Here is a 70,638-nt window from a genome sequence, read left to right on the forward strand (position 1 = left end):
CTTACTCTGGGTGAACAGGTGCCCAGGGAACATCTGGAATTCTGTCACAGAAGAAGGGAAGAATGTTGGGAGGCAGCGTAGTCCCCACCCCAGGCACAGGGGGACTCTGGGAAAGCTTTTCCCCTTTGCCGCGTGGCTGAAATGGAAAAGCCTGCGTAACATTCACCCTTCCCACGGATCTCTGTGACTGAACAGCAATCACAGCCTCAGAATCAAGGAATTACCCAAAAGTCAGAACATTCCAGCTCCTGTTGAGAAAACGGGGAGAGAGCTTTGGGAGCCTGCTCCACTTTCAGAGGAATCTGGGGTTAGTTGATGGGGAAAGTTTTTGAAGGAAAAATGCACTTAATGGAACACAGAGGGCCACCGTGAATGTCAGTCTGCAACGTGGGCCTCAGCATTGTCCTGGAGCAGACTCAGGTCCTGAGGTCACATCTCAGAGGCGTGGCTGAGAGACTCTTCAGTCTGTCTTTGCTTTCCATTTTCTCCTCCTTGTCCCACATCACTGTTCATTGCAAACTGGCTTTTTGCTACCCCGTGTTTATTAATTTATTAATACTCACTTATTATTGTATTTATCTAGTTTTTCTACATCTGTACCAGCCTGTGTCAGTGTCAGCTCTATTAAACAGTCAAATTCTATCAAGTAGGGTCAAGTGGGAATAATCTGGCTAACACAGAGCCATGTGGCTGGTTAAGTCACAAATAGAAATAAATGCTTTGTTTCCATCACTGTTGCCACCTCTCTGTTGGGATTTACACTGAAATGTAAACGCCTGGAACTTGGTGGACGGGGCCTCACTGACGCCCCGGGCAGGCCCCGGCACACCCACAGAGCCCGACAGCAGGTGTCTACCCTCGATGCTGCCCCGGCCATTTCCAGTCAAGCGCCCTCTCTGACTCCACCCCGGCTTTGATTCCAACTCTGTGCTTCACTCAAATTAAAAATGCTATTGATTGTGGCATTTTCCCTTTGGAAGAAATCACACATCCCACCATGTCATTGATTTATTCTTAATTAAAAGGAAAAACCATGTTAACTCATGCCTGCTCGTGATGTTTCCAACCCACACATAACCAATATAAAAGGTGTTTTTAAAAATAAATACCTGCACCCCAATTTTCTTTTTATAACACAAATATGAGTCTATTAATGATAGCTACCATTCCTCCATCTCTTTTTGTGGGAGGCATTTTGTATGTGCTATTCCATCTAATCCAGGATAGTATTTCAGGGTCATGTCATCAACCTTATTTCACAAAGGAGAAAATTGACAGACGGGGTGAGTATCCTCCCTAAAGTCAATAAAAAGATATTTTTAAAAAGGAGTTAGGGGGCAAAAGAAAAAAAAATCAATAAAATATATTTAAAAAAAAAAAATAAATAAATAAATAAAAATAAAAAGGAGTTAGGTCCCAGGACAGTGAAAACAGCTGCCTAAGCCTGATGCTGCCTCTGGATGAGACAGGCCCCCAACTGCAAATGTGGAGTGAGAGGCAGACTCAGATGCCTTCAAAGGAGCTGAAAGGTAATTTAATTCTTCTTTCTGAGTTTTCAGATTTAAAAAAACCAAGGCTCAAAGACCAATAAGGACTCAGCCAACATCACACGAGTAACACTAACATGCCATTCACGTGCATCAAGACCAAAGTTCTTTGTAACTATACAGTTCAACTATCACCCCTTGCTATCTTATAACTTGACCAAACCTTTGCCTCCAAATCCTGCAATGCCCACACATAAAATCAGAAGGCAAAAGCCTCTTCCCTAAAGAGAAGGGTCTGGGGGTGACCTCGTTTGCTAAAAAAATGACTATGCATGTATTATTTGAATAAAGCAGGTGTTTCAAAGAAATAAAAAATACTGTAATTCAGTTTTTCCCTGTCCAATGTCCTAGCAATATTTTAAGTCTAGACAATCTGGAAGTTAAGAGATACAGAAATAGATGGAGCAGGACTGCATGTGGTTAGTAGAGGTTATTTCAGAAAATATCAGAAAGCATATGCCCAGGCGAGGACCTCTGGTGGCAGGAAGATTTGTGTAGAAAGAAGGGCAGCAAGAGAGAGACACAGGGAGCCATCTGTAACACAAAAGACAGGGCATTGCCTTGCGTTGCTCTGTGGCTGCTCGTGCATTCAGACCCTGTTATTGAACATTGACTCTGCAGCTGCACTTACCGATCACAGTTACATATTTAGGTTTGTGCCAGGCTGTGGGGCAGCTCAGGACAAGTGCAGGAGAGATTCGTGCCTTGTGCTATGATTGCACAGAACGAAGTCACCCCCCAGGTGCCAGAAGTCACAGGTGCCTCTGCTTCTGCTTTGTTCCGGTTTCTGGTCTCTTCCCCCACGGCAGCAGCCAGGCTGAGAGGAGGCAGTAGCCAGGCCAAGCGAGAAAGTGGCAGCTGTCACTGAGATCAGGTTCAGGGAAGAGAAAGGGGAATAAGTGACTATGAAATGAGCCATCCTATTATCAAAGGAAACAGACAAATGGGGGAAAGGGGATGGAATTAAAGATCAGAAAGGACTCACTCTGCCAGTGTTTCCCTGGAAGTGTCAGCTGAACCTTCGAGGGCAGGGGTCTCAGGCCCGTGGTGGAGTGGCAGCTGCTCCTCCCCTCCCGTGGCTGTCCTGCTGGCAGATTGGAAACAGGTGGAAATCATACTCTTACATCATAATTAGCAGCAGTCTATGTGATGAAGCCTCTTGCTTCCATAACACTTACATCATAGAAAAAACAGCTTCGAGATGCATAAAAATGCAGATTCCTCTGCTCCATTCCAAAAGGTTTGGGTTGCAGAGTACAATAACGGAAGTGAAGAACGCATTATAGAGAATCAACAGTAGAGTAGAGAAACAGACGGTCAAACCAGCAATTTGGAAGATAAGAAAGCAGAAAACACCCAATCAGAACAGAAAAAAAAAAGAATTAAAGAATTTAAGAAAATTAGGATAGTGTAAGGAGTAACTTCAAGCACCAACATTTGCATAAGGGAGGTGCCAGAAGGAGATGAGATGGAGTAAGATATTGAAAAGCTATTTGAAAAGGTGACAGAAAACTTCTCTTACCTGGTGAAGGAAATAGACATACAAGTCCAAGAAGCATAGAAAGTCTCAAACAAGAGGAACCCAAAGAGGCCCACACCACGACAATTCATAATTAAAATGTGAAAGGTTACAGACAAAGAGAATCTAAAAAGCAGCAAGAGGAAAGCATTTAGTTACCTACAAGGGAGTGCCCATATGACTGTCAGCTGATTTCTCAATAGAAACTTTGCCGGCCAGAAGAGAATGACAAGAAATATTCAAAGTGATGAACAGAAAGGACCTACAATGAAGATTACTCTACCCAGCAAAGCTCCCATTTAGAACTGAAGGTCATATAAAGAGCTTCACAGACATGGAGGAAATGCTAAAAGAGTTAATCACAGGAAATGTTAAAAGGTCTTCTTTAACAAGAAGAAAAAGATTCAAACTATGAATAATAAAATGTCAATAAGTACATACCTATCATCCATATGTTCATTGCAGTATTATTTACAATAGTCAGGATATGGAAGCAACCTGAGTGTCCATCAACAGATGAATGGATACAGAAGTGGTGCAGATACACGGAAATGATGGCCATAAAACGAAGGAAATCTTGCATCTGCAACAACATGGATGAACCTAGATGGTATCACAATGACTGAAATAGACAGAGCAGACAAACGCCACATGGTTTCACTTAAATGTGGAATCTAGAAAACAAAATGATCAAGCAGAACAGAAACAGATGCAAAAAAAAAACAAAAAACAACACCACCAAAAACAAAAAAACAAAACAAACACAGACTGATGGTTTCCAGAAAGGAGGGGGTTGGGGAACTGGGTGAAAAGGTGAAGGGACTGAGAAGTACAGATTGGTGGTTGCAAAACAGTCATAATAATGTAAAGTACAGCAGAGGGAATACAGTCAATAATGTTGTAATAGCTACGCATGGGTCAGGTGGATACTGGACTTATGGGGTGATCACTTCATAAGTTATGTAAATGTCTAATCACTAGGCTGTATACCTGAAACTAATATAATATTGTACATCAACTATAATTGAAAAATAAAAAATATATATTAAAAAAATAAAAATAGATCTCTCCTCCCCCACTCTCCCCTTACACACACACACACACACACACACACACACACATACACACTAGATAAAACAGTGGAATGGATGGCGGGCAATTGTTTTCATTTTGTTTTTTGTTTGTAATTTGAAAATATGTCAAGTCAGTTGTGACGATGCTGATCATAAGTTCTGATTGGTAGTTATGAGATTGCTGCAATTCCAAAAGAAATGATCATATAATAAATGAAGTTTATTTTGAGAAAAATACTTGAAAGCACAGTCTCTGAAGAAGGAAACCATGAGCCGTCCTCCCAGAAGAAAAGCCCAACACAACGCAGGCACCGTCACTGAGGCCGGCGGCACGGAGGCTGCGTCTGTGCTCCCAGGCTGGCACCACCACAACATGTAAGTTTTCACATGTCATCTCATCCCATTTTCACAACAGCCTCGAGGGGTTTTTAAGTCTTTCAGCTGAGGGTTCTCTGGCTCAGAGACCTATTAGCAAGGCCACATGCTAATACTCATCACAGCTGACAAGACTGTAGGTCAGCTATAGGTTTCCTAAGAATTAAACACCTAAAAATGCTTGTTTGTGCGCCAGACCTGTGTAGAAGGAAAGCTCTATGAATTTCTCTCAACCCATATTTTTATGTTTCTTTCTAATTATTTTTAATAGTTTAAGAAACCTTCAAAGCAACTTGAGATTTCACCTTTCAGCAAAAGAGGTGAAAGCTGAAGCACATACGGCAATGTTCAGTAAGAAGGGCTTCTCTGCAGAAACGCAGTCATTAATTCCTATTTTCTCCCAGGTAAACTCTGCTATGCACTTAGTCCATTAGTGACCCAGGGTAGCAGCGTGCCCAACTCAGTAAGTCAGGTCAAGATCTTCTCTGCAAGCCTTAATGTCACTGTTTTTCTTTCCTTCATAGCAATTATTTATATTTCTAATTATGCATTTATTAGTGTGGGGTTTTTCTGTTTTTAATCTAGACTGTAGGCATCATATGTTTTTATTCACCATTGAGTCCTGGGTCTGTAAGTAATAGGCCCTCAATAATTATCTGTTGAATAAATGTGGGTGGCTGTATTTCTCTATCTATATATATAAAAGTGTCCCTCCAACTAGTTGCTATGACATGCAGTGACCACCAGGGGCAGACGCTCAATGCGGGAGCAGCCGTGACATGCACTGGCCATTTACAAAGAAACAGCACCACGGACCTGGCGCCCACAAAGCAACACTTGGCTTCCCCCAAGTGGGACACAGGCCCCACCACCACCCCAGAGCGACAGCCCACCAAATTACAGCTGACACTGCCGAGACCCCGTGGCACAAAATGTGGCCCCAGCCCAGCCCAGTCCAGCCTGGACATGGTCACTGTGATCACCGGGTAATGACGTCATGGAGCAATGCCTGGCTCCCCCTTCCTAGTGACTAGACTCCTTGCAGTTTCTTCAGCCCAGGAGCATGACTTTATAGCCAGATGCAAACATTTCACACTTTAAACAAATGTCTGAAGGTTTTCCTGTGTCTCATCTCATTTGATCCTCACAGAAGTCCTAGAGTAGGTAGATAGGAGACTCAGTGGAATCCTATTTTCTTTTCATTAGCCAGAAAACAGAGATTTAGAAAGTTTAGAAACTTGACCCGACTGAAAAGAAGAGATGGTGGACCTTGAAAATTACTTCAGTTTTTCTCACTGATCAGAATATAGTCAAACACTGCTACAGTTACATATTTTACCCTTTGTTCTCCCTGTGTGATCTACAATAATAATCTACTTCATGTTGATATTTACTGCTGTGTTACTGACAATTACCTGAAAGAGAAGTTGGGGTACTTCACTGGGCTGGAAAAGTTTAGCTACATCAGAAAGCAGGTCTAATTAAGCAAGTTTATTCTATGTATATAAAAGGCTAAGTTGACTCTCGCATGTGTGATACATATAAAGCTCTTGCTGGTGCATGCGTGCGTTTTGATCTGTCACTATTGATCATGAATGTGGTTGACACTCTATTATAGAGGAAGCGAATAGCAATATTAAAATACTTCTAATTAATTTCCTTTCAATGTGCACAAACTCGTGCACTGGGCCACTAGTGTATGTATAAATGGGTAGATGGATAGACAAACAAAGGAGGAAGTCAGGAAATGGGTCAGTCATTTTGGACTGCTAGGATTGAAGAAGGCTTCAGACATGACCTGGGATTTAACCTGGGCTTTGGGAAGGAAGCAAGAGTAGGATCTCAGCCCACATATTAAAATACACAACCTTTATTACAGCTTTAATTTTTCTGTTAAGCACATTCAAGAAGATGCATTCTAAATCGAGCCTCCCAGCTTTCCTCTTCAACACCTGTGGGTAAAGGAGGCATTGCTATGTTAAGCAACAGAGCTAATGAAAAGAGGAAATGAAAACCATTCTTAAATGAATGGAGTCCCACTTCCTCTCCGGCTTCCTTTAATATGATGTGTCCTCGTACAAAAATGTTTCACTAGAAAGGACTTTTTACTAAAAAGGAAAATTAAGCCGAATTTACCTTCCCCACAGACCTGCAGGATGCATGAGAAACAGTGGGAAAGGGTGACTTAGGGCTGAGAAATAGTTTGCTTCTCTGCAGAACATCTGGAAATGCGACTCAGACAGTGTTTCTCCTGCTGAACCCAAGAACCCAGGCCTTTGGCTCCCTAATTCACAACCATATGTTCCCTGCCTCGCCTTGCAGATGGCCGAATTTTCAACTTCTTATAAAACTCCCTTTTTTGACAACGACTAAGGGGGTTATAGGAACCCAACAAGGCTTCCTCTTTGTGCATGTCTCCATCTTGCTTTTTCTAAGTTCTCTCCCCATGCACTTTTCCTCCCCTCTTCCAAATGTTTATCTGAAGTTTAATTGGTTGATCTAGCAAATGAGAAAGTAATTATCCCTTTGCATTTGCTTTTACATCTTTTGGTTTCAGAAGGAGACTCTCCCTTTATGGCATGTCAGGTTTCTCCTTGCTCAGGACATCCCAATAGTCTCCTTGATCCTCCCCAGGACAGATGGACCTTGCTCCAAGGCCATCCCTGCAGCCCAGAGCAGATGTCTGTGTGCACTACCTTGATGAGTTTCCCATCTCCTGATTTGAGATTTTAAAAATCCTTTGCTAAGAGGTCAAACCTCATTCATTGCATTCCTCCTCCTGAGCTCTGAGCAACACAGTGCTGTCCGTCTGGTATACAGGGACGCTGAGCAGGTGGTTTCAGGGACCAGCGGAGCACTAGGCAGCTTCCAGGCCCCGGGGGCTCATGGCAGCCCTGCTAGCCCTTGCCTTCGTCACCAGCAGGAACTTAGGGTCCGAGAGGTGACGGATCGCTCAGCTCCCACGATTTGCAGCCTTAACTATTCAGGAAAGCCAATCTGTCCTTAAAAAAGGGAAATACCACAGGGCCAGGAAGCATTGGTTTCCATGGCAACGGCATGGGTCAATGGCAGAGTCACACCTTCAGCAGCCTTGATTGCATCTGCAACTACGATCTCCTGCGCTTCCTTTTGTGTGAGCCTCTCTCCTTCGCTCAGTTCCCACCTCTGCTGGGAGAATCTCAAACAGCGAAACTGCAGGAGCCAAATTTAAAGTAAAAGCTGCAGAGCCTTAGTAAGACTCCGTAGCTGGGCCTGCATGGCTCAGTGGGTGAGCATCAACCCATGAACCAGGAGGTCAGGGTTCAATTCCAAGTCAGGGCCTCATGCCAGGATTGCAGGCTCGGTCCCCAGTAGGGGGCATACAGGAGGCAGCCCATTAATGATTCTCTCATTATTGGTACTTCTCTCTCTCTCCCTCTTCATTCCTCTCTGAAATCCATAAACTATATATAATTTTAGACACCACAGAGCTCTGCTTATTTGGAAACTCAGACAGTGCTCGCTGATATCCAGGTCTATATCCTGAACCTCAGAACCTTTCTTCCCACCTTCTGTCCCAGCTTGGAAATTCATGGCTTGCTGAAAAGTCCGTGTCATTCTCTCTTCCAAGCCGTGTGCCTCGTGGACACCAGCTTTGTCAGGCAAAGCCTCACCCGGTGCCAGGGGCCTAAGCTCACGGGACTCCTGCCTCTTGTTTTTCTCGTCCTCACACTACAGGTACGTGGCGTGTATCTCCCTCAGGTTCTTGAACACATCCCGTGCTCTGGGCCCCACGGGAACACATCCCGTGCTCTGGGCTTCCTTGTCTCTTTCTGGAACACTGTTCCCTCAGCCTCTGCCTGACTGGCAGGTGTCTTGTTGTGGGAGAGCTAAATGGGATGAGCTCACTAGCTGGGTGTCTGGGAGAAGAGCGTCCGGCTGCCAGGCAGCCATGTCCCAAGTTCAGGCAGGTGGGAGGCCGGGCAGGCAGGTCAGGGACCCATCACTCCCTGCCTAGGGCACAGGGATCAGGTATCTGCTAGCAGCTAGCTGGTGTCTGCATTCAACCAGGTTATACACGCAAACACTTCGCTCTTCTTACAGCTAACCTTGCTAGCAGTAATGGGGGTCGAAGAGAACAATGGAGATTGTATTCAGTTTCTCTGTTCAGCACATGCTCCATGCTTGTCCTCCCGTTTCCTATCCTCTTTTGTCTTCCTCTTATTTTCACCTCCTTGCCACGTCTCCTCCTCCCTCTTCCTCCCTGCACCCCTTCAGTTTCTGTCTCCTATCTGCATCCTTTATTACATTTCTCTGCCTTCTTAAAGACCCAGGAGTCAAGCTGTCCCTGCAAGATAAAGAAAGTCTGTCCACATCTATTGAGAATAGCCGTTTGGATTTGTGTTGTGTTACTAGCAAAAGTGACCACATTACCACGATTATGAGGAAGGATGTCGGGGGCGGGAGAGGAGACAGCGCGTGTGGCTTGTGGTGTAAAGTGCGGGCTCATCTGGCCTGCGACACAGATCTGGGCTCTGGGACCACGGCCAACAGCGGCAATGGCACCTGCTCTCAGCTGTGACCTGAACCCCTCCCCCCTCTGCCTTACACTCCATGCCGAGGTGACGGCCGCTCCGCCATCCTGGTTCTGCCTCAACCACAGAAACCTTGCATGACAGCCCCCCTTACTGCTCAGGCCAGACCTCCCAGGGCTTCTCCAGGGCCTGCCTCTCCGGTCACACACACCCCCACACACACACACACACCAGGACTCGGGCTGCTGCTGCCCAGATCCCTGTCCTCCCAGCCCCTCCCGGCCCTCCCAGCACAGGCACTGGGGGCCTTGGTCAGGCTGTCCCCGTCACAGGCGCTGCGGAGGTCTGGGAGTGGTTCCTCTAGCAGAAGGCGTCCTCCTGGGCCTTGAACATGGCCCCGTGCTCTGTCCAGAGAGCGCTGTAACCATTTCTCTGGAGAAGGCAAAAGGAGCCATTTCTAACCTTTATGTGTTTTTATCACAAATTTCCACCTGGCCCCTCACAGTCATTCATTCCTCAGCCGTGTCTCCTTTCAAAACGCAAATGTCATCACATCCCTGCTGTGCTGGCCTCTGAGCCACACACCAGCCCTGCAAGCAGCTGTCTCCGGGTCCTCCTGCAACCCCACCCGGTGTCACCCCCACTGGTGCCACCACAGGCCCCCACCACACTCAGCTACACTGTCTTAGGTCTCCAGAGCGCCCCAATCTTTCATGCCTCTGATCCTCCCCCCAAGCTGGCCCCATCCTGCCCATCACATTTACACAAATAACTGTTTCTTCCTTGTCTCAGTTCAAGTCTGTCCTCAGGGAGGCCTCCTTTGACCTTCTTAAACCCAAACCTGCTTCCCATCCCAAGTCCATGGCTCTCAAAAGCAGAACACGTTTTCTTTCCTTTAAAGCACCTGCTATACATTTTCCTTGTGCCACTTGGGGTCCACTTGGGGGGGGGGGGGACAAAACACAAATCAGATCGTTTTAACGGGAGAATCAAATATAGAAAATTGGCCAAAAAGGAACTGAGGGATGGAAAAGTCGGGAATTAAAGACGGAGGCAGGTGGGGCAGGAAGCAGCCGGAGCAGAGGGCTGGGACCACCAGGACCAGAAGGGGGCGCCAGCGGGGCCGGACCAGACCTGGGAGGGGCCCTGGAGAGTGGCTCTCAGCCCAGGGGTGGGAGGGTGCTGCCTGGCAGGTGCTGGCATTGCTGACCCACAGGTGGAGGGACTGGTGGCAGGAGGGCTGGAAGGAACGAGCATCTGCAACTGGCGTGCTGCTGGGTCAGTCACAGGATGGCAGGACCCAGGAACAGGTCCCCAGGGGTCTCCCTCAGCCCACCTAGTCAGAACCCGATTCGGGTCCATCTGTGTGTGGGGGAACAGTGCCTGCGGGCACAGCCCAGCCTCGCGGGGTGGAGAGGAGGGGTCAGCTCACTCGCCAGCACGGCTTCTGTTGGTTTTTACTGCATTTTCTTTCTGGGACCCAGGCCTCCTCCCCCTCTCCCTGGCCCCATGGCCCAGCTCAGTGAGAAGCAGACAGAGGCACTCAGTACATTCTCCTTGGATGGACACATTCGTTTAAAAACAAAACAAACAACAACTGCTTAGCAAAATGTGCATTCTTGTCCCCTGAACAGGAGGAGTGCCGTGGACGCGATCCAGACCCTGGCGGACTCTGAGCGTGAGGCACTTGGCATTCGTGAGGAGTTCAAGGCCTTCTCCTGGGACATCGCACGTATAACGTGCCACAGCACACTGTGTGTAAATGGGCAGCAGAATCCGGAGGTCAGGACAGGAGGAGGACAGTGTCCTGGGCTGGCAGGCCCTGCAGAGGCTCTGACCAGAGGCAGGTGAGCGCGACCAGGAAGGGGGCAGGGACCGCCAGGTGGGCCTTTCCAGGTGGCTGTGAGGAAGCAGAGAAGTCCCGGGGAGGGAAATGGAAACCAGCTGTGGGAGCCAGGAATCCCGCAGTCAGAAATGCATCAGGTCTTCTGCAAAGGCTACAGACTGATGTGGCCCTTGAAGGTGTTTCAGGGAGACATCGGCAGCGTCCTGGGGAACTGTGGGCCTAGCAGGCAGGGAGGAGGCTCAGGCAGGGAGGGGGCTCAGGCAAAGGGGGACTCAGGCAGGGAGGGGGCGCAGGCAGAGGAGGGGGGCGCAGGCAGAGGAGGGGGGCTCAGGCAGGGAGGGGCGCAGGGCGGGAGCTGAGACTCCTCCCCAGGCGCCCACGGAGACTGGGCAGGACCCAGTGACCTTCCACGGGAAGCCCAGGGCAATGGCTCGGCGGGCTCCGGTGCCCGCCCGCGGTCAGTACGCGTCCGGGAGGATGTAGATGTCCTCGTCCTGCGGGCTGGCAGGTGTGCCTGGCGCGTGGAAGTTGTAATAGTCGCCCGATGCCTGGTTCCCGTAGACGTGCTCCTCGCAGGGGGCCTGGCCCGCGTTCTCGTACAGCCCCGGCCCGCGGCCGCCCGCAGGCAGGTTCTCGTAGTGGTCCTGGGAGTCCTGGGGGTCCTGGGGGTCCTGGGGGCCCTGGGGGTGCGGGCCGGGGGCCTTGGCGCCGCCGCCTGGGCGGCCCGCGGAGAGCGTCTGAGAGTAGTCCCCCCGCCCGCGCCGCCCCCGCAGGAAGCCGGGGAGCGCCAGGGACGGCCGGCCCCGGTGCTTCCAGCGCCAGACGCAGGCCGCCCCGCCCGCCGCCGCCACCAGCAGCAGCGACAGCCCCACGGCCACGGCCACGCCGGCCCCGCCCGCGCAGCCCTGCAGCATCGCGGCGCAGGCCGTGGCGTTCCGGGGGACGCCGAGGTCCCGCAGGAACTCACAGGCGCAGCCCGCGGTGAGGACGCGGAGGCTGTGGTTCTGGTGCTGGTGCTGGTTCTGGTTCTGGTCCTCGTCCTGGTCCCGGTTCTGGGTGGAGGCCGCCGCGGGGAGCTCCCCCAGGCATCGCCCTCTGAGGCCCGAGAGGACAGCGGGGGGCAGCGCCCGGAGGCAGGCGGTGGCCAGGCGGAGCCGGTCTTCGAGGCTGAGGTTCCGCACCTCGTGCCCGTCCCACAGCAACTGCACGGCGTCGGGGGGCGCCGGGCCCCACGGTCCTTCCGGGGCTGCGGGGGGAGGCGAGGCCGCCTGGCCGGGCGGGCAGCAGCAAAAGAGAAAACCCAGGGAAAGCACGGCAGGGCGGGCTGCCATCCGGGGCCTGCGGGGAAGAAGGAGCATATCGGTCACCTCTGAGGACACCCCATTCCAACCAACACCCGATTCGGGAGGGCAGCGTGCGCACACTGGCCCACCCCACAAGGGCCTTCGGGCCCCACAAGGCGGGCATTTCCTAGCGGCCCACACCCCAAGCCACCGCACTCCCCACGCAGCTGACGACCCCTGCCTGGAGTGGAGGCTGCCTCCCACCTGGCAAACGGGGCAGGCCAGGCCTGGGCATCTTTCCAGGCTAGAGAACAGAGACCTGGCGCAGAGGAGGCATCAATGATGCTGAAGGAACGAGGAACACACAACTGGCTCCAAACCCGCACCAACCTGCTTACACTGACGCTTCAAAACTCAAGATACGGATCAGCTGGCGTGGTTCAGCTGATCTGGCGTTGTCCATGCACCAAAAGGTGGCCAGTTCTAGGGCACATACCCAGGCTGTGGGCTCCATCCCCAGCAGGGGGAGTGCAGGAGGCAGCCAATGGTTGTTCGGTCTCACATCAATGTTCACTCTCTCTCCCTTCTTCTAGCTAAACATCAATTAAAAAAAAAAAACACCTTTAAAAATATACCTCAAGATATGTCCTCTACAGGAGGGAACAGTTTATGCTTAAGAGAAGATAAATGTGACATAAAACAAAATATTGTTGGAAGCCTTCCTAGCACCATTCTCAAAACTTCCAGCCAACAACTTCCATTCAATTAAAATGTTAGAGTGTTTTCTTCAATGTTTTAAAATTGCACAGAGAAACAGAAAGGACTGTACTGATGCTCTAGTTTGATTTTTATCAACAAAATATCACAGTGTTTTCCCAATCACACAGAGAAATGGTTACACCCAGTAGTTGTTTTTTGTCTTATTGATGTAATTGACATATACTGGATATATGTTGAAGATGTGCCACATAATTTGACAGGTGTGTATATTTCGAAGTGATTGCTACATTAAGTTCAGTTAACATGCATCGCCTCCATAGTTACAATTTTTTTCTTGAGGTGAGAAATTTTAAGATCTGTTCAAATATGCAATATTGTTAACAATACAGTTACCGGATATAGTTCATTGTGCTTGTGAAAGGATTATCGTCTTTAATTAATTAATCTCCAGTTCAGAGTTCCCTTTGGTCACCTTCTAACACCCTTCCCTGGATTACTATCTCCTTCAACCCTGTGGCTGCCACACGAAGCAGACGCTGCTGTAGTCTCCACATTACACATGAGAAAAGACAAGATTAAAGCAGGTAAGTCACTTCTTTAACAAGCAAGAAGCTGCTGAATCAAGATTCAAGTAAAACTTCCTTGGAACACTATTCTCACCCAGATTCCTGACACACACAGCTGTCGTGTCGCTGTGACTCGAGGGCTGGGAGCTGATCTAATTCACCTCTGTGACCAGCATGGCTAGTTGGTCAAGGGTTGGTTAATGAATGAGCAGCCTGCCTTAGGTAACATAGAACCATGAACAGGAAAATGGAAGCCCACAACCTGGGCCTGGTTTTCTGTGACTCGTCCAGTCCAATAGAGACCTTGTCCACGCTACTCCTGGTTACAATCCATCAGGTGGACACACACTGGATGTGAATGTGTCTGATACACCTCAGGGACCATAACCCACCGACACATGACGGACTCTCGGGCACTTTTCTGGGTCCCTCCTCCACACGCCCGACTCCAAGGACAAGGGATTGGCATGTCCCTCCGGACACAGCGGAGAGCTGATCACACTCGTTCTGTTTTACAGCACACATACACACTCCAGCAATTGTTTGCTCACATGGGAGCCAAATTTTAAACCCTGGGTGAGAGGCATCAGCTCTTTAGAAGGCGCCAGGCGGCACCCACTGGGGAGTCGCCCCTCAGCTCCCAGGAGGAGCTGTGTTTGACCTCTACGCTGCGCTGAGCAGAACGGATGCTGCAGGACACCCCAGTGTTACAACTGCTCGTCAGAGACGTGTCACTTAGACAGAGAGGACCTTCTACAGGAAAATAAACGCACCCTTTCTTTTCTTCAAAGTAAGTTAACGGGAAAACCCCACAATACATACACAAGGACCTGGTAGAATGAAAACACAGTAAACAAAAGCCTTTTAGTCTCACCATCAATAAGCTTCTCTTTGCTCAATCTGCAAGAAGACTTTTTGGTGTGTGTGTTTTTTTGGTTTTTTTTTTTTAAATAGTTCCAACAGGTTACCCAACAATTCTTCATTTGTCTTAAAATCACAACTTGTTGATAAACTTCTGGATTTTCAAAGTCAGACCCTGCCCTTCTGTTTGGAAACAACGCAACAGCCAAGCAAACCTCACATTGTGAGCAGACACACCTGCAAAGAACCAGCAGCACACCCGCACCGCCCCCCGCCACCCCAGACAGGCTTGATGCGGCAAAAGCCGTCAGCGATGAAGCTGAGCTGGTCTCCTCACAGCACAGGGGGTTCCTGCTTACCTCAGTGGCACGCCGGCACTCCACTGCCCTCCGGTCCGTTTTAAACCGCTTTGGTGGTGCCTGTTCCTCTTTTCTCTTGGCCAGCACTTCCTCCTTCCCCTCCTTTTGATGATTTTGTGCTTGCAGAGCTTCCTGTCTCGGGGGAAGTTCCGGTCAGATGCACAGGTGTCTGTTCAGGGAAGTCCAGCCTGAATCTTTATCTCCCGCTTTATCGAAAATGATGCACAGAGCACGCTGGTCTCTGAATCGAGCAGTAATGCAGTCCTCACTTTATTCTCCATCCAATTCATTTCCGTGACACTTTATTTTTAAAAAGAAATTTTTTAAATGAAGAGGTCTTGGCTGTGTACTTGTTTCCTCCCCGATGGCTGGGACAGATCTCATCATGGACAGTATGTCCCGGTGCCCGGCTCCCTCACTCTAGGTCCCTCACTCTGTGTCTGTAGCGCCTCTAAGACCGGCTCCCTGAGAACTAAGTGGGAAGTGGTGAGGTGGGCAGAGGGGAGGACAGAGATGGGGTCTGCCTGTCATGCATTGGTGACTTCCCAGCTGCTGGGTGAACAAGGGGGATCAGAAGGCCAACATCCTGAAGTGCAAGCGGGCTTAGCAAGAGGAAGGCACGCCCTGCAGCCTTCCCACTGACCACTCAGACCCAGGAGCAGAGGGCTGGAGCCCACCATGCATGGGGCTGTGGGAGCAGAGAGGCACCATAGGGAGTCCCACAGAGCACGGCTGGCCGGGTGCGGCAGGGGGTCTGGCAGGTCCCAGAGGGACTGCACGCAGCCCTCCCTCCCTCACACGGGCACACAGTCTGCACGCAGCCCTCCCTCACAGGGGCACACGGTCTGCACGCAGCCCTCCCTCCCTCACAGGGGCACACGGTCTGCACTCAGCCCTCCCTCCCTCACAGAGGCACACGGTCTGCACGCAGCCCTCCCTCCCTCACAGGGGCACACGGTCTGCACGCAGCCCTCCCTCACACGGGCACACGGTCTGCACTCAGCCCTCCCTCCCTCACACGGGCACACGGTCTGCACGCAGCCCTCCCTCCCTCACAGGGGCACACGGTCTGCACTCAGCCCTCCCTCACAGGGGCACACGGTCTGCACGCAGCCCTCCATCCCTCACTGGGGCACACGGTCTGCACACAGCCCTCCCTCACAGGGGCACACGGTCTGCACGCAGCCCTCCCTCCCTCACAGGGACACACGGTCTGCACGCAGCCCTCCCTCCCTCACAGGGGCACACGGTCTGCACTCAGCCCTCCCTCCCTCACACAGGCACACAGTCTGCACTCAGCCCTCCCTCACAGGGGCACACGGTCTGCACGCAGCCCTCCCTCCCTCACAGGGGCACACGGTGTGCACTCAGCCCTCCCTCACAGGGGCACACGGTCTGCACGCAGCCCTCCCTCCCTCACAGGGGCACACGGTCTGCACTCAGCCCTCCCTCCCTCACACAGGCACAAAGTCTGCACTCAGCCCTCCCTCACAGGGGCACACGGTCTGCACGCAGCCCTCCCTCCCTCACAGGGGCACACGGTGTGCACTCAGCCCTCCCTCACAGGGGCACACGGTCTGCACGCAGCCCTCCCTCACAGGGGCACACGGTCTGCACTCAGCCCTCCCTCACAGGGGCACACGGTCTGCACGCAGCCCTCCCTCCCTCACAGGGGCACACGGTCTGCACGCAGCCCTCCCTCCCTCACAGGGGCACACGGTCTGCACTCAGCCCTCCCTCACAGGGGCACACGGTCTGCACGCAGCCCTCCCTCACAGGGGCACACGGTCTGCACGCAGCCCTCCCTCCCTCACACGGGCACACGGTCTGCACGCAGCCCTCCCTCCCTCACAGGGGCACACGGTCTGCACGCAGCCCTCCCTCCCTCACAGGGGCACACGGTCTGCACGCAGCCCTCCCTCCCTCACACAGGCACAAAGTCTGCACTCAGCCCTCCCTCACAGGGGCACACGGTCTGCACGCAGCCCTCCCTCCCTCACAGGGGCACACGGTGTGCACTCAGCCCTCCCTCACAGGGGCACACGGTCTGCACGCAGCCCTCCCTCCCTCACAGGGGCACACGGTCTGCACTCAGCCCTCCCTCCCTCACAGGGGCACACGGTCTGCACTCAGCCCTCCCTCCCTCACAGGGGCTCACGGTCTGCACGCAGCCCTCCCTCCCTCACAGGGGCACACGGTCTGCACGCAGCCCTCCCTCCCTCACACAGGCACAAAGTCTGCACTCAGCCCTCCCTCACAGGGGCACACGGTCTGCACGCAGCCCTCCCTCCCTCACAGGGGCACACGGTGTGCACTCAGCCCTCCCTCACAGGGGCACACGGTCTGCACGCAGCCCTCCCTCCCTCACAGGGGCACACGGTCTGCACTCAGCCCTCCCTCCCTCACAGGGGCACACGGTCTGCACTCAGCCCTCCCTCCCTCACAGGGGCTCACGGTCTGCACGCAGCCCTCCCTCCCTCACAGGGGCACACGGTCTGCACGCAGCCCTCCCTCCCTCACAGGGGCACACGGTCTGCACGCAGCCCTCCCTCCCTCACAGGGGCACACGGTCTGCACGCAGCCCTCCCTCCCTCACAGGGGCACACGGTCTGCACTCAGCCCTCCCTCACAGGGGCACACGGTCTGCACGCAGCCCTCCCTCACACGGGCACAGTCTGCACGTGACGTCACAGACACAGGTTCAGGTGGAATCACATACGCTCCTCTGCTGGTCAGGATTGCGGCACGCGCACCCAGGTTTCCCTTTAGAACCGGGCACGTCACCAAGCCCTTGACTCCAGATTTGCTGCAGATAAATCAGGCTCAGGGGTCCTGCCTGGCCCCTCGCTCCAGATAGGGACTTCTTAAAGTGACAGAACGGTTCTCTGAGACGATAGGAGGAATGCCGTGTGTATTCAAACAGAAGGGCTGTTTGATAGTCTTGCAGGGTTCAGGTATTCCAGCCTGAGGTCCGTGCTTCCTGTCTTTGGCCTGGAAACCATTTTTATTGTCTGCTTACGTCATTTCCTGTCACAGGGGTCCAGCCTGGGCTCCTTCCCCGGTTTGGGTGGCTTCGGTATCACGAAGTCTGGGTGGTGATTTCTGTCCTGCAGTAATTGAGTCTAGATAGTTTGTATCAAATAAACCCCCTTCTCCGTCACTAACAACCACTTCATTTAATTGAAATTTAGATTCCCAGACATTTCTTTGGTAGCATTAATATACTTTTAACCATGTTTTTATTTTCTTCAGATACTTGGACGAGCACCTGTGGTCAGCATGGACGTGCTTGTTCCGTCGACTTTCTCTGCCGCTGCTGGTAAAAGTGCCTCCCTGCCTGCCATGGAGGAGCCCACACCGCACGCCGGGTGTCGGGAGCCTCAGGGGACCGGACCGGCAGAAGCAGGGTGTTCCCTGGGCGAGGGGGGTGCGTGTCAGTCAGCAGGTTTGTTAGCACTGATTGGTCTACTCTATGGGATTAACCGAAAAGCTGCGATGGAATGAGTCGCTGCCTCCCAGCTGTGTGGGCAAGGAGTTCAGGAAAACGGGAAGTGAGGGAAGGCGCCGCTGGAGACCGGAGAGAAGGCGCGCGAGCAGGAGAGGCCCTCAGGCACGGAGAGCCGTCCCGTTCGCAGCTGGCAAACCGAATCCTATGATGTTGGGGGCGGGGATGGGGAGACAGATTTTACTGAATGGGAACTCCGGTATTATGTAGCCAAGGAGTTCATTCCCAAACCCGGAAGTCTATCAGAATCACTTAGGAAGCTTTTTTTTTTTTAACAAACAAACAAAAAAAAACCCCACAAATTCCTAGGACGCTGGAGATTCTGCCTCATGAAGTCTGGAGTGAGGCCCAGGGACCTTAATTTAGAATTAAACACCCACAGGGCTTCTTGGAGGGTAAGACCTGGGGGCAGGGGATTACTTTTCATTTCACATCTTTCATCCTATTTGACTTTTCCCGTTACTTTTAAAACAAAAGAAACGCTGAACCTCCCAGACGATGCTGGTTTGTGGCCGGGTTTGAAACAGAGGACCGCACTGCCAGGGGAGGCACGGGAGGTGGGCTCTGGGGCTGAGGAAGCAGAGGGGAGCGGGCTGTGTCCACTTCGGCTCCCCATCCATCAGGCGCCTTACCGTGGACCCCTCTGCTCCCGCCCCTTCCACTGAGACCCAGCCGCCTCCCCAGCACTAGGGGTGCCGCCTCGTCGGGGTGCTGCCTGGTCGGGGTGGTGCCGAGGGGGCTCTGCACCAGCCCTTCCTCAGGCTGCCCTGCGAGACACCTGGGCTCTAACTGACCAGCATCTTCATCCGGAAGGAGCGGGTGGAGAGGGGAACGGTGACTTAGACGTCACGAAAGGTGGAGGCCGTCAGACAGGACAGGCTTTTGGCCCATCCGTTACCATCTTGTCTGTAAATGACCTTCTGTTTCGAGTCGAGGAGCCCTCCATGACGCTGGAGGGAGACTGAGCTGGGCGAGTGGCACGTCTCTGGAGCCTCAAGCCCGGGGGCGGTGAGGCTGCTGGGAGAGAGGCCTGGGGACTGAACCGTGAGGGCCACCCGTCACAGCCGGGCTTCTGCTCTCTAACACTCGGACCCAGACTTACGTAAGTGCGTGGCTCAAAGTCCCGTTTGCCCTGAAGCCCAGGGGCCAAGCCGTCGTACCCAAAGGACAGCTCTGGCCTCCGGGGCCAGTGACCCGGGAGCCAGTGCTCGCTTCACGGACAGACGGCGTGCGCTACGTGCGCTGGGAGCCCGTGCCCGTCAGAAGCCCCGGAGGCCGAGCGGCTGCCCGTCAGGGAGGGTGTGCAAAGCGGTTTTCGCGATTAGCATCCACTTCCTCTCAGTGCAACTACCTCTTTTCACCACGTCTTTCCTCATTGCCACCCAGGCCAGATAACGAGAGGGACGTTTGCTTCACCTCCCGCGACCCCACCCTCGCGACCCCACCCTCCCTGGTATCCCTTCCGAATAGGAAAATAAGGGAACATGGCTACGCAACACGAGAACATTTTACTTCGGGAATAAACCGAGAGCTGCATAATGAGAGCTCCCACAGCAGGACATCTTAGCCTGTGAACACCGTTTCACATCAGAGAACCAATCAATTACGTCAATAGGTCTTGCTGCTCATTGGAGGAGGAGCATCCTTTAAATGGGATCAATAACAGCGTCTGACTGCCAGCTTCCTCAGGATGCTGAGAGGTGCGAGACCTTCCCCCAGAACCAGGGACGGCGGTACCATGACCACTTCAAACCGGGCCTCCCTGCGGGCAGGGCTGCCTCGGGGACACTCCAGGTTCTGGGGAGGTGAGGAGGCTCCAGAAGAAGCTGCCGCCATCTTCTCTGGCCTGGGAGGTGGCGTGGACCACCCTGCTAAGGAGCTTTTAGACGGACTCAGGCTTGCGTCCCAGCCACAAACATTTCCAAAGGGTCCTGAGGGTCTAATCGAGCATTTGTAGTCTCAGAGGTCGCCAGCGAGCCAATCCTGACCTCTGGGGTCTTTCTGAGGTGGCACCCCTCTCTGCTGTCTGATCTTGAGCAAACCAGCTTTTCTCCGTGTAAAATGGGAACTGGAGAGTGTAGCAAGAAAACGATAGTCTGCAGAGTGCTCCAAGTTCACCTCTCTCCAGACCCCCATCCTCAGCTGCACACTGTGCTCAGAGTGGCAGGGACGGTTCGATTCCCAGTTGGGGCACATGCCAAGGTTGCGGGCATGATGTACGGCATGATGTTTCCATCTCTCTCTCTCTCCCTCTTCCTTCCTCTCTGAAATCAATGAAAATGTATCTTAAAAAATAAATAAATTCTAAGTTTCTATTTTATTCTGTGACCTGGAACAGCTTAAAAAGTATTGGAATTATTGAACTCTAATAGTGACACAGATTTGCCCCATGAAACCATCTAGGCCTGAGGGCTTTTTAGGGGGCAGTTTTTGACAAGTTTCTCTATTTCTGTGGAAATTGGTCTTGCTAAATTTTTTTAATTTTTCTAGCATCAGATTTGATAAATATTTTCATAGACTTAGGCTACCTACGTGGACTAAGCCTCTCCAGTTATTCCTTAAATTCCCTCTCTCGTTATTTTAAGTACATTTTCTGTCTCTCTGTTGTCCTCTTTTCTGAGGGAAAGAGAAGATAGATTCTGGGCTAGCTAACAATTTGTGTTTTATTACTTTTTTTATAAAAAATGTTTTTATTGACTTTAGAGAGAGAGGAAGGGACAGAGAGCCTCTTGGAAGGCATACTGTACCAGGCCAGGAACAATGCTGGGCTGTATTCCAAGAGGCCTGAGAGCTGGTGTGGCCTCATTTTCTCCACGTGCTAAGATTTAGGTTTGCATTTCTTACGTGATGCCGTTGTTTTTTAAGGTTGGCTCTGACATACCTTACAAATGCTTTGGAATCTTCCCCTGTAATCCTGAGAGGGATGGCGAAAACTGCAGGCCCGCCTCTGGGACAGAGCAAGCCCAAGTGTGACCCTCTGCTAACTGGCTGCTCCAGAGCTCCAGCGGCAGGAGGGGCTGGGGGAGAGCAGGAGGCCCGGAGAGAGAACAGCGCCGGGCCTGTCCGTCCACCTGCCTGCCTTCTGAGGACACGGAGACCCTCCCGGGGGGGAGAGGGGAGAAGTCCCTCTGTCATTGCTGCTAAATACCCTTGTTCGCATTGAGTTGTTCAGCACTCCACATGTACACGGTGAATGCCTGACTCTCTCCTGCAGAGGAGCAGTGTTGGGGAATGCTCTAACAAGCTTCCTTGTGTCTGCTGTGCTGAACGCTCTGGGGGAGCTGAAACTCACCGAGTCAGGTCTCCTTCCTGGTTTTTATTTCCCACCTGCAGAGCCCAGAGATTTCCCAATATAATAAATGTCAAGATGAATGAGCAGGAAGGGACCAGTCTCTTCAAATAGTTTAACAAGAGTAACACTAGGTCTCGTAAGGCATTGGTATTAAAATAGGACGACAAAAGAGGGTCTTCATGTTCAAGAACAGTTTTTCAGGGGCTGTAGGGTGATGTTGGTCCACACAGCATTCCACGTGAGTGTGATTCTGGTGAAGGGTGTGGCGAGCTCTCCCCTGTCTGACTCCAGGGACTGGGAGGTCTGAGGGAAAGGTGATAAGTAACGGTCTTAAATGAACAGAAGTTCAAACTGCATGCCTGAGGAGATGCAAACTGCAAGATGCAAACGTTCAAAAGGAGAGGAAAGAGGGATGTTCTCTAAAAGTTTCATAAGACGTCAATAAGACAGGTTTTTCATACTTACAGAAGGTCTTCATTTCCAAGAATGAGGAAAAGCTAAAACATCTTGAGCTTATTTTTGTTATATTCTCAATAATTTTTATTTATTTATAAGTCTTTAAATAAATTGACTTTGAAATATGGTAGCAATCATACTCGGGTAAAAACTACTGTTTGATTTTAACCCTACTATTCTGACTTCGACCTTCACTTACTTGCTTTGTTCATCGCGCGATGGGCTTAGGGAGGATGAGTTCAAGGTCTGGGCAAGGTTACAGGCAGAACTTTCTTTTTCATTAAAGAGCCAGCTCTATGTGCACTTAGTGGTTATCTCGATACTGGCCTCGAAAACAATGCTGTTCTGTCCAATTAAGAAAAGTGCACCTGGCATGGTATTGAGATTGTGGGCATGTCTGGTCTCTGGCCTGCAAGGTAAGACAGCTAGGTTTGTCTTTATCGTTCTTCAAAGGGGCTAAAGCAAACTAGAATTTTATCTAGGAAGAACAGCAGAAAATTCCAAACAACAGTTTGTTGCAGAATGGGGGTTTTCCTTCTCAGAACCTTTAAAAATAACCACCTGCCCCTAAAGAGGCACAGTCGGGTAGGGTCCGCCTGCGTGCGGTGCTCTTGCGGCTGCCCTGGCCAGTCAATAAATTCTTTGCCTGCTTTTTTTAATAAATTATCAGCCTTCGGTGGTCTTATTTTGAACCCAGGGATCGACCCCACAACAGACTTTAGAAAAAAAGTGTGCCCTTTAAGACAGATGCAAAAGTGAGGTGACTTCCAGGTGGGCATGACTGGACAGCACTGAGTGGCATTACCACTTGTACCAGCAGAGGGAGTGCTAAGTCCACTGCAATGACAGCTGTGCTTTGTGCAACAGTGAATGGGGTTGGGGTGCTCTTGCAGGGAAGCGACTGGCCCCCACAATATGCCTTTTGGAATATTGCCTTTAAGCTGGTTATTAAGGACAAAGGACTCAGGAGGAAGCCTGTGAACTCCCCTATCTGCCTAGGACGTTGGACAGAGGGCCTGTTCCGCGTCCCGCAGTTTAACGTGAGCTCCTGTGACCTTTGCTCAGTGCTCCCGTGTCACGGGGTCCAAGAGGCAGCAAACAGCCTTTCCCCAAACAATGGCTTTTCCATCTCCCGGGACTGTCTTCCTGTTCTTTGAAGGCCCACCGCACATGGATGCGACCCTCCACTGCCCGTGCCTCCCTGGGTCTCTGTGCTCATGGCAGCCCCGAATGTGTGATCACAAAGTAAACTGAGGGCATTTCCTCCAGTTCCTCTGTCTCTTTACTTTGACTGTTGGCCCAGCTAGAAGAACTCAGCCAGTGGGAGGAAAAGTTCTTTCTTTAGCCCTCACACTCTCAAATACTGTTATTAATACCATGTCCCAGAAACTGACAGATGGATGGTAGGTAGATAGATAAACAGACAGATGAATAAATAAAAGTTTTTGGTCAAATACTTTTACAAATGCATGTATAATATAAACTTCACCAACGATTATTGGCAGGATTTGGTTTTATTCATTTACAAAATGCCAATATGTCAAAATAACCACAACATAAAGGATGTGCAATATGCAATCCTATATAATCCTATATAATAAAAGCCTAATATGCTAAGTGTTCAGTTGTCCATTCAACCAATCAAAGCATAATATACTAATGATATGCTGTGACATGCACTGACCACTAGGGGACAGATGCTCCGACAGGTAGGTTGGCTTGCTGCTCAGGTCTGGTCCATTGGGACTGAGAGAGAAGGGCCCTGGAGCCCTCCGCAGTCCCTCCCCAGCTGGCCAGCCTTGGGGACCCTTCAGGGATGTCAGAGAGCCAGTTTCCACCCAATCCTTCGGGCCAGGCCGAGGGACCCCACTGGTGCACGATTCCGTGCACTAGGCCTCTAGTGTACTTTATATTTAAATACTAAATGTAACCTTTTATTTATATTCATTAAGTTAGTTATTAAACCCAAATATCCAGTAAATATAATGTGATGGACATAAAATGAGGTTTGGGCTCTTTCCACCTAAATTAAAGCCTTGTGCCTGGAACAGTTTAACAGACTCAACACATCCCGCTGAGTCCTGCAGCCTCCTGAAAGCACATTCACATGCCACACTGTTCTCTTTGCTTTGCTTCCCTCACATCATCATACTCATCCGAATTTTTAAAAAATATGTTTTTATTGCTTTCAGAGAGGAAGGAAGAGGGAGAGCAGGACAGAAACATCAATGATGAGAATCATGGACCGGCTGCCTCCTGCACAATCCCTATTGGGGATCGAGCCCACAACCCAGGCATGTGCCCTTGACCGGGAATCGAACCATGACCTCCTGATTCATAGATTGATGCTCAACCACTGAACCATGCTGGCCAGGCTCATCAGAACTTTTTTTTTTTTTCATCAGAACTTTTTAATCCCAAATTTAAGGTACTCATAATGGGACTAACCCTACTCCTTGGCTCATGGCATAGTTATCATTGATCTCTGCATGCATGCTCCTTTTTAGTTTCTGTAATCCACCCCAAGAACAAAATCACTGACCACAATTTACACAATCACACATGTCTTGGTTTCTCCTATATTCCTGTCTTACTTGTGCAAGGTAACCATTATCCCAAATTTTGTGTTTAACATTTCCTTGTTTTTTAAAATAGTTTTTTGAGATTTTTGTGTTTTTAACATTTGCTTATCTTTTAAAAGAAAAATATGTATGTGTGAATATTTAGATTTAGTTCTTGAATTTTATTTTTTTTAAAGTCACCTTATTTGACATTTTTAAACACAACATTAAGATTTTCTCATGTTGATGTGGATGTCCAGTATTCATTGATTTGCATATAATATCCCAGATGGGTATATACCACACCTCCTGTCTAATGGGCTTTTGGTTTGAGTTTGCAAGACCGCCACGCAGGCCTCCCTGAGCTTGTCAGGTTAGTGTGTGGCCCCTTTTGTCCACACCTCTTACATCTGGACTCCAGAGAACAGATTGGTGGTTGCCAGAGACAGGGTGGGGTGAGCAAAATGGGTGACAGTTGCCAAGCTTCCTGTTAAAGATTAACTAGTTCTGGAATGTAAGGTAAAGGAGGGTGACTGTAATGAATAGTGCCTGTTGTGTATTTGAAAGTTGCTAACAGAATAGAGCTTAGTTCTCATCACAAGAAAAAAAAATTATAACTGTAAAATTTACATGGTGGTGTAAACTTAATCATTTCACAATATATACAAACATCAAATCATTATGCTGTACAACTAAAACTAGTACAATGTTATATGGCTATTATATCTCAACTGGAGGCCTAGTGCATGAAATTCATGCATGGGTGGGGGTTCCCTCAGCCCAGCCTGCACCCTCTCCAATCCAGGACCCCTTAAGGGCTGTCCAACTGCTGGTTTAGGGATCCGGCCTAAACCAGCAGTCGGACATCCCTCTCACAATCTGGGACCACTCGTTCCTAACTGCTCACCTGCCTGCCTGCCTGATCGCCCCTAATTGCCCCCTCTGCTGGCCTGGTCACCCCAACTGCCTCCCCCCCCCCCAGCCTGGTTGACCTTCGCTGTCCTCCTCTGCAGGCTGGTTGCCCCCAACTGTGCTCCTGCTGGCCTGGTTGCCCCACGCAGCCTGCTGTTCGGTCCTTTGGTCGTCCCTCACTAACCCCCCTGCAGGCCTGGTCACCCCCAGCTGTCCCTCATGCCGACCTGGTTGCCCCATGCAGCCTGTTTGGTCATCCGTTTGGTTGTTTCTGTTGCGACGGTTGCTTAGGCTTTTATATATATAGATTTTTTTAAATATGGAAAACCATTTGTTTCCTGTGCCATTTACTGACTAGCCCCTCCATCCTGGGCACCTCCCTCATTTCCCAACATCCCACACAGGCGTGGGTCTATTTCCAGGCTCTCTACTCTAGTCCACTGGCAGTCTGTTCCTGCTCCTTGGAGAGGACCAGCCTCTCCTGACAGTCATGGTGGCTGGGGAAGAAAGGCTCCTTTAATTCTCCTTTAAGGTGACCTTGCTTGTTTTGATCACTTACACTTTCATGTAAAGTTCAAAACTCAGCTTGTCAAATTTCAATGAAAAATCCTATTGGGATTTTAATTGCATTTGCATTACATCTATAGAACTAAAGAGAAATGGTTTGCAATTAAAAATTTGTCTCCATTGGAAAGTACATTTTCTTTTTTTGCTCTATGGACTGCAGTTTTGGTCCTGTCCACATGATGGCACCACCAACCAAATAATCAAATTTCACAGCTGACCCCCTAACACATATATAGTGTTAATATTATATTAAATGCCCAAGGGTTTGGGAGGGGAGACCTACATTTCATATGAAACGTTCAATAGCCTATCGAGTTTTTAGTACATTCGGTAAAAATGTATGAAGTAGTATGTGACAAATAAATGAAACAAGGAAAAATATGACAATCTATTCTTCAGTCCTTTTACCTTAGAAAGCCACGACGAATTATAGATTAAAAATTCATCACTAAAGAACAGGACAAAGACACGGTGTGAAATAGGTCTGGAGAGGAAGGCTGTATTTCTTGAACCCGCGAGCCCAGGGCAGGCGGGGAGCAGAGGTCCCCCAGGCTGAGGCCAGAAGGGCGGGTCACATGACCTGGGTCCCTCACACCCCAGGGAGGGGGAGGGCCCCCTTTCCCGGAGACCCCTGAGCTCCAACCACCCCTGCTGCACCGCGCCGGGGGATCGGGTCTCCGACAACGTGTCCGCGCACCAGCCTGCGCCCAGCCTGCATCTCACCCACTGCACCTCGGGTGTCACGGATGCGCTGGGGCAGCCCCGGTCTCGGCACCCCCGGGCCAGGAGAAGCTGTCCCCGGCAACTGCGTCAGCGTTCACACCTGGCCCCGGGGTCGGCAGACACCGTGCGCGGCGCGGCGCCCCGCCTGACGCTCTGGACGCGGAGAGAGAGAGCGACCTCACCCCGGCCCCGGCCCGGCCCGGCCCGGCCCCGGCCCCGGCCCGGCCCGGCCCCGGCCCCGGCCCCCGCCCGGCCCCGGCGGTGAAGCGGCGGTGCCCAGCGGGACTGAGCCCGCCCTCCGGCCCGCGCGGGCCTCGCCCCAGGCTCAGAGGCACCCGCCGGGGAGCAGGAACCGCGCGCCCGGTGACCCCTGGAGTGGGGGGCCCGGGGCCTCGGGGTGACACCCCTCACCCGTCTCCCCCAGCACGTGAGGGCGACCTCCCGCAAACCCGCCCTCTCGCGGCACCTCCCGCTCCCCTGCGGGCCGCCCACGTGCCGCCTTCCCGCCCATCGCGCTTCGGCAGCGTCCGCAAGGGGGCGCCCTGGCCCCGCGCTCGGCTGCTTGGAGGCGGAGACCGCGCGGGGCGTGCGGGTCACCCGGACCCGAGCCGCCCGGCTGCAGGGCTGCGGGGCTGGTCGCGGGCGCGGGGCCGGGTCGGGGGCCTGGGAGGTGCTGGACCCCCGGCGGTACAGCCCCGAGGGCGCGGCCCGGGGCGGGAACCGCGGCCCCCGCGCCCAGCTCGGCTCCGCCCGCGGCCGGTGGGCGGAGCGACGTGGTGACGTCAGCGCGGCCGCGGCCAGATAAGAGGCGGCGCGGCGCTCGGGCCGCACTCACTCCCCAGCGGCGCGGACATGGAGCTGCTCCGCACCATCGCCGCGCCGCCCGCGGGCGCCAAGGCCGCCGAGCAGCCCGGCCGGGCGGGCGGCGACCCGAAGCGCCGGCGGCCGCCTCCCGCCGAGGAGCCGCCGGCCGCCCCGCAGCCCCGCCACCACGCGGGCGCCGAGCTGTCCCGGGTCGTCGTGGACCCCACGACGGGGCGGCGCTACTGCCGCGGCCGGGTGCTGGGCAAGGTGAGGCGGCCGCCGCTGTCCGGGCCGGCGCCTCGCGGGGAGGGAGCTGGGCAGCGCGCCCCGCCCGGCCGCTGTCCTCGGCCGTGCTCGCCGGTCCTGCCCGTCCCCGCCGCCCCCGGCTCAGCGCCTCGCTTTGTTCCCTGCAGGGCGGCTTCGCCAAGTGTTATGAGATGACGGACCTGACCAGCAACAAGGTCTACGCGGCCAAGATCATCCCGCACAGCCGCGTGGCCAAGCCCCACCAGCGGGAGAAGGTGCGTGCGGGGGGCGCCCGGGGCCGCGGGGGGAGCCGCCCGGCCGGCGGGGCTGAGCCTGTGCCTCCCGCAGATCGACAAGGAGATCGAGCTGCACCGGCTGCTGCACCACAAGCACGTCGTCCAGTTCCACCACCACTTCGAGGACCAGGACAACATCTACATCCTGCTCGAGTACTGCAGCCGGCGGGTGCGTGGCGCCGGGGGCCGGGCTGGGGGCCGCGGGGGCGGGGCTGGGGGGCGCGGGGGCCGGGGCTGGGGGGGCCGCGGGGCCGGGGCTGGGGGCCGCGGGGGCCAGGGGCCGTGTGGGGGGAGGGAACCCCACATCCTGAAGCTGATGTCCCTGCCTGACAGCGCCTCCTCTCCTCTCCCCCAGTCCATGGCTCACATCCTGAAAGCGAGGAAGGTGCTGACGGAGCCCGAAGTCCGGTACTACCTCCGGCAGATCGTGTCGGGACTGAAGTACCTTCACGAGCAGGAAATCCTTCACAGGGACCTCAAACTCGGTGAGTCCTTCATCGGACACTGGCTGTGGAGAGGGCCCCGCTTCTCTCTGGCTCGCTGCCTCATGCACGCCCCTCCCTGGGATCCAGTCTTGCTGGTGAATGGGGGGTGGAGGGGAAGGCTAGAATGGTCAGCAGCTGGCCGCTTGCCCCCAGAGCTGTGTGTGTGCACTCGCTCAGGGCCTTCAGAGCACTCAGGCCACGTTGTTTGTCCCCCAGGGAACTTTTTCATTAACGAGGCCATGGAGCTGAAAGTCGGGGACTTCGGTTTGGCAGCCAGGCTGGAGCCCTTGGAGCACAGAAGGAGGTGAGAGCCAGAAAGACCCCCTCCTCCTGGGGTCTGTGCAGGCCACACAGGCTCCATTAGTTCCCATCAGTGAATGCTCAACCTGAAAATCACAGCAGTGTGAACGTGGGGAAGCGTCTACTGAGTGTCCACTCTGGGCCTGACTGGGCCAGGTCCGATGCCTCCTGCCCGCACGTTGAATAGGAAACAAACCTGTCCTGCATTTGCCCGCTGTGTACACAGAGGCCTGGGCCCATGGGTTCAAACACTTGGTCCGTGTGGGCGGGGGAAACGGCATGCCTTAAAAAAACACACCAAGAATCACTTGGTCAGGTGCCAGCTGTCCAAAGGCCAAAACCAAAAGTCAAATGTTTCCAAACAGAAACTCAACACAGTGCTTTCAAGGTTTTATCGAGGGAGCCAAGTGCAACAATGGAACAGTCCCTAATGAGCTCTTCCTCTCTTGTCTCTGCAGAACAATATGTGGTACCCCAAACTATCTCTCCCCCGAAGTCCTCAACAAGCAAGGGCACGGCTGCGAGTCGGACATCTGGGCGTTAGGCTGTGTCATGTAAGTGACCACACCACAGCGACCGCGAAGCAGATTGGCTGCGAGCTCGTATTTGAAAGGGGCTGCTTCGTGACCATTGCTGAAGGTGTTTCCTTCCCCCCAGGTACACAATGCTCCTGGGAAGACCCCCGTTCGAAACCACGAACCTGAAAGAGACGTACAGGTGCATAAGGGAAGCGCGGTACACCATGCCGTCCTCCCTGCTGGCCCCCGCGAAGCACTTGATAGCGAGCATGTTGTCCAAAAACCCCGAGGACCGACCCCGTTTGGATGACATCCTTCGACACGAGTTCTTTCTGCAGGTTGGTGTGTTTCCAGGGTCTCCCGATGACATGCTGCTGACGCCATCACCAGCAGGTCACTGAGCGCCTTTCTCGCCCACAGGGCTTCACTCCCGACAGGCTTTCGTCCAGCTGCTGCCACACGGTCCCAGACTTCCACCTGTCCAGCCCCGCGAAGAACTTCTTCAGGAAAGCCGCTGCTGCTCTCTTTGGTGGCAAAAAGGACAAAGCAAGATACATCGACACACACAGTAAGTGTGAAGACCTATCCCTGTTCTGTACCCAGTGTTATGTTTAGGTTGGACCCGTTAGTTAGAAGAGGCTTTAGCAGTGGCGTAGAGTAGCCAGTATGTTTGTGCACTCTTGCACTTTTTATGGCGTAACAAACCTGCACTGCAGAGTGGGATGGGTGGCTCTCTATGGCATAGGCTTGAAGTGTGCTTCTTGCATAATCGAAGCTAATGGCAGCGATGAAAATGCTGTTTTTGCCCTGGGTGCTCAGAGCTAGTTACTAATGCAAAGTGAGGAACTACGCTAGCTCTGTTCCTACCTGGTGAGGATAGAGAAACACTCAAAATCCTTGTCCTCGGTTTGCAGATAAAGCATCTAAAGAAGATGAAGACATTTACAAGCTCAGGCATGATTTGAAAAAGGCTTCAATAACGCAGCTACCCAACAAACACAGGACAGATGAGGTAAGCTGGAAGAGACCAAAGTCATTTCACTCTGTTAAATGTCGCTTGCTCTGGAATTATCATAGTTCGAACATGTCAGTGTTTATTTTCTTCCATCCCTTTACCCTTCCAAAGGAAAGATTTTTGTCTTTCAGTTGAACAATGTATGCAATTGAGCTACTATAGTAGCTCTTGCCTGGCCTTGTCCACGGTTCTAACCTCTCCGTGTCCACTGCTCTAACCTGGCTGTGTCTACTTCTTGGCCTGAGTGACTTTCAGGGGCTGGACTCATTGTGTGGTTCTCTTCCCAGGAGCTCCAGCCACCTCCCGCCTCCGTGGCCGGGTCGGGAACAGCCGGCGTGGAAAACAGGCAGCAGGTTGGAGACGTGATTCGGATGATTGTCCGAGGGACCCTTGGCAGCTGCAGCAGCAGCAGCGAATGTAAGTGATGCCAACAACGCTGCCGATGGGGAAATGTAGGTGCCAGGGCTCAGCACTGGGTAATAGGCCCTTCTGCCTGCACAGAACTAACATACCATCGAAGGAGTAAGCCAAGGCCGGGTAGAAGTTTGGGAGGGGTTTGGGGTTCCACATCCTTAGAAGAATCAGTGGAAGGAAACATGGCACCTGCCAAAGCCGAGGGTTTGTTAGTTATTCCGTCACTTCCTCACTGTCCAGGCCTGGAGGACAGCACCATGGGGAGCGTGGCGGACACGGTGGCCAGAGTCCTCCGCGGGTGTCTGGAGAACATGCCGGAGGCCGACTGCACTCCCAGGGAGCAGCTGAGCACCTCCTTCCAGTGGGTCACCAAGTGGGTCGACTACTCCAACAAGTACGGCTTCGGGTACCAGCTCTCCGACCACACGGTGGGCGTCCTCTTCAACAACGGGGCCCACATGAGCCTCCTCCCCGACAAGAGGTGAGCCTGCACGTGCAGTCCTGCGGCACCGGGCCCGCCGAGACGTGGAAACAGCCGCTGACCTGTCTGTCCTCCCCTGCCACCCCCGCCCGCAGGACCGTCCACTACTACGCGGAGCTCGGCCAGTGCTCTATCTTCACAGCGACCGCCGCCCCTGAGCAGTTCATCAGCCAAGTGACGGTGCTCAAGTACTTCTCCCACTACATGGAGGAGAACCTGATGGACGTAGGTGCTGGGCGCAGGGCCGGTGCTGGGAGGGGGTCTGGCCGGGTGACTGTGTGGCCTCGGGGCTGCGGGGGGCAGCGCGGGGGGAGAGGCAGGGATCCCGGGCCACCTGGCATCTTCCTTCGGGAGGCGGCTGCCTTGGGGAATGAGTGGAGTGCACACTGCATCTCACAGGCACCCTCCAATCTCTTCCAGGGCGGAGACCTGCCCAGCGTCACTGACACCCGCAGGCCGCGGCTCTACCTCCTTCAGTGGCTCAAGTCCGACAAGGCCTTAATGATGCTCTTCAACGACGGCACCTTCCAGGTGAGCAGCCTGGGGAAGGGCAGGTGCAGGTCTTGAGGAGGCACTTGCCGTCCGGCTTGTGACCTGGCATTTCCCTTGTGGTAAGAGACCTAATGTCTGGGTTTGCTCTCGAAGGTGAACTTCTACCACGACCACACGAAGGTGATCATCTGCAGCCAGGACGAGGAATACCTGCTCACCTACATCAACGAGGACCGGCTCTCCTCCACCTTCCGGCTGACCACGCTGCTGATGTCGGGCTGTGCGCCCGAGCTGAAGCAGCGGATGGAGTACGCGCTGAACATGCTTTTGCAGAGGTGCAACTAGCGGACTGGGCCGCAGCTCCTCCCCGGAGCCACGCGGGCGCAGGGAAGGTTCTGCACGTGGAAAGGCGGGCAGCGGTGGTACGAAGGCCGTCCTTCTGGCTGCCGGACGTCTGAGGATGCCACTCTTGGCCTGGACGGTCCAAGTGGGGACCAGATGCAATGATCTGTTGTAAAAGTTTTTCCAGACAGTTTCAGAGAAAGGTGCATTGACTCTGACTCCCGTTGAGCGTTTCAGGCAGAGGACTGGGGCTGTGACCATCCTTCCCGCGGGGGAGGAGCCGATGGAAAAGGCTGCGACAGCAGCGGGGCAGCGTTTGGCTGCTTAACTGTGAACTATGGCCATCTACAATGTTTTTGGTTACTTTTTAAGACACTTGTGGCTGGAAAAGTGCATTCCTTGTTAATAAACTTTTTATTTATTACAGCCAAAGAGCAGTATTTATTATCAGATGTTCTTTTTTTTATGTTGACCATTTTAAACTGTTGGCAATAAAGCTAATGGAAAAGCAACAGCACTTCTTGTCCCGTGGTCTGTCTGTCTGTCTGTCTGTCATGGTCCATTGCTGGGCTTAGCCTTCCTCGGTCTGGACGGCATGCATGGGACATAGATGCGTACTGGAGTTAGATCTTTGCTTCTCTACAGCTTCCAGGCAGGCAGAGTAGACCTCGCTTGACAAGAGTATAACGAAAATACTGCTCTCGTTGCAAATACAGGCCTCCTACTAACTCCAGACCAGCCTCTCTCCGGAGGGTTCAGCCTGCAGCTGAAGCTGCTGCGATCTGTGTAAACAGACTCTGTTATTAGTGTCAGGAGGTGCAGGAAGTTTATCTTAATATGGACAAAACGCTGTGCTGTATGTGCCCGCACCTCCAAGTGTATTACTCACCGAACCTGCCCCAACGCCTCCCGCGCCACCGGCAGGACCGGGCTCTCCCGGTGGGGGAAGGGCTTCCTGCAGTCTGTTTTCCTTCTGGTGCGCGGTGCAAGGACAGCATGGGAACCAGCTCTGCTCTCAAAGGACCAAGTCATCCCAGAGCAGACCGAGCTTCTCTTCCGTGGGACCTGCCCTGGGACAGGCGAGGAGAGCTGCCCGGCCTGTTCCTGAACTTGCAGTGACCCATCGCCCGGGAGGCAGTGCCTGTGCTGGGTGGTGACCTGTGTGGGAAGGTGCTGTCCTGAGAAGTCGGCGTCTCCCATCAGGGCGGGGGCCGCGCTGGGATCCTGCACTGTGTGCCGAGGTGGAGGTGTGATTGTCCATGTCTCTACAATGATCACCAGCTGCTCCTGATGTATTTATTACTAAAAGTCAGGTCTGGAGAATTTGCCTTGGATATTCCACAGGTCCCAGATGGCTGGAATGCTCCAGCCGTGTATACAATGTGAGTCTGTTAAGTGGCTTAGAGCCGTGGCCGGCAAACTCATTAGTCCACAGAGCCAAATATCAACAGCACAAAGGCTGAAATTTCTTTGGAGAGCCACATTTTTTAAACTTAAACTTCTAACGCCACTCCTTCAAAATAGACTCTCCCAGGCAATGGTATTTTGTGGAAGAGCCACACTCAAGGGGCCAAAGAGCCGCGTGTGGCTCTCGAGCCGCAGTTTGCCTACCACAGGCTTAGAGAACTAGCTGAAAAAGAAATTATACTCATCGCTGGGTATGCAAAAGTAGAATCTAATCTTTCAGGCAGAGAAGAAAAAAGCGGGAGTGGGCAGATGGTAGATGTTCTTTCACTGAGTCGCGCAGTGTAAGGCCACATAGTATAATACCATGCAGCTTGGAAACCTGTGCTTGTCCATCGTGTGTGCTGAGGGTCCCGGGGTCGGACATGTGGAATAAACCCACACCCTCCCTGCCCCCAAGGAAGTCCCGGCCGAGTGGAGGAGACAGTGCATTTACTTACTAGCCTGATGCATGGGTGATGTGATGACCCAGGTATGCGGGGTGTTCTGGGAACCCGCCGAGACGAGGAATCATGAGGGAGCCCCAGGCGTGGGGTGGACGCAGCGGCTGAATTCCAGAGGAGGAAGTTCTCGTTCATTGGGCTCTGCAGACGATGGGGTTTAGGAGGAGAAGGCGGCGGGGAAGGTGTTCTCAGCGGTGGGAATTATCTGCACAGCGCCTGAGACAAGCGCTCACCGTGCCAGTGGGTGTGTCGGCCTGGCAGGCAGAGCTGGAAGGAGCAGACAGCAGGCCTTCCGCGTGCTGCCCGGGCGTGTGGGCTGCACCGAAGGTTATGCTGGTCACAAGTTTTGAGGAGAAAAGGGACCTTGTATTTGAGTTTTAGAGAATTCATTCTGTTGGATGAAGATGAAGAAACCCAGCTGCACAGCCTCAAGGCTCTGGTCCAGGAGAGAAGGGTCCAGAGGACACGGAGGAGTGGAGTTAGACCCAGCATCTCCTAGCCCACTGGCTCACGGCTGCCTCCCAGAGCTGGGTGCCAGGCCTGGCAGAAGGTGGCCAAACACTGAGTGAATCAGGGAAGGACAGTAGGCTGGCGAGGGATTTGGAAAGTGGACTTGCAGAGCATTCAGCTGATTGTGAAGCCTGAGGAAAAGGGTGGGGCTCAGGATGATTGGCTGGAGCAATCCCCGGGAGTGGGGAGTGGGGGAGGGGGTGTTCTGTGGGACGGAAATAGATAGGAATACAGAAGAAAGAGCAGATTCAGGAAAGGATGGTGCGTTCAGGACATGCTGGATCAGACCTGTGTGAGGATGCCTAAATAGGTCCAGAGAACAGTGGAACACACATGTCCATGTCCTGAGAGCAAGACTGGGGAGTAGCCAGGTTTGGGCAACATCATAGGAGGATAAGAGAGCACAGAGGAGGGTCCCTGGCATCCAGCCGCATTCCTACGGTGCTGAGGGCAGCCACAGGGGCACAGCCAGGCAGTGGAAGTGGGGGGAGAGGCTAAGACATTCCCCAGTTCATTCCACTCTTCCAAACCAAGGGAGCCTGCAGTCCATAGAACACCAATAGGAGCACCTCGGGCCTCGAGAATGTCTCTCAGCCGCCTCGGATCCTGGAAGTAGATGGGCTGAGGGTGAAGGCGTCCTGACTTCCACGCATCCTCCCGATAGGAAAGGGAAGGTGAATCGATATGAAGACTCAGGCACTTTCAGAGCCAGATTGGGACTTGGCCAGCAGACTCTTGGTTGGAGTCCATTGTCAAATAATTGTCTTCATTGAACCATTGGGAGCTTTCAGACAAAAATGAGCATTTCCAACTCCTTTTGAAAAATGTCAACATCAGGCAAAATTGGGTTTGTATTTCTGCTTAAGGCCGGTCAGCTGGAGCTGAGAAACACCCGCCCCTGAGGGAGGGACAAGCCCTCTCCAGGGTCCTCACCTGGCCCCTGCCCTCACCTGGCCCCTGCCCTCACCTGGCCCCTCCCCTCACCTGGCCCCTGCCCTCACCTGGCCCCTCCCCTCACCTGGCCCCTCCCCTCACCTGGCCCCTGCCCTCACCTGGCCCCTGCCCTCACCTGGCCCCTCCCCTCACCTGGCCCCTCCCCTCACCTGGTTCCTCCCCTCACCTGGCCCATACCCTCACCTGGCCCATCCCCTCACCTGACTCCTCCCCTCACCTGACCCCTCCTCTCACCTGGCCCCTCTGCACCTGTTAATGGAGCCTCTCAGAGCAGGTGAGACTGAGGAAACCTATCTTCAAATTCTGATGACAAAAGCTGGTTTCATGTCTATAAATTTGTCATTCAAAAGAATAACAAGGGAGACATGACCATGTGAGTTTTCTCCTCTGTTTTAATATTGTCTTTATTAATGATTCCCTGTGCCCATTACCTCTTCGTTACACAGTTCGGATGACCTGGGGGGAAGTGTGGACTGGGTGTTGAAGGTCAGGTGGAGCTGAAGGTCCTGACACAGACAAGTGAAGACCAACCGAGCCTTCAGAAGCTGTTTGACTCTCCAGAATGTGCTTGACGCCTGTTCGCCAGGATTTCTGCTGAACCAGCAGAAGGTGGTCATGTTCCTCTCACATAATTCATGGTGAAACCCAGGGTGAAGGTGAGTTTGGAGGTTTGTAGATGAGGAACAGGAGGTCATTCCTCATTTGCCTGGCACGGCTGGTTCGAATATAATCTTGTTAGCAGGCACTCTAACCCATCCCACTCCTGCTGTTGGCCTGCTGGACCGGGCTGCTGACTCCGGGACGCCTGAGCTGTGGGCTGCCGGCTGGTTGTCGCTCCCTCCCACTGGGTCGAGGGGAGGCAGGGCATGGAGGTGGGCTCTGCAGCAGTGGCCCCTGCCCACCTGGGCTTGACCTGGGTCTCCTGTTCCTATCCGCTGCCCTGCAGGCTGCAGCTCTGCCACAGGGATTAGGACTAAACGCTGAGGAATGTTCTCCACGGGGATCGGTCACAGGGCAGGGCGAGTGACTAAACTGGCCCGAGACCAGCACCCGGCTTCTGGGTTTACCTCAGTAATACACTCTGAGTGGAAGCAGTTAAATCTTCCTCCAAATACAACATTCATACCTAGACTATTTATTACCAAGTAGAATAATCTCTGACATATTGTGCAGTCTGACATATTGCTCTCAGGTTCACAACATTGCTCATGTTAAAATGATGTCCTGAACAGCACAGAACTGGTGTTTACTAACACAGTAATCAAAAACTGCATTAGAAAATGTCATTGCAAGTAGACTTTGATAAATGCATTCAGAAATAGCAATGAAAAAATGGTTGTTCATCTGAACATAAGAATGTAAATTAATACATTTCCAAAGCCCTAAAGTGTGTGTGTGTGTGGGGGGGGGGGAAACAAAAAAAAACCCAACAACTATAGTTTACCTCAAAAAATATGCAAGTTAAAACTTAAGGCAAAAACAAAATCAGTTCCCCAAATAAGAAACATTTGGGGCTGAAACAAAAAGTAAGCAAATTGTGGAAATAATGATAGAGGAGGAGAAGCTTAGACTCTCATCAGGGCTCAGGCTGGAGCAGCCGGGCAGTGCTGCTGGTGCCCAGCAGCCCCTCGGGTTCCGAGGTCGCTCGCTGCGAAGCAATGATAACGATAAAAACGGTCAGAATCCATTAGGTCGAACAATGCCATGCTGCCAATATCTGACCGTGTTTGACCTGGAGCAAAAGCTGTTTCTGGTCATTCAGACGAGGAGCAATGACCGTGTCCGTTTCTCCCCCATTTTAACCGTGTCTTCATTACTATTTCCCTGTGCCGTTCCTCTGTGTCGTAGGGACCTCAGTGGTTAGCTATGTCCCACATCGCGTTGCATCGCCGTCCTTCAGGAAAGAGCACAACCTGACAACGGCTCTCAGCACTTTCCCTCAGCGATCGCCATTTCGTCATGCTCCGGGAACCGCCATTTCTCCCTGTGATGGACAGTGCACAGGCCGGTCACACCAGCACTGCCCGCGCACTGCGTTTGCCTTGGAGGCTTTTACAGTCCCCTCATCTCCTTTCAAAGCATACTCCCCTGTTTCCTAAGGAAGAAAACGTCTTTCATGTCAAGACATCCCCTGTGAGACAGACCTGTGGCACGTGGCTTTGGGAAACAGAGATGTGAACGTAGAGCGATCTCCTGAAGTCAGGACGCGGGAGCTTCTACAGGCTGAGCCTGCCCCAGGCCTCCACGGAGGAAGGCTCCTCCACACCGGCTGGCGGTGCAGCTTCTCTTGGATTCACTTCTGACTCATAAGGAATGTTCCTTGGAATACAGCTTGTCCGTGATGTCGTGATGGTACTTGGTAGCCCAGAGTGGCTTTTGGCAGATCTCAGACCTGCCAGATGGGTTGGGATGGACGCCCAGGTCCTTGCAGCAGGAGGATATTCAGGCGAATAGGAACTTTAACACCACCTCTGACATCACCGTTCCAGCTCCTAGATAGCTCCTTCGTGACCTCTTGTAATGATAATTCCCTCTGGAAGGAGAGACCTATGGCCCTAAAATAAGCTCAGGGGCGAGGGAATGAAGCTGACTTTTCATGCTAACTCCTCCCTCCAGGTGATGCAGGGTCGTTACCACAGACGTTTGCACATTTGTCTCCTTGTGGTGAGAGTGGAAATGCTTTAAAACAGCGTGTTGCCCGCGGTCACCATTGGGTTTGGAAGAGAGCATATTGGCGGTGCTCACCCGAATGCATGGTACAAGCTGCTGAGAGCCCTGCCCCCTGCCCCGGGAGACCCCACCGCCGAGAGGAGCCGCTACATCGTACGGTACATCAGGACACGACGGTAACCAACATCCAGTTCGAGACTTGGAGGAGCCAGTTTCACCGAGGAAAGGGTTATGCTTTCAAAACAGACGCTCACTCCGTCAGTGGAAGTCAGGAGACCGGCTCCGGAAGCAGGATCTCCAGCCCACGGAAGGGAGAGGGCCGTTCGAATCCGATACGTGGTTCGGAACCAGCCCTGCAGGCTCCCGATGAAGACCTCGCTGATACTGAACGGCTGGGACCTGCCATATGTGCAGCAGGCAATTACACGATGCAGTTTATCTGGGGAAGGACTGGCCATGTCCTGTCCCAAACATGTTTGGGTTTGGAGGACACATACACGGCTGCCTATGAACTTTTCCTTCTCATGGGCCTGAGTTTCATGCAGCTGAGATGCATCACGTGAGTCCCTCCTGTGACTGCAACACCCCCGCCCAGGAAAGGCTGCCTCTGCCTGTGGCCTTATTCTCATCTCCGTTAAGCAGAGCAGCAGAAAAGTGAGCCCAGGCTGTTCAAACCCAGCCAGACCCACGACACACGATGTTAAGATGGTGACAATGGTGGTAAAAATGTTAATGACAGCCAATGGTTCAGGTGCCGCTGGGTAAAGGAGGATGAAAGAAGCGTATTTGGGCAGAAAATGGCTTCTCTAATCCCTCATCTTCTACAGATGCCGATTCGGAATCAACTACTTGTCATTTCAACTCGGAGGCATGTGGTTGGTTTCATGTGGCTTCAAAGAGGAAGGCCTCAAATCCTGGTCACAGATGGAAGCGATTTCTTTCGCTTCGGGTGGATTTGCAACGTCCTCTGAGAAGAATGCATCTCACTGATTTTTTATAAATATCAAAATATTCTGTGGACTGTGGAAATGCTCTTATGGAGACAGAACTTAAATATATCCACACTATTTGTTGTTTTTTTGTCAATATTAGCTTAAATGCCAATACTAAGTCTACCCAGGTCTCACAATTATTTTTCCAGGAAAGGAAGTTAAAAATAATACTCTCCTGAGTTTCTAGATGCACCAACTAATTCTTCCTTGCGCTTGCTGCATGGTGACTTACATACATTTAGAACTGCAATCAGATTAGCACCAAGGGCTCCACTAAGAACTAAATGCAAGGATGCTCTTTGTGTCGGGCACGTTACCGCTCGCTGGCCGAGTGAGGGAGATGAGGCCATACCGTGCTGTGATGTGAGTTTCTCAGGAGGGTTTGCCAGATCCCAAGTGGCCTTCCTTGTAGCATCGATGGTACCAGAGGGACATGTCTCGGTCCCTGCAGCTGGCCTTTTGCTTTAATGAGAAGATGGATGAAAAAGAAAGTAAGATTAGGAGTCATAATTTTAATAAGGCATTTAATAATTTCCAATAATTAATAGTCAAAAGAAAGATTTAAAAAAAAATCTCTGGGCTAACTCAGTATTTTTGTTTAAACCTGAAAGTGCATGATTTAAAAAATGCAGCTACCACAGGGCACGTCACAATGGTCCACATTCTGGTGAAGAGGGGCCTCGGGCTCCTTCCACTCGGTTAGCTCAGCACTCACATGGCTGAGTCGAGTATTTTGTGTTAAATGTCACTGATTTTAGGTACACAGAGAAGTCGTAATTTGCCCAGGTGTTTTGGCAATTTTTTTTTCACTGAAGTGCCGTGGCCTTTTTAGAAAAAGTATTAAACACGTGATATTATTTCAGCCTGATATTCTGGGTGTCTGCCCAAGTGAAGGGATTTGGGGTCAACAAAGGCGCAGAACCTCCGTTTGGTTGGATTCCAGTTTTCAGACTCTGTCTGAAGTTGTTGCTAGATGAACGAAAGTCGATATCCTGACCAGCGAATGGCAGAACACCGCTCGCTTTACATAATAAAGCAAAACCAACAAGAAGCACATCCCCTCCGGAGTGTCCTCTGTGGAAGTGTGCCCGTTGGACCACTGGGAGCCAGGCCTCCCTGCATTTAAGAAAATGAGCGAATCCCTGGAACCTTTGGGAGATGAAGGATCCAGTTTGCTCCGTGCCCGGCCCTTTCTCGTGTGCCCAGGGGCCTATGAGCGGAGGTGGAAGGCGGTGGGGGAGGTAGAAGAGGGCGAACAGTTATTTTGTTTTTCTGGATTTCATGCCTTATGAAATAAAAACACAACCCAACCTTCAAAAATTAAACTTCATCTTTGTCTCATGTAGGTACTTTGAAGCATTCACGTTCCGTTTCCAAAAGCGCCCGCAGAGGGAGGTTTGGGTTGGAGAAGCAGACCTTGTGCTGTGAAGTCCTCAGAGGACTCCATCGCACGGGCATCCTTTTACTCAGGAGGAGTCGGTGTAAGATGAATTAGCTGCTGGGAATCCTGTCTCTCCAGGAGGAACTGAACCCCTTACACACAGCACCCGCTCACTATCCGTGTGAACACGGCCCACGGGGTGTTGGGGGCATTCTCGATCTCATTGCACAAAAAGACTGCACGGAACCAAGTTGTTACAAACACGTTTGTGCAAGGTCAATTCTCCCTCCACTGGGTCGGCTGACACCCTCCGATGGTACTAGTATTGGCAATAGCTAAAATTCAGACTATTTTATATTTTTTCTGTCCTTTCCTAGAGTGGGGGTCCTGGGATTTTAAGATCTAAAGTCGTCAGCTGTACACAATTACTGGAAATCACTGGGTGAAGGTGCAGTTCTATGAGAAGGGATGAAATCCAACCGTATCTCTACTTAACCAGATAAGATGTAGAGATGCTGCTGAAAACAGTGAAGGGTTTGAATAATAAACACATTACTGCCAAAGCAAGGATTTCACAATGCATCTAATAACAGAGAGCATGTATTTATTAGGATAAATATCAACTAAAACTTTACATGCATGCTACTTTCAAAAATTACATCATTATTGCCCTAGCTGGTTTGGCTTAGTGGATAGAGTGTTGGCCTATGGACTGAAGGGTCCCAGGTTTGATTCCAACCAAGGGCACATGCCTGGATTGCAAACTTGATCCCCCAGTAGGGCAAGTGCAGGAGGCAGCCAATCGATTATTCTTTCTCATCATTGATGTTTCTATCACTCTCTCCCTCTTCCTCTCTAAAATCAATAAAATATATATTTTTAAAAAGAATATCTCTAAAAAAATTACATGATTATCAAAATAACACCACATTTTTGATAAAATGGTATAGGTTTTACATTATTTTATTTTTTACTGTGGGTTTTAGGTTCAATCTATGCTTCTAAACTATCCAATCTTAACATTTCAAAAATCAGCTTGCATCAATCAGATCCAGGCTGCAGAAAGCATGGGAATTGTCCTTTATTGGCATCAACAGGCAGCTCCACAAATTTTAAGAGATTCGAGAAGTTACTGTGAAGGAAAAAAGGAGAGATGGCTTTTGTTTGTGGGTGGATTTAACAGTGATAGGAAATGTACTTAGATGGGTTGAGTCACACTATGTTTTTTTTGTTAAAATGGGTATTTACCATTTCCAAATTTAAAGGCCAAAAATATCTTCATCACAATCAGTCATTGTGCTCAGAGTTCTCACTGTCATAGCTCAGAGCATTGAGGGTGACATTCATTGTGGGGGCTTGCTGAGCTCGGTGCTCAGCTCATTTGAAAAGCATTGATGCTATTTTCAGAAGGCAATTAACTTTAAACTCCCAAACAGAGCACAGCCCTGGGCTTGTGTTCACAGTGTTCACACTGGCATTGTGAATCATCTCTCTGAAACCCCCAATCCCATGCAGAAGGATGCTTCTTGGTACACTTGCTTCTCTTTAGAAGCAGTGAGGCTACGTCCTGGAGAGTCAGTGATGGGTTTTCTCTTTTCTGGTTAGTTTCATGGTTAAACACACAGAATGTCTGACGCCATCAGCACAAAATAAATTCATGGTGGGTGTTGGCAACGTGACGCTTGTAGCGGGCGGCAGTGAAGACCCTGTTGGGCCCTGACGAGAGCGAGACCCCCGTGGGATGGTGGAGCAGGTGAGCAGGCAACGCCAGTCCAAGGCTGGTGCAAGCGGGAGCCTGATCGCCCCACTGATCACCCCGCAGACGGTGACCAGTGGTGGCTCTGACACTTCCATTAGAGAAAAGGCAAATAACAGAAAAGAAATTAAATATTTCTTCTAATTCCTTTCAATGTGCACAAATCCATGCACCAGGCCACTAGTTGTTATAACAATATTTCACAGGTAAGAAAACTGAGTCTCAAAAAAGCAAAATGAACTTTACTCAAAGTCAAGAGCAGAAATACAATAGAATTAGACTCAATGCCCCCGTCTCCACACATCACAGGAAATCTCTATAAGGAACTTCGCGTCCTGAACAGGGAGGCATTAGTCCAACAACAGTGCTTAACCCAACGGCATCGTCCTCTCCGGGAGGCTGTGCTCTGCCCGGCGTCAGTGGAGGAAGGGCATCGGTTATAGGTCTTTAAGGTGTTTTGGCTCTTCTCCCACACTCCCACGATGTTTGCAGCCATTCCTGCTTACATGTCTCCATTCAGGACAGGCAGCAGAGGGGGAAGATGAATGAGCTATGGTGGGTCTTTTATCAGAGAAAATGACAGCTTCCCCAGATGTCCCCGCTGTGGTCTGCTCCTATGAAGCCGTGGACACTCCAGGGGGAGGTGAAGAGCAGGGTGACCAGGGCCAGTCTGACGGTGGCCCTTCACCAAGGCAGGCGGCCCACGTTTCCCATACAGGGCCATGTGCTCAGTGCAGCTTTGCAGCCCCGCGGGGGGCTGTGCTGGTGGAGAAGCAGCTCACAGACCACACATAAATGGGCCCGTCAGAACTTTATTTACACGTGGATGTGGGACCAAGCAGAACTTTATTTACACGAGGGCATGGGTCCCGGCAGAACTTTATTTACACGTGGGTGTGGGACCCATTTGGCTGGAGGCTGTGGTTTGCTGGGCCTCACCTGGACCTTGGTGGTTGTTTCCAGGACAGATTGGTGTGTTGTTATGAGTAAGGAAGTGGGAGGGGGTCATCAGTGGGGACGAGCGACATCTGCAGTGGAAGATGGACATTCTCTCGGCTTGTTCTTGCTTTGCGTGGGGTTGTCGGGGATGCTGTGGGGGAGGTGGCTGGCTGTTTTTGGCCATGGCTATGATGCAGGTGGGCACCAGGTGGTGGACAGCTTTGCTACCTGCCTCCTTCCACTGGCTTCCTTCTCCCTTGTTATTCTGCGAGGAGCGTGCTGTGTCAGATGGGAACTGAATTCCGCTGTCCACACAGCAAGGAGCGGCCATCAGACCGCCTGCTGCCAGGAGACGGCGTGGAGGTCTACACGGAACGCTCCTTAGGTGGCAGCTCCCGTAGGCGGGAGCCCTGCCCTCCTCTGTCCCCTCTGGCCCTCCTGCAGCCACAGTGCAACAAGCCCGGGGAAGGCACCTGTGCGAGGCCTGACCCAGGTGGGAGGAGCAGGGATGATGATCTGGGGGAGCTCTGCCTGAGCTGCCGCTTGGGGAGCTTCTGTGGTCAGTGCGTCCAGGGCAGAGGCCCAGGAGCCTGTGCTAGGGGGAAGGAGCGGCTCTCCTCAGCCCAGACTTGGGGACCACAGGGCTCCCCACTCTCTGCTTCTGATTGGTGCTAACCTTGGATGCTTCGTAGGCAGGGTTCGTCCCCAGCAGCTTCAATGCCTTTTTGCTGAGATGGGCGCCATGTCCCATTACAGAGGACACGCGGTGAAGTGAGGTGGCATCTGGGATCCTGATTTTCCACTTTGGTTCCCACCACACCTTATTTGTTTATTAGGTCACAGGTGCTTCTTCCATCAGTTCACGCAGGTTAGTCACGGGGACCGCTCTCCTCAGCTCAACTGCTGAAGGTATTTTGAGTGCCAAGCAAATACATTCACTATAGAGTTCATAATATTTCGATTGACATACAGTTTGGTTACATATTTTCTCCATAAAAATAATTTGAACTCCACCATGCAGAGGTTGCCATGTTAGCATTTAATAGCAGTGCCTCTTGGAGACAGAGACAGACCACGCATTGCACACACTCATCTTCCTGAAGTCTTCTGCACACTCAGCTGTGTGTCTGCTGGTTTCTCACATTATAGAGTGGACTGCTCTCTGGTCTCCCTATATCACATCGTTTTTAAAACGTGATTTTAAAAATTACTGCATAATATAGCATCATATTACAAACTGTATTTTATTTATTATTATCATTATTATTATTTTTTTGCTAGTCCTTATCCAAGGATATTTTTTCCATTGGTTATAGGCAGAGTGGAAAAGGGGGTTGGGGAGATAGAAATATAGAAACACTGATGTGAGAGGGGCACATTGAATGGTTGCCTCTCCCATGCACCCTGGGCTGAGGATTGAACCTGCAACCCCCGTACATTCCCTTGATTGGGATTTGAACCTGAGACCCTTTAGTCTTAGGGCCAATGTTCCAACCATTGAGCCACTAGCCAGGGCCAAACTATATTTTATTTTTAAAACTCACTATAGGTGAATGTTTTAGTTGTTTTTAAATATTTGGCCATCATAAAGAACACTGTAATGAACAATCTTATATGGACATTTTGTACTTTTGTATTTTCTTAGGATAGATTACTAGAAATGAAACTTATGGATCAAAGAGGCACAGTTATTTTTATATTTTGCCAAATGGCCCTTCAAAATAAGTAGAACTGAGTTCTGATTCAGTATGTAGCTTTCTCTGTTTGTGCTCCTTCCACGCTGTCATATAACTTTAGCCAAATTAAACCAAGTTTTAAGTTAGTCTCATGGGAAAAGTCTTTAAAGCTCACACATGTCTAATGAGTGAGACTGAGATCTACCTAGTATGCTAATTTGGCTATTCTTTATTTCTCTTGTGAATTGTTTGGACATGAGCATTTTACTTATTGTCATTACTTACTCAGAGGCCCAGTGCATGGAATTCCTGCCCAGCCTGCACCTGTCCAACCTGGGATCCCTCCAGGGATGTCTGACTTCCAGGTTAGGCCCAGGGATTGGACATCCCTCTCACAATCCGGGACCTGCCAGCCTGGTCACCTCCAACTGCCCCCCTTACTGACCTGGTTGCCCCTCACAGCCTCCCCCCCCTCCTGCCAGCCTGGTAGCCTAAGGTGACCAGACATCCCGCTTTTGGCAGGACAGTTCTGATTTTTAACAATTTGTTCCATGTCCTGCAGCATTTTAAAAAAGTCCAAAAGATTTAAAAGAATCTTTCCAAAAATCGGGACTTTTTTAAAACGCCGTGGACGTGGGAAAAATTATTAAAAATCGGAACTGACCCACCAAAAGCGGGATGTCTGGTAACCTTATGGTAGCCCCACACAGGTTGCTGTTCAGTCTTTGGTCATCCCTCACTAACCCCCCAGCCAGCCTGGTCGCCCCATGCAGCCTGCTGTTTGGTTGTTACTGTGAGGGTGCCCTGACCAATTTGCATATTACCTTTTTGTTAATATTAGATGGTAGTTTTCCTTGTCTGTGTTTATGAAAAATGTGTTCCTTGTATGGATTGCTGACATTTCCTGAATGTGACACAGCTGGTCTTTCTATGATTCTTCTATGCAAATTGTAAATAGTAAACCCTGTGCAATGCAGCAGGAAGCAGTGGCACGTGGTGTTCTGGGCTGGACTTGGAGGGTGTTCTATTCCTGACATGGATATTCTAAACAGCAAATGCGTCTTTCTCCCTTTTTTCACAACTGGCAGCACGGGGAGGGAGGAGTTGTGGTGGGGGAGCTGTTTTCTTTCTTCTTCTTTTTTTAAATTATTTTTTATTGATTTCAGAGAGGAAGAGAGAGGGAAAGAGAGATAGAAACATCAATGATAAGAGAGAGAATCATTGATTGGCTACCCCATATTGCAGATTGAGCCAACAACCAGCATGTGCCCTTGACCAAAATCAAACCCGCGACCCTTCAGTCTGCAGGCCGACACTCTATCTATCCACTGAGCCAAATCTGCTAAGGGGGCTGTTTTCTTGTGAGTCCTGTGCACTGGGAACAGTGACCTTGAACTGCCTTTGTCCCTCAGTGTAGCATCTTTCGTCTTTGAATTGCAGCTCTGTGGCTCCTCAACAATGTTTCCCAGATCCTTAATCCTGAAGTCATGTTACATTGAATGTTTGACACCACTTTTTGAAATTCAAATATTTCTATCTCTTTTCTTTAGCTATTTTGAAAGTTATACCATTTGTTTAGAAATGTTCATAAACAATAGGCATTAGGAATTTCTCTAAACCTGTTTGACAACCTTACTTTTCTTTCTTTTTATTTCAGAGAGGAAGTGAGAGGGAGAGAGAGAGACAGAAACATCAATGACGAGAGAGAATCATGGACCTATCGCCTCCAGCACACCCCGTACTGGGGATTGAGCCCACAAACTGGGCATGTGACCTTGACCAGAATCAAACCCAGGACCCTCCAGTTTGCAGACCAAAGATCTATCCACTGAGCCAAACAGCTAGGGCAAATCTTACTTTTCTTAAACTGAAACAGTCTTATGTGGGACATGGTCTTCAACATTTTTATTTTAATAACATATTGTAAATTAGGTAACTCTCAAATACCTTGCTCTTCAACCACTTTAATCACCCCCTTTGGTCTCACAAAAATATTCTAGAATTCCAGGAAAGCTTATTTCAAATTTTTTGTTTGTTTGTTTGTTTTTAAAGTAACTGTTCTTCAGAGTTTAAAAAATTTAAATGCTGAAGAAGTTGCCTCATTCTCCCCTGACTCTGGAGTGAGACTCCGCATTGTGAAACCAGAAACTGATGATGTCATGCCTGAGAATTTCATTGTGCAGCAGTTACAGTGGGAAGGAAAGTGCTTTTTTTCCCCTCTCTGAATGAAACACTGTATTATTTCTCACTCTTGCCTAAAATGCATGTATTCTATGCCTGATTGTTACTGTAGGACTACTATGAGCCAGTTCTCTAACTTGCCAGACAACTAAGTGAGTTATAGGTTTCATAATTAAGGTGAGGATAGATTCTGTTTTAAAGGAAGATTCCTGTTCTCAGAGCCTGAGGAAGGCCCACCACACCCAGGGGTCCTTTTGGCCAGTCCCTGAGCTTGCAGTGCACACTGTCTGGTTGAGTGCTGTGTGTCCATCCACTCACAGGCCCACGTTCTTGGTGTCTTGTCTGTTCTGAGACCATCGCTTTGAGGAAGCCACTTTTAGGCTCAGCAATAAGAGTTACAGTGACTAGGATCTATCACACTGGTGCCATGTCCCAGCAGAGCCTTCGTGTGCCTTAGAAAGAAGCCCGCTGTCTGGCGGCGTGAGGCTAGCAAGCCAGAGCACCTTTGTGAGAGCAGACAAGGTGCTGCCTCACCCTGGGCTGACCAGCCCCAGGCCAGGCGGGGAGCGGAGCGTGGACTGGATTTCAGTCCCTGCTGGTTCCTCAGCATGACCCCTGCTCATGGTGCTCCCTGCACCCACACGGTGCGAAGGGCCGTGTGTGGGTAACTCACTTGCTGGCGAGGACAAGACCGTACGGTGGGAGAGCTGTTACGGAAGACACAGTGAGCATAAGATGGGGAAGGGGAAGGCCCAGGACTTCACGGCCTCCTGGCCCTCGGGGACTGGAGCGGGCCGCGATGGAGGAAGCTGTCTCCCTCGGTCGTTAGAAACCTTGGGCTTACGAGTGGCCTAGAAGCGCCTCGGGGCGGGAAGGAGCAGCGGTGACACACTGGGCCAGCAGCTGAGAAAGGAAGAGTAGGAACAGCGGCTGAAGCCACAGTGAGGGCGCCTGCAGGCTGCACAGGTTGGGACCTGTCTCTCCTTCAGAGGAACCGACACACCTGGACCAGAGAAGATGCCGGCGTGTCCTTAGGTCACCCTGGACTGCACAGTCCCCAGTGACTTTATGCCATCAGATGCGGCCATGATCAAGGGCAGAGTGGGCAGGGACACTGAGGCCGTGCTGGAGAGTGTGTGATGGCAGCTCAGGGTCCGCGAAGGGTGGTTAGGAGGAGGATGAGTGACGTGTTTCGAGGCGGCAAAGCCAGGGGCCAGCACAAAAGTGACATGGTCCCAGCCAGGAGACGGTGACTCCCACAGTCCCCGGTCAGGGAGGGGAGCTTGGAGGTTCAGAGCCAAAGACAGACCATGTCCATGTGCTCTGTGACGACCCTTTCCCTCCTGGACAGCAGAGGGAAGAACGGAGGCGACACAGACTAGGAATCAGGATTTGTACAAACAGAGAGAGGGGACGGGCATCGTCAGGGTGGGGGACAGTGCGACTGAGAGCAGTGTGTCCGCGGGTCCGGGAGTCGGTTCCAGCCAGGGACGGACACTTTCTGAGCCTCTTCTACTTGCTGGCAATTTACGTGCATACGGTCATTGCATTGTCACCACAGTGACTGCTTTTACTTATTTTATTGATTTACGTGCATACGGTCATTGCATTCTCACCAGTTACTGCTTTTATTTACTTTATTGATGAGGAAGGTGAATTTCAGGGAGGCCAAGTAACTTATCTAATTTAGAGGTAGATCAGGGATTTGAACCCTAATTTATTCTAAAGCCCAATCACTTTTTATTTTATTTTATCCTGTGCTATCAAAATTCAGTGAGAGGATTCTTGAAAAACATGATAAAATTAATGTCTGAGAAAGATTAAAATGAGTGCAAAATAGAGTCTACAGATGTCATATTATTAAATGGTGTGCCTGAAATTTATGTATTACTGGAGGCCCAGTGCACGAAATCATGTGCTGGGAGGGGAAGGGGCAGTCCCTCAGCCTGGCCTGAGCCCTCTCGCAGTCTGGCAGCCCACAATTGGTCGTCACAAAGAGGCCCTGTAATCGGGGAGCTGCGTTGTGGGCAGGTGGGCGGGGCCTCCCTCTGCAGGGTGATCCATAGTGGAGCCCTCCCAACTGGTCATCCTGCAGGGGGTGGCCTGGGCTTCCTGCTGCAGGGCCCACCCTCTGCAGGGCTATCGTGAGGCGATGGCAGCCCCACCACCACCACCACCACCAATCGCATCGCACTGGCCTTGGCTGGCCTGGCGCTAGTGCGTGTCATAATGTGGTTGTATGGATGGAAGTTTTGCTGTTTGGCCGTCCAGTTGATTTGCATATTATTATCTTATTATTGTAGATTATTGACCAATGTTAGCCCAATAAATTCAATTTTAAAAGTAAGTAAAAAGGGGACTTTGGTGAGCACAAAGGCTGGAGGCATGAGGCGTTTTTAGGAAGTAATTTTAAGTGGAGCCTGGCTGGGCTGGTGGCAAAGGAAAGGACAGACTGAGCAGTGTTCCAGGGAAGGGTCCCTGGGAGGGAGTGTCTGGCTGCAGAAAGGGGAGGCAGGGGAAGAACAAGGGGAGCAGAGGGGAGCTCTCAGAGGGGCCCTGCAGAAACCCGGTCCTTCCTCTGTAGGCCGGGTCTGAGGAGGAAGAGGATGGATTAGGTGCACCTATGGCTGTACCAGCTCTAACAGTCCACGCACTTCTGACCCAAAGATGACTCAGGGCTGCAGCCTGTGTTGTTGAAGGAATGTTCTCTCATTGACGGAAAGACACGAATAGGAAGTGGTTATGATTTTGGATTACTAAAAAAACTTGTGTTCAAGCTTGTACATGACCTTTGGCCCTCACACCCACCCTTCACCTACTTCCCCGCCACAAACATCTTTCCCCTCCCCACCTGCCGAGCCTCCATCTCCCAGCCATAGCCCTGCATCCCTGTCCCCCACCCTGTGCTGATACCACGCGGCACGATCTCTTCGAGGCTTACAGAGTCTCTCCTTACAGCCCCAGTCCACCTCCTCCCCTCCTAAAAAGGAAGGCAAGACCAGGAAAAGCTCTCGCATACATTATTTATGGAGATACGCTTCTGCTTTGACATCAACACCGTGTGTCTTGACGTCATCATCACAGTAAGACCCGGCTTGTGTAGAGACCTTTTCTCAAAATATTTGTGATTCCTTTAACCCAGAAAGCACGTGGAAATCTAAACTGGCAAAACTGAATAAAGGTGAATAACCATTACTTTCTTGGAAAAAGCTTTTCCGTAGAGACTCCCTTAAACAGTGAAATTATCTAAAGCATGACTCGGGTGTTAAAGAATGTAATTGGCATGCGTTTTTAGGAATTTGCATGTGGCGTAGCCCGGGTACAGTTGTGAATGGAAAGGTAACCACAGCAACCACATTAGTAATCAGCCTGAAACGGTGTTTGCAGAGAGATGACTCAAAAGGGCAACAGGAAACGTGGTAATTAACTCTTCCCCATCCTTCTGGTTCGGAGGAGAGCTGCCAAACACAGGAGTGCTCTCCTCAGAGTTAATTCTCAGACATCCCTGGACGAGCCGTGTCCCCAGTGGTTCCGGGGCTTGTGGACAGCAGCCTCAGTTTCCCTCATAATTCTGCACCGCAGGCTGCGGGGCGGGGTGACCCCTCAGGGACATGGAACGGCCATGGGCTTCTCCGAGGTCCCAGGTGGTCCAGATAAGACAGCTGGTCACACCTGTTCGTCGGAACCGACATTCTACCCTCAGCAACTGCCCTTGATGCTCGGAAACTTTGGTCCAGGCACAGTGGTTAAGGCACATGTATGGGCTGAATAACAACACGCAGATTTGCCGTGATTCTTGCCTCCACCGCTCAGGCCTGTGGAGCGTTAGGCCTCGTTCTAGCCCCGCGTGTCCCTTTAGCTCACCAGTGCACCTCCAGTGGGTCCCCCAATAACGAAGCCCAGGACAGCGATTTCATTTTCAGACGGAGGAGTAGGAACTCCTAATGGTCATAAAGATCACGGAGCTGGCTGTGTAAGTGACGGACCCAGAGGCAGAAGGATGGACCCATGGTCACAGCATTGGCTAATGTGGAGGGAGAGCCAGGTCTCCACACTGTGAGCTACAGCAGCATCATGGCTGGGGAAGGCGAGGGGTGTGCAGACTGCTGGGCCCCTGGGTGCCGAAGAAGTCTTCGGCCACAGAACAAGGAGCTGTAGGAAGGGCAGAGGGTTCCACGCTCCCACAGGCGCCCAGGAGCTGGTCCCAGACGTGGACCTGCAGCAGCCACGCACAGAGGTGCTCTGCTCGGGACCCACTCCGAGGGTCTGTGGGGTTTGGCTCCTGGGCGTGCTGCAGTCATTACCGTCTTTATTGGGGGTTAAAGTGGATGATCGTCCTGAGAGGAAAGAGCAGCCTGCCAGCGGCCATCTCTGTGGCTCTTCTGACACCCACCCCTGCGCTGCCTGCTCACTAGCCACTGAGGGATTCCATGGCTGCGGCGGGCACTGGCTTTTCTTGGCGCAGAGAAAGGAGAGGGAGAGGAAGCGGCACCGGAGAAAGGCTGGGGCTGGTTCTTTCCTGCTGCAGGCATCGTCTCACTTCCTCACTGAAGTCAGCGGCTGCCTGTGCCGACAGGCCAGCTTGGAGCCCCGGGCCAGGCAGTCCCCTCCCAAGGACGAGTCCCCTCCCCTCTCAGGGCCAGCCCAGCTGGCACTGCGACTGCCAGGTTCAGAGCTCTCCTCCCAGGTCTGGCTCCCGGCGTGGCCTGGGGCACCTCTTCTGGGCAGGCTCCCTTTGGGAACGACTGTGGGTTCCATCCGGAGTCAAACTTGCTGGGTGAGAGGTGCCCGTTCCTCTTCTCCATTTGCCACAGGCCGGCTGAGCCGCTGACGGGCACTCGATGGAATGGCCTTACCTGCCCTCTGCAAACCCCAGGCTGCTGAAGCAGCTGAACTTCTGCTCATAAAACCGCATGGAACCACCTTTTTAAAGGGCTGTTCCCTCAGTAGATAATCACCTTCCAGGAAAACACGGTGTCAGGCTGATCACCTTGGGTGGGGTCTGGGAGCTCCGGGCAAGGGAACATCGTAGACGTAAGGCAGGCAGTCGTTTCTCTCCATCAGAGCCAGCACAGGGAAGCCTTGTTCCACCAGCAAACCATTGTTCAGACCTCATCCAGGAGCTAAACGACGGACAGGACTGCAGGAAGGGGCACCTTCTCTTGTGGTGACCACAGAGTTCGCCCCTGTCCTGCCGGTGGGGGTGGTGGTGACTGCTGTGCAGACCTCACTCAGCGAGGACACACAGACACTCAATGGAACATCTCACAGGCTGGTCCTGCAGACGTCACGTGTGTAACTCAGCCCCGGATTTTATGACCAGAAGTGTCTCACTGTTTTAAATTTTTGATGTTGAATATCAAGTGCAATTAGTGGTTTTCATCAGGCCAGTGGGAAATTTAAAGAATGGACATGTGTTCAACATTTTGATGCAATTCAAGTACAAATTCATACAGGCTTTTTTTTTTTCCTGGGGTGTGTGGGGTACTGAGGAGGTTTTGGCCAGGTGCCTGGTTTTAAGATCTGCACCTGTGCACGCAGGCAGCAGACTGTGTCCATATCACACATTCTTTGCACCAGAGCTCTGGGCACAGGTATTTGGGTGGTTTCACAACGTTCCTGTCCCGGCATGTCTCATTACTCAGGAACAGCTTTGCAGAGAGATCTACGTAGAATCACATAGCTCTGTGATTTAGATAGGCAGCTGTTGACTGTACAAAACTCCTTCGGCAGGATCACAGAATTACAGGGGCTCGCCGAAACCGGTTTGGCTCAGTGGATAGAGCGTCGGCCTGCGGACTGAAAGGTCCCAGGTTCTATTCCAGTCAAGGGCATGTACCTTGGTTGTGGGCACATCTCCAGTGGAGGGTGTGCAAGAGGCAGCTGATCGATGATTCTCTCTCATCGAAGTTTCTAACTCTCTATCCCTCTTCCTTCCTCTCTGTAAAAAATCAATAAAATATATTATATATATTTAAAAAAAGAAGAATTACAGGAGCTGTGGTTTCTCTCAGTGCCTCATGATGGAAGAGAGGAGTCCGTCTGCGCCCTGGGCCTCGGCGTCGGCCCGGGTCAGTGACCCCGCTGCCGCCTGTGGCTGCGTGAGGAGGTGAGCTCACCCGCGGGGTGCCCTCCAGGACAGCAGAGCAGAGGCGGCTCGGTCAGAGCCCTCTCCCCGGGGATTATTCCTCAGGCAGTGGCGATGTGGCAGTGCTTCCAGTGTTTGCTCCTCTCCTGATGGCCGTGCTCGGTGGACGAGGAAGGCTTGGAGGGGGCCAGGAGCCTTTTTCCCTCTGGAGAAGTGAGTGTTGTAAGACTTTCTCGTAGGTGGTTGTGTGGAACAAAGAACTCGAGGAAGGGGAGCTTGTGACCAGTCTGGGTGCCATGGCGGAGAGCTGTAAACTAGAGAGACACCCAGTGGGTCCGCTGTGTGGGGACCTGCCTCCCCCAGGGCAGGACATCCTCTGTGGCTGTGCCATTTTCTGGCCTTAAATCCAGGACATCCTCTTACCCAGAGCAAACAGGCCCGCCCGGCAGCTAAGCCGTCCTGAGAGGCTGAGGGGCAGCCGTGGGTTCGGGAGGAGCTGGAGCTCGAATTGCGGAGTCCGTCACCTTTCCTCGGGGACGTAAGTGTTCGGAGTCGCAGGCGTAAAGGAGAGTGAACACGACGTCACTCCGAGGTGCGGCTCCCTCCCGCACGGAGAGGAGGGCTGGCCACTGCAGTGTGGGAATGAAGGACGCGGTGGGAGCCTCGATGGGGCCGGGAGGAGGGGGAGTGTTTCTCTGACCGACCCTTCCTTCCTTCCCATCGGGCAGGCCTGGTCGCTGCCACCTCTCTGCCTGGAACAAAAGTGAGGACCCAAGCAATGCTTTAATCACTCCCCGTGGGGAAGGAGTTTGGTTTCCACGACAGCTGTGCTGCACGAGCAGCAGGACAAGCAGCTCAGTGAGCAGACGTGGCAGAGGGCATCTGAGCATCACTGCAGACCAGGGCCTGCCGCTCCTGCAGCGCCCTCCCTGCCCTGGACTCAGACCGCCACCAGCACATAGCCCTCTGGGGTTCTCCCCACCCCATAGCACAGCCCACTGGCTCTGGGCCTTGGAATGTGGGCCAAGAGGGGAGGGGGCAGGCGATGTTTGGAGCTGGTGTCTTAAAGCGGAACGAGAATGGTGGGAAAAGGGGGAAATGAAACAAAACTAAATCCTGTCCTCTGTCCTCCTCCTCAGCTATCTGTCTACACGGTGTCCCTGTCGTGAAACCCTAAAACGTGCACCGCAGATGCAGTGTTCACTTACTGGTGCAGTCAGCGCTCTCATGCTCTCACACTGCAGGTGGGGAGCACTGAGATAAAAAGGCACATGCCTGCCGGGGCTCAGAGGATTTCCCCATCTAGGAATCAGAGCTTGGGGAGTCTAGTTATGGAGACGAAATTTGGGAATTCTGGTTATGGAGAAGGAAGGCAGTTTTTACCTTCATATTTCTTCTGAGGTTCAGCTGTGCCGGACAAGCACTCACCTGCTCCCCTCTGGTGGTTCTGAGTGACGGTGAGCGGCTGGTTCCCTGCGGTGCTTGTGTGTGTATGTGTGTGGGGTCCTTCCATCTGAGCAGGAGTGCCAGGAGGCTAGGGGGCCAGAGGAGGAGGTGGTGCTGGTCCTTGGGACTCTGTGAACATGAGTGGCCTGTGGGAGCCCTAGGACCATGGTCAGGAAAAGTCCTGGCCCTGGTTCAGTGGAAGGTGCCCGGCAGAATGCCATCTGTGCCACCAGAAACTAGGGGAGGCTGACGGACGAGGCCCACGCCCTGGAACAGCCCTGCCACCCCAGGTGGTCGTGGCAGAGCCCAAAGGCTGGTGGGTCCAGGCCCAGCTGTCTCTAAGTCACTGTGATATGGGCTGCCACTTGGGCCCGTTTCTGAGATACAATTAACGTAGGAAATTAGGGCTGTTTGGGCAACCCTATTGATGCAATCCATGAGAGCTCTTGGCACATGAGCTCTGAGCTGAAGGATCACTGTCAGGACCTAAGCTGCCTGTGGGGTGCGGGGGAGAGGGGGGGCCGGAGGTTGGGGGAGGAGAATCACGCTGGGCTGTGTGACCAGATCAGGTTACGCTCATTACTTTACTACGGGAACTGGCCATGTACCAGGGTTGGGGTGGTGGGGCTCCCCCAAAACAGATTGGCAAGCTCTGCAGCTTTACATCTCTCCAACCAATGTTCATCTTCGCTGTCCATGAGTAAGTCAGGGTAGTGGATATAGTTTGTTCCACTCTGAGCTTCTTCCCAGCCCCATCCTCCTCAGGAAGCAGAGCTCACAGCACAACAGCGTGCTTTCCATAGAGATCTCGAATGGCATTTGGCTATAAATGGAGAGATTCAAAAATCCTGTGGCCAACACGGGCATGCCAGCCGCCTGGGTGGAAAGGGGCTGGGCCTGCACGACTGTTGGCTTTTCCACGTCTGGTCTCAGCACGCACCCAGAACCAGCTCCTCTGCAGAACAGACAGTCCGTGGAGATGTCATTCCTGGCAGGTTCTGAGCACGCAGTTCCTCCTCTGGAACAGCTGTCCTTGTGGTTAGCAGAGGCCGCTCTTCCTGAGGGCGGCCCCTGAACAGCTCCATGTGGGGACCGGGGCTCTCACTGGCCTTCAGCCAGATGTGTTTGCATCTTCGTGCCTGGGACACCAGGTGCCTCTTTCCCCGCAGTGCCCGGTGACGACTGTTCTTAACAATAAAGCTCTAAGACCCTTCGATCTACCACCGAGAACAAGGAACAATAGGTCTGCCTGATCACCCATTCGCATCAGCTGCAGATACACCTGCAATGGAGTCAGTCACACCAACAGCTGTTTATTGAGCACCAAGCCTGCTTTAAGGACAGAAAATAGCAATGAACAACTCGAAAGCCCTGCCTTCCTACGGGGATGACCTAGTGTGGACGACCACGGGACCAGTGGTCATCAGGGTCAAAGGCTGTTGATGTGGAGGCAGCTCCGGGATTGGACGGCCAGAGCGCAGGAGGCTCCCAGAGGAAGCTGGGGTTGGCCAGCGTGGGCCAGCTGGCCCTGAGGGGGCTGATAGGCAGGTGCTGTTTTCCTTCAGGGCTTAATCCACATGGAGTGTGAAGGGACACTGTCAGGGCTTCCTTCAGAAATCCGTTGAGTCTCTGTGATCCTGAAGCTGAGTCACAGCTGATTCCAGAGGGACCCCAGGAAGGGAAGGTAGGAGATGTCACACAGCCCAGGCGAGAAGACATATAAGGAGGCCGAATGAGGGCAGCACAGTAGGAGGTGAGAAGCATCATGGAGGCCTTGGGGCAGCTCAGGGACCATGCTCAGTGTCTGCGCATCACAGGACGAAGCAGCAGGTCGTGGCTAGTTAGTTGGAGTCATATGGCAGATAACAAAGTGGTTCAGAATAGGATTTGAAGTCCCCGACACTTTGTGTGGGGAATGACCTGGGCTGGCCGTCTGCGTTGGTGACTTAGGTGAGTGCTGAGTGCACCTCACAGTGGTGGGCGGAGTTTGCATCTGTGAGAAGTGAAACGCTGAACATATCCAAAATCTAGTTCTAAAATTTCAGACCAGGTCCAAGCCAAAAGGCTTTCCAAGAGAAACAGAAACCTGCAGTTATATTTTGGGGATTTCCCTTTTCCCAAGAATTAGAGGCAGTCTGAGGCCTATTTGTCTCCTCGACCTCGTTGTTGCAGTGGATGGTGGTGCCACTGCCAATGCCAGTGCTGTCGCTCCCTCTCCTTTCCCCCGTCAGCCCGTGGCTGCTCTGAAAGCGAGACCCAGTCACTGCTTCCTCCTCTCCTCGCCCACTCTCCCACTCGCCTTCTGTGCTGCCTGGTAGGAAGAGAGCCAAGTTCAGTGTTCACCGGTCCTTCCCCTGCTGTTACTCAGAATGACTATTTCTTGCTTCTGATCTCTGGGGAGGGCTCGTTGGCAAGAGCTTGTCTCTAAAGGACCACTCCGGACACTTCGTCCCAGCTGCTCTAAGAACATGTGAGAAGCTCCGGGATGCAGCTGATAAGGCTGGCATCCAGTGAGTTTCAGGAGTGAGAGGGCGTGTGCACAGCCTCCTGGCTGCAGCATGCTCCTGGACATGCCCACGGCCTGACCCCGACATGCCTGCAGCCCAGCCTGGACAAGCCCCAGTCCAGAAAACAAAGCTTGGAACCGCTCCGGTGATGCAGCTTCTGTTTTATTGCCCCCGTTCTGACCATGACTAGCTGGGTCAGAGGGGAGCGGGACACTCGGGGAGTTTTATTTGGTGTCTGGAAGGCATTTCTGAGCAGGATTAGAGCAGTGTCTATGAAAGGCACATATATAACGCCATCCTCAGCACTCCTGTTTCATTTTTTTTCTCCTATCGCCCTAATGTAGTTGGCTAAATTAGCATCCATCTCTCTTCAGTGAGTTACAGGAAGAATAGCTATTTAATGTGGTGGTGTTTGGCAGGGGCACACTTTCTCTCAGCACTCAGCTCTCCTGTTGCCCCTGCCGCCCACCTTTCAGGCAGAGGAGCAGGCTCTGCAGTCACTGCCCAGGCCCATTTCTGTGTTCGTCAGCTTTCCTCACACGAATGCTGCATAGCAGGTCCACACTCCCCGTGGATTACACCGTGCACACCTATTTCCACACGTCAGGACATCAGCTGGATGGCTCTGTTCGTCTCCCCTGACGTGGTCATGCCTCTGCCCATCTCTGAGGGTCTGGGGCTCTGGACAGGTCTGCTGGGAGTGCAGCCAGCTGCCGACAGAGGTCGTGAGGTCACTTAGTCACCTCCCACCGTGACCTCAGAGTGGTGCAGGGAGAGCACCATGGAGACACCACTATATGGCTGGTGATGATGGATGATATGAATAAGGTACACTAGAACTGGAGAGTATAACCCAGTTCTAGATAATAAATAACACAGGTTTTGAGACAAACTAGAACCAGAACTTCTACATTAAAATGATCCCAAGGCCAGGAATATTTGACCTTGATTTTTTTCTTAGTCTCCTATTTCCTGTGCTTCCATCTTAAATACTAAGTTATCCTAAGAACTTGTTTTGTTAAGGGCCAATCTTAGTTTGCCACGGGAGGTGGTGTGCTCTGTAGCACAGTGCATGGAAGATCTAATTGGAAGTCCTCAGAATCCAAACCCCAGCTCTTAAAAAAAGGGCAGATGTCTTCACCAATGTGTCTCAGCCACAGTGTTGTTCCTTGGGAACTAATTCTAGTTCTCATGCAGCCTCAACCAACAATTAAAATATCCAGTTGGTACCTGTCTTGTCAACACTGGCTGCCAATCAGCCTGCCCTCTGTTACTCTGAGCTTGTGAAATACTCTCAGCGGGGAGTTTCTCGTCTGAGGCTTCAAGGACTCCTTAAGCTAAATTTAGTGCCTCAATTAGAGATCATCATTATTACCCCACCTAGAGTGAACCAACACCTTTGTTCATAATAATTATTTAGTCTCATGAAAGCTGCAGTTGGAATACATGATAGAATTCCCTACCCATGAGAATTACTTGGTATGAAATTATCTTCAAAGGGAAGTCTCAGTGTCACCGAGGCTTATAAACTCACCGGGACTCTCCCCAGCCACTGCAGGAAGTAACCTGGGCGAGATCTCAAGAAATGGGAACAAAAGTACTGCTCCTGCTGTCTAAGTTTCTCAATCTTAGGAAAATCCGGAGCAGAGTTTGGAAAGAGAATTGTAAAATTACTGGTTGTGGGCGATGGTTCCTTGTAGAGAAAGGGATGCTAAATGGCTGACGACAGGGTTTTAAATGGATGATTCTCTGCTGTTTTAAGCCAATTATGTTTAGATTAAATCATTGCTTTATATTGTATTCACACATGAATTGTCTCATTGCTTCTATCTCTATGTTGACTTCTTATCTCTCTGCTTTTACTTCCAAATCTCTTGTTTAAACCTTACCCACTCACCTGTATTATTGCCGGCAAAACCTGCTTCCTCTGACTCTCCCATCCATCTCTAATCTATTGGGTCGGCAACTAAGTAATTGCGGATTTTTAAAAGAAAATCAAAGACAATTTTTTCATGGAACTAAATAACTTTATTCTGTAATGTATTGCCCATTTTTATCAATGACCTTTTGCCATCTTTCAGGCAGCATCATAATCCCACGTTCAAAAAACTTCTGGTTTTTATTAGCAAAAAACTGAATCAGGTACGATTTGACATCATCATCATTATTGAAATTTTTACCATTCAAGGAGTTTTGTAAAGATCGAAACAAAAAGTAATCAGATGGTGCAAGGTCAGGACTATATGGTGGATGTGGCAAAACATCCCAACCAAGCTCCATTAATTTTTGCCGAGTGACCAAAGATGTGTGTGGCCTTGCATTGTCATGATGGAATACAACACCTTTTCGATTTGTCAATTCGGGCCACTTTTCTTCGACTGCATTGTTTAATTTCGTTAGTTGTTCAATGTAGACATCAGAAGTGATCGTTCGGTTGGGTGGTAAGAGTTCAAAGTAGACAATTCCTTTGTAATCCCACCAAACTGATAACAAAACCTTCTTTTGATGAATATCAGCTTTTGATGTTGTTTGAGTTGGTTCACCTGGCCTGCTCCACGATCTTTTCCGCTTGATATTGTTGTAAACAACCCATTTTTCATCGCCAGTTATCAGTCGTTTTAAAAATGGATCATTTTCATTACGTTTCTTTAGCAAATCGCAGCTGCTAATGCGTTGCGTTAACTGTGATTCTTTCAGTTCGTGAGGAACCCATGTATCGAGTTTTTGAACATAGCCAAGTTGTTTTAAGTGATTTTCAATGCATGTATGTGATACATGAAGCTTCTCTGCAATCTCACGTGTTGTAATGTGACAGTCCAAATTGATTATTGCTTTGATTAGGGCGTCATCAACTTCAACTGAACGACCAGAGCGTTTTTCATCTTTGAGTGAAAAATCACCAGAACGAAATTTGGCAAACCAATTTTGACACTGCCGTTCTTTTAAGGCTTCGTCACCATAAACAGCACATAACTTTTTATGAGCTTGCGATGCGTTTTTCCCTTTGAGGAAATAAAAAAGCAAAATATGACGAAAATGTTCCTTTTGATTTTCCATTTTTCAACGAACGCCAAACGAAAACTACAAAACAGATCAAAAAACTTTTTTTACTGATTAACAGCTGAATAGCCAACTATCAAATAACAAAATGTGTTTTACATTTGTACTACGTCTGCAAACCTAAAAATTCAACTGAAGCCATATGTGTGTGAAACCCGCAATTACTTAGCTGCCGACCCAATATTTGATGTGTTCCTACAGACCAGTATTTCTTTAAAAAGTCCATTCTATGTAAATTTTTAAAAAATTCTTCACGGCTCTTTCGATCATGGGAGTGAGAGGGAATGAGGAATCCAAGGTGACTTTGAAGGGTGAGCACTGGGCAGGCAAAGATGTAGCTAGCACAGGGGACCCTTAGAGGAGAGATGGGTTGGGAACTAGGAGGAGATGACAAAGGGAAAGCCAATAAGTGGATCCTGGGATCTGATGCCCAAGAGAGAGGACTGAGCTGGAGATAACACGTCTGGGAGTCATCCTGATAGTGAGAACTATAGAACCACAGAATGGATAAATCAGCCAGGAAAGTACATAAGATGAGGACACACACATAGCATTATCAGAGAAGTTCCAATATTTGGGAAGCTCACACGTGGAAGAGGAATCAGTTTAACATGTAGGGCCCATGGGAAAAGGTGCAGGAAGTCCAGTGCACCCCGTTGTTGGTGGAAATGGGCACTGCGTAGGTCTATCCATGGCCGTGATTCCCCTCTTAGGAAGCTAGGAGTGGGGCTGAGATGGTGTCTGTAGGGGAGGGGTCTCCAGGCAGGAGGAAGGTTGGATATGCTGCTTCTTGGGTTCTTCGCCTCTCAGACGGATTCGGCACATGCTCCGTTTTCCTCTCCCGTCTGTACATGCCTGGGGCATGAGAATTATGTCTCAGAACACTGAAAAGTATTGGATGTGAAATGGATCTCAGTAAGTGCCTATTGATCGCTAGCACATTAGAAAGCTCTGTGAAACTAGGTCAGCCGTGCTTTTAACCACACATGTTCAAGGACATTGCAGAAGGGAGGTTTAGGAACGGGTGAATTAGTTAGGGGGAGCGTGGAGGAGGCAGAGCGTGGAGGAGGAGAGCAGAGGAGGGCAGAGCGTGGAGGAGGAAGTGAGCCCCAGCAGAGGGGGAAGTGCTGGCAGCTTGCTCTGAGTCAGGGCTGAATGAAAGTGCATGTAATACAAGTGCCAGGAGACATCGGACTGTAAAGCGCTGGGATGGCCGAGGGAGGGCCGGGCATATTGTTTGGAGCAAACACTACACACACAGAGACACAGGCAGACACAGTTCTGCACGGGACAGTCTCCCTGCCCAACGGGTAATGTCAGACGATGATGGCACCCTATACGCTGCTGCCCAGAACCACACACCCGTCAGTGGTTAGGGCATCTTCTCCTGGGTCCCATCCCGTGCCAAAGCCAGCGTCGCTCTTTCCTGAAACCTCCTTAGGCCCCAGTCCCTCCAGGTGCAGTCGCTGGAGCACCAGCCAAGGCCGCCTGCAGCTGGGACGTGTCTGCTCCCGGCTTCCTATGTCTAAAGGGCCTTGAGGCAGAAAGCGTCATTTCCCTCGCGTGGTGGGCTGTGAACGCTGCAGAATGGCTGCTCTCCATCCCCGTGGCCTCCGTGCAGACAGCCACACACGATAGCGAGCCGATGTCATTCATCGATCTCTGGGCAGAAATAACGCTTGGAACCGAGTCATTTTGCACATGTCTGGCAGCCGTTCCCTGGCTCAGCCAGTAGCTCGTTTCAAAGGTGGGTGATAATTTGCAGATTCATTCAATAGAGTTGAAATGAGTCTCCTATGTCCCAGTGTTTTGTACTTTGTTTGCAGCTGCCAGAATGATCTCTGCTGGCCCCAGCTGGTGTGCTCAGTGGATAGAGCCCTAGCCTGTGGACTGAAGGTCCCAGGTTCAATTCCGGTCAAGGTCACATGCCTGGGTTGTGGGCTGGATCTTCAGTAGGGAGTGGGGGTGCAGGAAGCAGCCGATCAATGACTCTCTCTCTTGTCACTAATGTTTCTCTCTCTCCCTCCTTTCCTCTCTGAAATCAATAGATATATTTTTTAAAAAGACCTCTGCTTGATCCTAAATTAAATGGGGCTAAATCCAATTGAACTAATCAGTGGTGATTGCATTTCCATTGACTAGAGCTGGTGTGCCACTGGAATGTTTAACACTGCGACACCTGATTGTTTAGTCAGGGGTACCAACCTCTTTTCCTTTAGGGGTGTCGAACTCAATCAGAGAAGGGGCCAAAATCTAAAATCCAGCCTAAATCTCGGGCCAAATGGTTTACTGAACAGTCATAAACTGACAATGTCATAAACTGACAGCGGAGTGCAGTGATGACAGCGCGGTGCGGGCCACATTGCAAGGCCTGGCGGGCTGGATTTGGCCCGCGGGCCTTGTGTTTGACACATGTGCTAGACCAATGGTCGGCAAACTCATTAGTCAACAGAGCCAAATATCAACAGTACAACGATTAAAATTTCTTTTGAGAGCCGAAAACCGACTTCTTCACATGGGCCACGAAGTTTCAATCGCACTGTACGCGCATGCCCACATGTGGTATTTTGTGGAAGAGCCATATTCAAGGGGCCAAAGAGCCACATGTGGCTCACGAGCTGCAGTTTGCTGACCACTGCCTTAGATTATCCAATTAAAAAATGGCAACAGCCAACACAATTCCTGCCCAATGTGAATGAATCAAAGTCATACCTTTTTTATGTGTGTGTGCAATCGGCAAAAATAAGCTTTTTGGTGTGCTACAGAATTTCAGTAAATGGTTTGTGTGCCATGAACTGAAAAAGATTGAGAATTGCTGGTTTGGAAGATACACATTGCCTTTTTAGAAAACAAAAGCACCTGCAGAGAGTGGACTTCATCTTGCAGCTACAGGATGCTGGGCAGGAAGTAGATTTCCCAGCCTCTTGCATCATGGACCTGCTGCGCACACCCCACTCCCGGTGGACTGCCTGTCACTTCAGAACTGCACCTTCTGACTGCAGGTGAAGGCAAGGCTGTCGGTGACTTTGCTAATGTCAACTCCTGAGGGTGAGACCCTCAAAACCATGAGCGTGGCCCCAGGGAGCCCTGAACACTCTTCCCACCCTACACCTGCCCCCCCAAACAAAAACCAACAAGAATTCACCACCTTCAACAAATTCCAGCTCCAGTGGTATAGCAGTCAATATCAAACAGTGCTGACTTTGTACCAGGAACTGTTCTAAGCACTTTAGTTTTTAAAGTATAACTTCATTGATTTCAGAGAGGAAAGAAGAGGGGGGGAGAGAGAGAGAAACATCAATAATGAGAGAGAAAATCATTGATGGGCTGCCTCCTGCACGACCACTACTGGGGATGGAGCCCACAACCCAGGCCTGTGCCCTGACCTAGAATTGAACTGTGACCTCCTGGTTCATATGTTATTGCCCAACCACTGAGCCATGCTGGCCAGTCTCTAAGTACTTTATGTAAACACACCCATTTAATCCCCAGTAAGCTAATAAGATAGGTACTACCCAATATGTCCCTCATTTTATATTTGGGGATTCTGAGGCTGGGAGTAGTTGAGGAAGTTGCTGGGTTCATACAACTGTGGACTTGTAGGTTCAGGATACCAGCGAAGGCAGCGGGCTCCAGGGTCTTGGCCCATGCCTACCTACAGAGATCACTCTGACTTTCAGCTCCATGGTTCTCATTGTGAGACTTATATCTTCCTGTGAGTACTTCCCCTGTTGCTCAGATGGCTCCCTTTGAGAATCCGTGTGGCACTGAACTCGGTTCTCCACCAAAGAAGAGACCACACTCCTCCTCGCAGGGAAGGAAGGCGTTCAGCCGCAGCGGCTCTGCTGCTGTGCGTTTAAAACGCTGCTGCCTGAACAATACGGTCCCAGGACTGACCCCAGAGAAGACGGCAGAGGGATGTGGAGCCCGTTCTGTGTATTCAGCTCTCCCTTTCCCAGGGAATGTCAGGCTGAGCTGTGAGAGGCCGAGGCCCCGCCTGTTCTGCCAAGCTGGGAGAGGCACTCGAGGTGGAGAGACCCCTCTTGTGGAGCCAGTGGCTCTGCCCCAGGAGCCGCAGACACTGCTGCTCTGAAGGGCTCAGGCCGTGGCACGGGTCTGACTCCACCACAGCCAGCCCAGCACGGAGCCAGGCCCCGGAGAGGCGTGTGGAGCATGACGTGTGGTGAAGTGAGGGTGTGGGTACACCAGGCGTGTTCTTGGAAAGCATGCACTCCCCGCAGTAAGGGACAGCACTTAGGCCATGTGTTTGGGCTTCATGGAATAATCTTGATCCAAATTTTGATCTATTCTATCTATAAAAATGCTGCTTATATTCTGTTGTCAATATTGAAAATAATCTTAAATGGCACGACTCGGGATTGATGCAAGCCAGGCTCAGTGGTACTGCTCATTTCTCTTTCACACTCACCCTTGACCACTCCTGGCCGTGACCCTGAGGGGCGGCCACACCGAGTACTTGTATTCTCAGCACACCGTTTTGTACACCCTCACTCACTCTGTTCCGCCAAGTTTTTGTCCGTCCTCCTCCATCCTCTGTGCTCTCATAATACCCTGTGCACCCACGGTTACACACCTACCACCATGGGGTTCATTTATTTATTTAGTATTTATTTATTTATTTATTTATTTATTTATTTATTTACCTTTAGTGATGAAACTATTACATATGCCCCCTTTCTCTCCCACTGACCCCTTTTAGTCCTCCCCTCCCTTCCCCGCCTTCACCACCCTATTGTCTGTGCCCAGGGACAATATCACCCAGCCTCCTCCCTTCCTCCCACCCCAGCCTTCCCCCTTCCCTCTGAAATTCCTCAGTCTGTCCCATGTTTCTGTATCTCTGTGTCTGTTTTGTTTGTCTGTTTATTTTGTTCATTAGATTCTAAATACAAGTGAGATCATGTGATACTTGTCTTTCTCTGACTGGCTTATTTTGCTTAGTATAATGCTCTGCAGGTCCCTCCATGCTGTGGAGACAGTTTTGATTGTTGCAGTTGGGGGTGGGGAGGAGGAGAGATGCTACTGGCATCTCACAGGCAGAGGTGAGGGAGCTGCCGAATATGGTGCAGGCACAGGTCCGACAAGATGGTGCAGTGGCGCTGACATCGAGGACCCCGAAGCAGAGCCTCTGTTCCATCAGACAGGCTGAGCGGCTGTGTGAGGAAGGGAGGAGGGAGCGATTTCCCTCAAAGGGAGCTTTTAGCGATTTCATAGAGAGGTAACATTTCTGAGAGGGGTATCATTGTAAGAGCAGGTCTGTGTAAGTTAAAGCAACTTGATGATCCCAAGTTTGCAAAAACATTTTTTTAAAAGACAAAAATCTAGCAGAGCATGGTGATGGCATTTCCAGATATAATGTCTTAAAACTGGATTTGATGACTGAAGCCAAGATTTTTTTCCCCGAAGGAAAACTGTTGGATTCCAGGAGTGTATCTGCTAGGCATGGGTTTCTGTTTGGACGGGACCTGGATTTTCTAAGGATTTGGAATATGTCCCTTGGCCTCTTTGATCAGAGCTCATCTATTAGAAACCTATTTTAAAGTTAAAGAAATACAGATTGTGGTGGCAGCACGCACGGGAGATCGATCGGCCAGCACTCGGAGGGAGGAAAGCCAACCTTTATTTCACAGATCTGCTGGTCCAGGGGGATTCCAGGTCCAAAGCCTGGACAGCACTCTGGGAGGCTCTGACCTATACATCCCTCCTGTGGCGGCCCGAGGGTCCCCGCAGCTCCGCCCAAGTCAGTCTCGAAGGGCCTTGGGGGAATGGTCCGCCCAGTCAGTCGGAGCGGGGAAGGAGGACTGCAGTGTTAACCAGACACTGAACCAGGTTGCGAGCCCTCCTCATCTTCCTCTTTAGTGCACAAAGTGTGTATTCTTTACAAACCTTTCCCAGCACGGTCCACTAGTCCTGGGCCAAGGAATGCCGCTCATCTGGAATAACTGCCTTCAAATAAAGAATTCTTATCCTGTGGTATCTCCTTTCTTGTCTTATCTCTCTTGCAAAATAGCCGCCCTTCCATTCAGAAGGGACACAGGGTAAACCCTATTCCCGGATAACCCGGTAGATTCTCACTACCCCTGCAGGGAACACCGGTGGGTATGGTTACGGTACGAGCCAGACATGAGGAACTTGTTCAGGCCTGCCTATGCTGGCTCTCGCATGTAAGCCTACTGTAAAGTTCATATAAAAACTGTAGCATTATCAATCCTATCCCAGCATAATCAGATGCTCAGCAGGAAGAACACTTACTATGTAGAAAAAGTACGAGAGTTGATGCATCTTCAGATTGAAATGGTCTTAGGAGATGATGCAAGCCTCCCATCTTGTATGCTTGTTTGAGGACGAGAGAGGAAAATAGACAATTTATAGCAATCTTGCCAACTAGGATTTTGAATTTTTAAAAGACCTTTAAGGGCATTGGATTCTGTTCTCTGAAATGGGCTCTGGGTGCCCTGGGGAGAGGAGCTCCCCTTCTGCTGCCCCTTCCTGTGTGTAACCTCAGTCCCTCCCGGCCTCCAAGGCGTCGGTGGGTCCCTCATAGCTCTGCCTCAGGCCCACAGGGACGGAAGGTCTGCCTCAGACACACAGGGACGGAAGGTCTGCCTCAGGCCCACAGGGATGGGAGATCTCCAGACATTAGAAATGCGGAGCCATTGCCAAAATCAGTTTGGCTCAGTGGATGGAGTGTCGGCCTGCGGACAGAGAGGTCCCGGGTTCGATTCCAGTCAAGGGCATGTACTTTGGTTGCGGGCACATCCCCAGTAAGGGGTGTGCAAGAGGCAGCTGATCGATGTTTCTCTCTCATCGATGTTTCTAACTATCCATCTCTCTTCCTCTCTGTAAAAAAAATCAATAATATATATATAGAAAGAAAGAAAGAAAGAAAGAAAGAAAGAAAGAAAGAAAGAAAGAAATGCGGAGCCATGGGTAGTGGAGGTGAGGTTACTTGGGATTAGGAGAAGGGAGAGGCCCTCTGCTGCACTTCTGCTTTTTTCCAGTCCACAGAGAGCCATGTCCCATCATGGAGTCCCTCTGAGGACCCTGCAGGGATCTCAGGGCTGTGGGGGGTGGGGTCCCACCCATTTGTAATCCAGTTCTTCTCTGGAGGGAGCATTGAATCTGTTTGCCTGTAAATACCAGCTGCCCAGTTAAACAGATTTGATGTGTCTAGAATTTACAGTAGGTTAAGAATTTCAAGTTCTAATTATCGTAGTCAGTGGAAGTGCTGAAAACTGCTGGAACTGTTACCCAGTCTAATGCACATTATAAAGGAGCTGGTTCTAGAGAAGAGCACGCTGTACAGATGACAGAGCTGCAGTAACAAAGGGTGGACATGCAGCTCCGCAGCCCACGTTTTCATCGAGAGGCAATGGCGGTGGTGACGCCACTCGGATTCCCTTCCGGGCAGTGAGGGCTTTTCCTCCACGCCCTCTCAGTCCCGCAGAGCGGCCCTGGGTCCTGTCTCTGGGTGCCACTTGGAGCTGCTCTGGATGATGGCTGCTCAGAAAGGGGCCTCACTGACATCACTGAGGCTCCGGGTGGAAGGAGGCAGCCTTCTCCCCGAGGGGCCCGGTAGAAGTATGGAGGCCTCGGTTACTGTGCATTCAGTGCTTGTTGGTGGGAACGTGGGAGATTTGCACCCGATTGCTGCCGTTTTCCAACAAGTCCGTGTCATCAACAGGAATGAGTGAGCTGGAGCGCACCCTCCGCCTTCTGGGGCTCACATTCCCCATCTTGCTCACCCGGCCAGGCTGTGCATTGCAGCTCAATGAGGAGGAGCCTCGGACGTGACTCATGGAAATCTCCTCGGCTGTGAGCTCAGTGCCATGGACACACACGGAAGGACACGGCCCATCTCCACGTGCTCCACAGGTGTGGGAGGGCGCAGGTGTTTGTATTGATGTTCTTGGCTTTGAGAGCAATGCTGATGGACAAGATCTGTAGCTTAACATTTCCCCAGGAAAGCTGGTGGACTCCACATGTAAGGAATTTGATTGACATTGATTTTTAAATGTTCTCATCTCCTTAGCATGTCATGTGTGAATGAGGTGGTCATGTGATCTGTTACCTAACCAGGGAAGCTTTTGTCTGGGGAGATGCTGGAGTGGAAGGACGGGGGACGCAGACACACGGACTGCTCCCAGCACAGGGAGGCTGTCAGTCACCTCCACCAAGCAGGGACTGCAGGGTGGCCGGGAAGTGCATCTCCTCAACGAAGTCCTTTGGAAATGAAACCTGAGCCTGAGCTGCTGGCTGATGCGTTAGAGACGGCAGGAGGGTCTCGCTTGCTCACCACGGGGCGCCATGTCCATCCTGGAGAGTCCTGACCAGCTTCGGAATTCGGTCAGCTCAGCTGAGATGGATTTTGAGAGACAAGGTAGAAAAAATATATGATAATTAATGGCCCCAAATAGATTTTCATTCATTGTTTTCCAAATCAACTTCAACATCAAAGTAGATTATAATCACATCATCGACCTTGGTGTTGTGAATAAATTCTCTTGGTCCAGTCTCCTATTTCTTTCCACAGGACTTTATGATGTATCATGGATTTTAAAACACTTATAAAGCTTACTCTGTGCTTATTATAAATTGTCATAATCCTAAAATTCTCAGCACCCTTAGGACCTTACTGTATTTGAAGACACATGCTTTTACCTGCTTTTCTTAATTTGTTACACTTGCTGGTTGGTTGGTAGTGTGTACTGACTTAAACGTTTCTGGAATCTGGTCGTTGCTCCGACACAGCGGTGGGAAGTTGCTGGGATCAACCAGGGCATGCGATGGTTCTCCCCAGCGCTGAGGCAGGCTCGCCACGCGCTGGGAACTCCAGGCTCTCTCTGAGTGACTGTGGTGGCCGCTGCCTGCCCCCAAACAGTCTGGCGGAGGACGACCTTCTGCACACTGGGTAGCTTCTCACATCCCTGCTGGATCTCAGCAGCTGTTTCGGTTTCAAATGATTTTGGTTGCAAGTCAACCACAGGCGGTAATGCAATTATTGCAAGTACCTCAGTGACACAGACAAGTGCCTTCTACATAGGTAAGTGCACATGTGCAGGCAGTTTGCACAAAGCACAGTTTATGCTACTAGGGGCTGGCAAGTTGTTTTTCACTTAATTATGCAATGACTACCTGATTTCAAAAATAGTAATAGGTTGACAAAATAGGTCCATACATTAAGAAACTATGGTAATGTACTTGGCTGGTGAGCTCTGCACAGGGAATTAAAGCCTCTGGAATGGCTAATGGCAAGAGTCTGTCATAGCGACAGAGTAAACAGGGGACAGAACAAGCCTCCACTCACCCGGAGTGTTTTCATCCTGCTTTTTGGAAGCCAAATAATTTCACGTTGTTGCACATATTTATTTTTAAGAAACTGGGCTATGAAATGGTTCCTCGTGTCTGGCTCTAGGGTAGCCAATCAGTTAAAACTGTGCTGAAGAATAGCATGCGTGCCAAAGCCTGTTTGGCTCAGTAGTAGAGCGTCGGTCTGCGGACTGAAAGGTCCCAGGTTCGATTCCGGTCAGGGACATGTACATTGGTTGCGGGCACATCCTCGGTAGGGGGTGTGCAGGAGGCAGCCGGTCGATGTTTCTCTCTCATAGACGTTTCTAGCTCTCTGTCTCTCTCCCTTCCTCTCTGTAAAAAATCAATAAAATATATTTAAAAAAATAATAATAAAAAAAAAAGAATAGCATGCGAATTGCCACCAGTGGTGCATGGCTGGGGGTGGGGTGTGGTGCAGAGCATGGCAGCCTGTGACCTGACCAGGAGGATGGATAATCCGGCCGGGTACCCCCTCCCACTCCCCCCCGTTATGTCCCTTTGCTTCTCGTTGCCTCTGAGGACTCTGCACAGCCCCTCCAGAGGCTTCCCTCCTGCTCAGGCCGCCCGGCTCAGCAGGACCAGCCCTAGTGCATCCCTGGCTGTTGTACAGACTCAGAACGGCATTCGGACCACTTGGCTCCTAACCTCGCTTGATAATGGTGACACAGTTTCTGGGGAAAACTACTGGGAGCTCCCCATCTGAGTGGGCGGAGCACCTGCCGGGCAGGTCAGCTCTGAGACAGCTCGGGCAAGGAGGCAGTGCCCACGTCTGTGTCTAAGGAGCCTTTCTCGTGTGACAGAGCCACTCTGACAGGGCTCTTCGCCCTCGTCATGGCCACCAGACACCGCCTGGACGCTTTAAGAGGAGCCGACTCAATGCTGGAAAAAAAATGGGGCCACCTATTTAAAACCAATGATCCTCTTAAGTAGTCATGTGACAAGGAGCACTGGGAACCTCATGGCTTCCCCATATCAAGAATGTGCTGAAATATGTCCACATGTGCCAAGAATGGGCACCTTAGGACAAAGAGGACAAGTAGGCACATCTAAATAGGATTAAATTTAGGCAATGATATCTTTGTATCTAAAAATTAAATAAAAATTAAACATGAAAACAAAATGAAGCAAGGGCCTCCCCCTGGGGGACAGAG

At 51.3% G+C, this 70,638-nt stretch overlaps 2 protein-coding genes across 2 annotated transcripts; one reads left to right on the forward strand and one right to left on the reverse strand.

Annotated features, from left to right (window-relative positions):
* Positions 1-11,204: 11,204 nt before the first annotated feature.
* GAPT (GRB2 binding adaptor protein, transmembrane) lies at positions 11,205-14,748 on the reverse strand. Its single transcript, XM_084881758.1, has 2 exons — positions 14,664-14,748; positions 11,205-12,212 (listed from the first exon to the last, which is right to left on the reverse strand). The coding sequence occupies exon 2, from the start codon at positions 12,203-12,205 to the stop codon at positions 11,333-11,335; it is 873 nt and encodes a 290-aa protein (XP_084737884.1). The 5' UTR covers positions 12,206-12,212; positions 14,664-14,748; the 3' UTR covers positions 11,205-11,332.
* A 12,748-nt stretch (positions 14,749-27,496) lies between these two features.
* On the forward strand, positions 27,497-32,586 carry PLK2 (polo like kinase 2). The gene is made up of 14 exons (XM_084880982.1): positions 27,497-27,750; positions 27,897-28,004; positions 28,078-28,194; positions 28,381-28,510; positions 28,727-28,814; positions 29,269-29,364; positions 29,468-29,666; positions 29,749-29,896; positions 30,243-30,340; positions 30,631-30,760; positions 30,998-31,238; positions 31,334-31,463; positions 31,659-31,769; positions 31,884-32,586. Exons 1-14 carry the CDS (start codon positions 27,532-27,534, stop codon positions 32,073-32,075), a joined length of 2,007 nt encoding a protein of 668 aa, XP_084737108.1. The 5' UTR covers positions 27,497-27,531; the 3' UTR covers positions 32,076-32,586.
* Positions 32,587-70,638: the final 38,052 nt, after the last annotated feature.

The sequence above is a fragment of the Pipistrellus hanaki genome (assembly GCF_964339955.1).
Source record: "Pipistrellus hanaki genome assembly, chromosome: 4".
NCBI classification, from domain to species: Eukaryota; Metazoa; Chordata; class Mammalia; order Chiroptera; family Vespertilionidae; genus Pipistrellus; species Pipistrellus hanaki.

What these genes read in the sequence shown, in the direction of transcription:
- PLK2 (XM_084880982.1), top strand. Translation starts at nt 27,532, where the DNA reads ATGGAGCTGCTCCGCACCATCGCCGCGCCGCCCGCGGGCGCCAAGGCC. An exon ending in AGCCTCCTCCCCGACAAGAG is followed by an intron (nt 31,239 to 31,333) that starts GTGAGCCTGCAC and finishes CCCCGCCCGCAG; the next exon opens with GACCGTCCACTACTACGCGG. An exon ending in TGGAGGAGAACCTGATGGAC is followed by an intron (nt 31,464 to 31,658) that starts GTAGGTGCTGGG and finishes AATCTCTTCCAG; the next exon opens with GGCGGAGACCTGCCCAGCGT.
- GAPT (XM_084881758.1), bottom strand. Translation starts at nt 12,205, where the DNA reads ATGGCAGCCCGCCCTGCCGTGCTTTCCCTGGGTTTTCTCTTTTGCTGC.